Source organism: Psittacula echo (assembly GCF_963264785.1).
Source record: "Psittacula echo genome assembly, chromosome: 1".
NCBI classification, from domain to species: Eukaryota; Metazoa; Chordata; class Aves; order Psittaciformes; family Psittacidae; genus Psittacula; species Psittacula echo.
In genome coordinates, this window is record NC_137735.1 from 66195996 (window position 1) to 66268084 (window position 72089).

The 72089-nt window shown below is 41.5% G+C and overlaps 1 protein-coding gene across 3 annotated transcripts; it reads right to left on the reverse strand.

Annotated features, from left to right (window-relative positions):
• Positions 1-8906: 8906 nt before the first annotated feature.
• On the reverse strand, positions 8907-35378 carry SMAD1 (SMAD family member 1; the record flags this gene model as incomplete). 3 transcript variants are annotated; one of them, XM_080626588.1, is made up of 6 exons in its annotated part: positions 8907-9050; positions 10991-11247; positions 13388-13609; positions 18995-19111; positions 21716-21973; positions 34979-35378. In XM_080626588.1, 6 exons carry the CDS (start codon positions 35376-35378, stop codon positions 8907-8909), a joined length of 1398 nt encoding a protein of 465 aa, XP_080482714.1. The 3 variants fall into 3 exon arrangements, with proteins under 3 accessions (XP_080482714.1, XP_080482713.1, XP_080482715.1); XM_080626587.1 differs by having other exon boundaries at positions 13388-13601; positions 18966-19111; XM_080626589.1 differs by lacking the exon at positions 13388-13609.
• Between the last annotated feature and the right edge of the window lie 36711 nt (positions 35379-72089).

Here is a 72089-nt window from a genome sequence, read left to right on the forward strand (position 1 = left end):
GAATTAGCAGCAAATCCATTGTTACCAGTAGTGGTAAAAAGGAATCCCACAGGCAGAGTAAAAGCTACCCCATGACAGAGTATTTACAAAGTTACTCTCCTAGCACAAGATAAAAATCCAGCTCCTGGAACCATAAGTCTTCAGAGCATGCAGATCAAGGTAGCTTCTTTCTGTACTGCTTTAGAAAACAGCATGGACCAAATCCAACAGACACAGGGACCAAGCTGTATTTGAGAGGTTCGTAAAGTTTGTTTGTAGTCAAAACACTGCCCAACTCAGGTTCAAAACAAAGCCATGCTTGGATCCAGTTTTTAAATAGTGCTGTTGCCAGCACTATGGCCTATGGTGATTTTGACTTGAGGAGGCTGGTTCACAAGCTTGAAGAAATATCTGATGGGGCAACAGCCCTCTTAGAGTCGTCACACATAGGTGTGAAAATGCTCAGGATTACCAGGCTCAAAAGTATCAACAGAAGGCAGAAGTGAAGGTCCCAGAGGTGAGACAGACACTGCTCTCCTGCCAAGAACCAGTGCTCTGGGAAAATAGCGAGTCCTACTGCAGCATTACACACGTTGAGTCTCATCCTCCTGCTCGTACTAAGTTCGACACAGTAATATGAAGAACAGAAAACCAAGAAGTACAAAGTCATCATATAAGGAAGGGTACAGGAAGGGAAAGTTAGGCACACCATTTTTCTTTCATAGAATAGTTAGGGTTGGAAAGGACCTTGAGATCATCAAGTTCCAAACCCCAGGCCATGAGCAGGGATACCTCCCACTAAACCATGCCACACAAGGCTCTGTCCAACCTGGCCTTGAACATTGCCAGAGATGAAGCATTCACAACTTCCCTGGGCAACCCATTCCAGTGCCTTACCAAACTTACAGTAAAGAACTTCCTCCTTATATCCAAACTCAGCTTCCCCTGTTTAAGTTTTAACGCATCACCCCTTGTCCTATCACTACAGTCCCTAATGAAGAGTCCCTCTCCAGCATCCTTATAGGCCCCCTTCAGATACTGGAAGGCTGCTATGAGGTCTCCACGCAGCCTTCTCTTCTCCAGGCTGAACAGCCCCAACTTTCTCAGCCTGTCTTCATATGGGAGGTGCTCCAGTCCCCTGATCATCCTCGTGGCCCTCCTCCAGACTTGTTCCAACAGTTCCATGTCCTTTTTATGTTGAGGACACCAGAACTGCACACAATACTCCAAGTGAGGTCTCACGAGAGCAGAGGAGAAGGGCAGGGTCACCTCCTTCGACCTGCTGGTCATGCTCCTCTTGATGCAGCCCAGGATACGGTTGGCTTTCTGGGCTGTGAGCGCACACTGAAGCTGGCTCATGTTCATTTTCTCATTGACCAACACTCCCAAGTCCTCCTCTGCAGGGCTGCTCTGAATCTCTTCTCTGCCCAACCTGTAGCTGTGCCTGGGATTGCTCTGACCCAGGTGCAGGACCTTGCACTTGGCATGGTTAAACTTCATAAGGTTGGCATCAGCCCACCTCACAAGCGTGTCAAGGTCCCTCTGGATGGCATCCCTCCCCTCCAGCGTATCAACCGAACCACACAGCTTGGTGTCATCGGCAAACTTGCTGAGGGCGCACTCAATCCCACTGTCCATGTCACCGACAAAGATGTTGAACAAGACCGCTCCCAACACCGATCCCTGAGGGACACCACTCGTTACTGGTCTCCAGCCGGACATTGAGCCATTGACCACAACTCTTTGCACGCCGCCATCCAGCCAGTTCTTTATCCACCGAGTGGTCCACCCATCAAATTGATGTCTCTCCAATTTAGAGACAAGGATGTCGTGTGGGACAGTGTCGAACGCTTTGCACAAGTCCAGGTAGACGACGTCAACTGCTCTGCCCCTGTCCATCAGTTTCGTAGCCCCAGCATAGAAGGCCACCAAATTGGTCAGGCAGGATTCCCCCTTAGTGAAGCCATGCTGGCTGTCACCAAGCACCTTGATGTTTTTCATGTGCCTTAGCATGCCTTCCAGGAGAATCTGCTCCAAGATTTTGCCAGGCAGAGGTGAGACTGACTGGTCTCTAGTTCCCTGGGTCACTCATTTTCCCCTTCTTGAAAATGGGGGTTATATTTCCCTTTTTCCAGTCATCAGGAACTTCACCGGACTGCCATGACTTTTCAAATATGATGAACAGTGGCTTAGCAACTTCATTCGCCAGCTCCTTCAGGACCCATGGATGGGTTTCATCAGGTCCCATGGGCTTGTGTACATTCAGGTTCTTAAGATGGTCTCGAACCAGATCCTCTCTTCCAGTGGGCCCAAGGTCTTCATTCTCACAGTCCCTGCGTCTGCCTTCCAAGACTTGGGTGGTGTGGTCAGAGCATTTGCCAGTGAAGACTGAGGCAAAGAAGTCATTAAGAACCTCAGCCTTCTCCAAATCCAGGGTAGTCAGTTCTCCTGATAGCTTCCAGAGAGGGCCGAAAACACACCTTCATATTACGGAATGTTTTCACATGTGACAGAGATTGGGGGGGGGTGGGGGGGGGGAAGGATAAACTGCAAAGGGAAAATTATAATGTTCTTTACAAAGGCAAACTGTGTTGTTACTATCATGTCTAAGCAAGTGACCTGTCTACTTAAACCAAACTCTTTCGGCAAGAAAAGCCTGTTTGGCAGAATCCCCTCTGTAATACAATTATAGCTCATTTTACATATACTGCAATAGAGAGTCCTAAGTGGGAGTTTTTATCACTGCAATGAGAGATCTTAAGTCCTGTTTACCATCTGAAGCACATGAAGATGCTTATTTCTTCCAAATGCTCACTCTAGAGGAGCCTCCTCTGAGCTTTATGGATTTAAAGTCTCAGATGAGCTGGCAGAATCATGAAGAGATGATACCGATTTTTCAATTCACACCTTAGCAGCAGGATGAAAAGGGGAAATCACAAACCAGTTTCTAAGACAAAACTAGGAATCTGCACCCATTGGAATAAGAATTCTTGTATTCCTGAAAAATGACTGAATCAAATTCAGGGTTTTAGACTCAGTAAAATCTTGGGGTTTGTTTGACATTACTGTTGATTACTTCAGCTGCACATGACAAGTAAACATACACCAAGTTTCCACATGCTGTTTTTAACTGTAAAGCGTTTATCAACCAGATTGAAAATTATACCCATCTTGTCCATTCACTGCAACAGACTTGCTCATCTTTGTACCCTAGTCAAACTAGTTGGTAGTTTGCTGCACCACACAGACATGCCACCTGCAGTGGCACAGGATCAGGCACAGCACCTCATGAGGATAGCAGCCCCTGGGAACAATGACCATTGCAGCCAGCTCATGCATAGTAGCAGCCCCTGTAAAAGCAAGCCAGGTCCCAGCTACACAGCTTGCTTTGTCCCACAGAAGCTTCGCCTCTGAGCAAGTCACCAAGGCAAGCAGAGTACACGAACTTCATCCTACAAACCACACAAGTTATTTATTCTGGAGCCTGGTGGGAAAGATGATGAGAACAAGCGCAAGGCTTGCTTGTGAAGCTGAAGGCAGCAGTCAGACAACATAACCTCTAAATACAAAACCCAAGCACCCTGGCTGACAATTTACCATTTCAGTCAGATGCAAACCAAGTGATATAGTACTGTAGATAGGAGGGAAGGACATTTTAATATTTGTCAAAACCTTTAAAACAATAATCTGAAGGAAAAGTGAAATCCAATAGCATGAATCTCTCACTTCACCTTCCTCTTTCAAAAAGCATTTGAGACAGCAGGGATTGAAAAAGTGGTGCCGGTGAAGCATGCTTATCTTGATTGGTGTCTAACAGTGCCTACAGCAACCCATAATTCTTTACCTGCCTTTAGCAAGCATATTGTAGAGAAGTTTTTGTCTGACTGAAACATAATGTCCATCAGGTATGAGAAAAGAATCAGACAAAAAGCTACTTGCAAAGAGTTAAAAAAAAATAAAACCAACAAAAACAAACAAACAAAACAGACACTTTCTTTCACTTCTGTCCCGCACAGAATTACAACTGTATTTGAAGAAAATGAACTGTAAGATGATACATGTAAAAAACACATTGCTCTGCCATGACTGGTGATGGTAGAGTTATGTTGTATATTTAGGCATGCATCTGGAAAAAGGTTACTGCCAGTTCACAGTTATGAATCATGAATTCAAGAGCAGAATAAGAGGCTACAGTGTGCTGAACAGAACCAATCAGCAGCAATTAACAAAGAGGCCATCAAAACACGGCTAACTTCCATGATGTCAATTCAAAGCTTTAAAGTGTGGCAAGACAGAGGAAAAATTGAGATAGGCACACTAAGAAAGGACCATATAAATTTCATACATGTCTGCATTGATTTATTGTCTTCAATTGACAACAGACACAGAACTCCACTCTGAGGCTAAAAAAGACAACTGCAGTTGTGGAAACATACCTACAGTAGCAAGAAAAGTGATTTAATAAGAAAGTGGCTTTATCAAACTAGACAGCAATACAAAGTTAGTGAGCATTATAAAATCAGGTCCAGAATTCAGATACAGGATATGTTAAAACATGAATTATTTCTCTACATGTCTTCCTAAAACCACACAAGTAACTATGACTACCTCTCTTAGCTTTCAACAAGTCTTTTAAAGATTCACTAGAGACTTTTAAATGGTTAAAAAGTCATCTCCACCTGGGGAGAATTATTTTCTTTCCAGCAGTTATAAGCCAAAGCACAGATTTCAAAACACATTTAGCCCCATGGAAGTATTTGTTTGCACATATGTTCCCTGCTTTTCTCTCAATTCTTTTTCTAAAGCACTTATCCATACCTTATCAGTCTCTCCTAACAGGGACCATGTTGGCTTTTCAACTTGAAGTAGCATCTTCTGTGTTTAACTCTGCTGTTCAGAAGACTAGACCCAGAACATTATGGGGAAATAAAACCAAATAGGTATCAGGAACTCACCTGGTTACAGAACTGGCACTGTAGACTGAGTTTCTAGCTCTCGTAACTCTCTGCTTTGTGAGAAGTCAGCAAGACACTCTTTTCCTTCTGTCTTGCCCTTCTCTCAGTCTTTTCTGACTCCAACTATACAAAGTGGAGAAAATCAGTGAGAAAAAAAAAAAAGTCTTCACAAAACATCAGGCTAGCAGCTACCTCCTCCAAGATAACTTTTGTCCTACCTCCTATTTTTCGGGCTATTAGTCTGCTGTGGTATAACCCCAGCTGGCAATTAAGCACCACACAGCTGCTTGCTCACTCCCCCCTGCAGGGAAGGGGAGAAAACTGGAATAGTAAAAGTGAAAAAACTTGTGGGTTGAGATAAAAGCATTTCAACAGGTAAAACAAATGCCACATGCACAAGCAGATCAAAAAAAGGAATTCATTCACTACTTCACATTGACACGCAGGTCTTCAACCATCTCCAGGAAAGCAGGGCTCCATCACATTTGATAGTAACTTGGAAAGACAAATGCCATCACCCCCAACACACACTCCTGCTTCCTTCTTCTTCCCCAGTTTTATATGCTGAGCATGATGCTATATAGTCTAGAATATCCCTTTGGTCAGTTGGGGTCAGTTGTCTTAGCTGTGTCTCCTCCCAACTTCTTGTGCACTTCCAGCCTACTTGCTCGTGGGGTGGGGTAAGGGTCAGAAAAGGCCTTGGCTCTGTGTAAGCCCCGCTAAGCAGTAACAAAAACATCCATGTGTTACCAGTACTGTTTTCAGCACAAACCCAAAACATAGCTCCATACCAGCTACTGTGAAGAAAATTAACCCAATCTACCCCAGCACACAGTCTCAGGTGCTACTCCAATCCAATCAGCTGGTTTAATACTGTGCAGCTGTGCCATTACATGAAGGCACACTTTTTCCTTACATCTAATGCCTCCTCACCACAAACAAAAAGCAGGATAACAAATAAAGAAATTGGAATGTACACTTCAACAGTATCAACAGCTACAAAGACTGGAAAGTATTATCAGAAATATTACCACTGAAAGTTTCTGAGATGCTGCAGAGCTAGTATCTTCTAATTTTAATCCCTTTTTAGGAAAAGCAGAGAGGTATTACAGCCTAAAACACAGAAGACACTAGCATTCAAAAGCAGTCACAGTGTAAAACTGTCTTTTCTTACTCCAAAGCTATTTCAAATCTGCACAGAATCATCCAAATATGAAACCATCCAAATAGAAATCTCTTAAGACTTGCATGATGGATAGTTACAGCATTGATATAAAAAGAAAGTTACTACCTCAGTGCTGCATTCCAGCGAAAGAAAGGAAAGTGGCTGGGAACAGCTGGAAGTTAATGTAGCAGCGGCTGAAAATGGAAAAAACAAAGACAGTGACTGAACAGCAAAGAGCATTTTTTCTCTTTTTGGTCATCATTAAATTCTACTTATGTTTAAGACTTACATTTTGCTAGGAATGCTTCTTTATGAAAAATATGTGTTAAACTGAATGAAAAAAAATAAATCTGTTCATGGAACTTATAAATACAAAAAAAGTCACTAACCATGTTCTCCTAAAAAGGGAGCTTGAACATTATGGAATTTTTTCTCCCTTAGCAGAGAAAAGAGGGTTAGTTTAAAAAATGTATACTGAACCAAGCAAAGGAATTAACTTTATAAAAAAAAAAAAAAGAAACGGACTGCCTCTCCCAAAAGGGCTATTACTCATTACAGTGACATAAACATACATACATACATGTTGCTGGACACACATTCATCTCTGTTCTTCAGCCTTCCCTCATGCTCCTCATGCTTAAGCACTGCATGGACTATTATAGCCAGGCGCAGACGCTGGATCTCTAACCAAAGCCCAGTCCTCTCAAACTCCATCATCCAGCACCTGACAGCCACTTGGCAGCTGTGAAGGGACAGTCCTTCCCTCACCCCTTCTGAGCAAAGGCAGAGGCATGGGAAAAGGAGCATGGAGGCTCTTCACCACGACCATGGCAAGGAGCAGTGAGAGCCCACTGACCATGCAATCTCAGCAAAATCTCCTCTCATACAAATACTGTATGTTGAAATCTCACAGACATTTAACTAAGTGGCCAGAATACTTTAGTGGTACTGCAACCATTCTATAATCTTTCCTGGCTAACAAATCTTTCTCTAGATTACCCCTTTAGAGTACCCATTTATCTCATATACTGAGTTCAGCAGGGTAACTAACCCGTACTGATCATAAGTGTCTAAGCTCAGCGTATCTTCATTTTCAGTTGTTCCTTCTCCAAGACCATATCTTTATGTGGTTTGTTAAGAGTCTTCTAAGAAGTGGACAAGACAAGGTTTTAATCAAATGTAAGCAGTAACAACAGGTTTTATTCAAAACTTCCAGTAAAGAGGACCCACTAGCTTTGGAATAAAGGTACTTGAAGTACTACAGCTTACATGAATATAAAAGATCAATGAGAAGAAAATAAACCAAGCAGTAAAAAAAAAATAAAAATTAAAAATATGTTTTCTTTAAAGTTTGAAATAGACCCACACAGGGATTTTTAAGTCCTCCAGACAATCAACAGTTACTAGGTTTGGCAAAACAAGATTCTCTTACAAAATTAAAAGCCTACTTCTGGTACATACACTGTATAAACCCGCTCAATAGTTTAAGAGCACTCTATACAATTTTGTCTTGAAATACATAGAGCTGCATCTCACAAACTGCAGGAATTAATCATTTTGCCCTCTTCATGGGTAAAAGAATTAGCCAGCTGCATGATTGTTTTGGGGGAAAATGAAGAGGCAAAATTAGTCAGAATTAACAAGATGAAGCCACTATAAAAATGAAATGCACAGCAAAACTCAGACCTCAGTTTAAACTAACACGCTATGTTTACAATATATCCTACATTTCAGTTGCCATTTTCCCTTCCCACTCCCACCTCCCCCCCTTCAAATATTCCTAATTCCTTTATGGTCTAAATCTAATTAATTTCTAAACTTTCAAATACACCATACATACATTTAGCAAAAAACATACCTAACATTCTTACAGCAGTATGGTCAGGACACAATTTCAAAGGTTACTACACAGTTACTGAGATTAAACCTTACGAGTTTCTTCTGGAGAAGAGAAGGCTGCATGGAGATCTCATAGCAGCCTTCCAGTATCTAGAAGGGGGCTATAGGGATGCTGGGGATGGACTATTCATCAGGGACTGTAGTGATAAGACAAGGGGTAACGGGTTAAAACTTAAACAGGAGAAGTTTAGATTGGATATAAGGAAGAAATTCTTTACTGCTAGGGTGGTGAGGCAATGGAATGGGTTGCCCAGGGAGGTTGTGAATGCTCCATCCGTGGTTGTGTTCAAGGTCAGGTTGGATGAAGCCTTGGGTGGTACGGTTTAGTGTGAGGCGTCCCTGCTCATGGCAGGGGGGTTGGAACTTGATGATCTTAAGGTCCTTTCCAACCCTAACTATTCTGTGAGTTGTTTTTGTTTTCTTTTCTTTTCTTTTCTTTTAGAGAGAAAAGCAACCATCAGCTTAGACAAATGGTTTTAAAATGTACTGCAGAGAGCCTGCAAAGAGCAGGCTTCACCAACATCACCCCAGAGGACAAGGGGATAACAACAGGAAATTGAAAGAGAATCTCAGAATGCCAGCTACTGGAAGATCTTTCTGGAGCTCGATCTGACAGATTGTGGTTTTGGCTCGGTCGTCCCCGTTGCACTAAGCCCCACAGATCAACTTTGCAATAGTACATTACAATGTAAACTAAAATTCTTGATAGCAACAGTATGTCAAAGGGCTTTATTTTTTTTCTGAATCCAACAGTTGGTCACAGAAGTCAAGTATTTTCATGGCTCTTATGCAGCTGTTGCCAGTTCGGGGTGGGGAGAGAGGGGGAATAAAAATGTGTGTCTGACTCATACATCTTTCAAGTACATGCAAGGCTCAATTGTTTCCAAAAGGCAGGATCTTGGGACCTTTTAAGACACTGAAGAAATAGGATTATGAGGAGAGCCCATCTGAGTAAGTACTTTATCCAGCCACTGAAGGGGACCATGAAGATGTATCTCTATCCAGCATGGAGTGCTTGTCACATCTTGGCGATGATATTCAGCTCCCCAACCCTGGAAACAGAATGGTAAGCGGGGAAAGGAAAATTATCACCTTATTTTATAATATCAAACATGTTACAAGCGTACTTCAATCATCCTCCTTCATACCGAAATAATCTAGCTTTTAACAGTCATTATCAGCAGAGTAGCATAATACCCTTGAGGCATCAACTATTAACACATTTCAACAAACAAATCTGAAGGGCTGGGGTTTTTTTAAATAATTAAATTTGGAGGAAGTGTCATTTTGAGATCTTTTGATCTCATAGAATGGAAGTCTTGAATTTTTAAAGACATAACCTATGGCAGTGCAAAATTTCCCCATATCTGCCAGCTGCATGATGTCCCAATAAAGCCTCTGAGGAGGAGGATAATCAAGTCTTCTCTGCCAAGACCAAAAATAGAACAAACTGGGGGGTAATGCTGCCAAACAGATCAATAAATAAAAAAAAAAGTCATAAACTGACATCATGGAAGTGGGGGTGAGGCATCTGTCTGACAAGAACCAAAGCATCATTCGCAGGATGGACACGATAAACAGAGAGATACATGAGAAATATTTCTCTTTGGAGAAAGAGTGCATGATCATTCCCCAGTAGGCTATTTCTCAAATTAAGAGAAAACAGGTCTTGTTTCAGCTCATACCTGATTCAGTTGCAGTAATTACCAAAGATATAAGCACATATTTAAACAGCATGCAAAATCATTTTTTAAGTGAACCATTTTGGGGGTAGGTCTGGAGACAAGACTAAAACAGCCACAGGTACACTTTGCTCTGCTCTGTTTTAAACCGTAATGAAGGAATTCCCCAACTCCAACACAGGTGTCAGCAGCTCTAAACTGTGCAGCACAACATCCAATACACACAAAGTCCTACACAACTGTTCAGGCAACACTGCAACACAACTCTTAAGGATGTAGAGCTCTAAACAACTCACTCTGTTTTAGGAACTCCTGTCCTAACAGATCTGAAAATTTCTATCCTCCTGTCAAGCAGAGTACTTCAGCATATTACCATCTTCATATGACTACTTTTACATATGTGACCAGCCCTTTTATATCAGTGCCTATGCTGACACAGCCACATCACTAATCGTGACCTTGCATGTCCCCCTAGAATAGAAAGTTATGTATATTTTGGGAGTTGAAAGTTATATACATTTGGGAGCTGAAAGTTATATACATTTGGGAGCTGCTGGTTAAGACCAATTTAGAGGGCTATGCTATCTACACTTCCACAACTGTAATGGCATATAATGCAGTCCCAGCTCAAGTCTCCAAAAATATTACCCTCAGGAACAGGAGCATGAAGTTCCAATGGGCCTCTTACAGAGCAGGAGATGGCGTGGACAATAACAATGGACAAAAAAAAGGGACAAAAGATGATGCTACATAATGAATTGGTGTTTTTTCCACTTTCAGGCTACATAATTAATGACTCAATTCTTTTCAAAACTTACTTGTACTGTATCTTGCCATATCCCACAAAATTAAAAAGACAAGCCCCATAATTCCAGAGTAATTATGCAAATAATTCGATATACATACAATTTATACACATATTAAATGTAGGAATTCAACTAAAACACTAGAAATTTACAAGAGGCAATTCAGTGAAATTAGAACAGTCAAGAGACAATTCAGTGAAATTAGAACAGTCAAGAGACATGATGGAAATTCTTCACAAGTGACTACAGACTTACATGAACAAACACCTTCTGCAAGTCACCTCAAGCTTTCAATGTGCATTAAGACAGATTTTTGTCCACAAAGGCAACTTTGTTTCATGACAATCTGTATGGTCTTACACTTAACAATAATTATTCGGTACCTAAGACTCAGAATTTACTAACAGGTCAATTGAGGGAGACACTGGTCCATTCAAAATCATGTCATTAAGAAAAAACAATGTGTTTTGCTCACAAAATAATATCAAGCAAATTTTCACATACCTTTACAAAACTCATGCGGAGAGTGCACATCTTCGTAAGCTCATACACTGTCTCAAAGCCATGGTTCACCGACTGAGCCAGAAGCTGAGCAAACTCTTGATTATTGAAAATCTTCAAACTGCAGCCACTGGGGATTTTGCAGACAGTTGTGGGATGGAACCCATGATGGTAGTTGCAGTTCCGACTTTGCACAAAAATACTGCTGTCGCTAAGACATTCAGCATACACTTCTCCACCAACATAATAGAGATGAACACCTGAGAGAAGAAGGTTGACATAAAGAGGTTAGACAAATTCACACTGTGTATCTACTTTTAATGCTCTGCCTCAACAGAGATATATTTCTGCTTAGAGATAAACATTAATTGCATATCAGACCACAGAATCATAGAATGGTTTGGGCTGGAAGGGACCTTAAAGATCATCTAGTTCCAACTCCCCTGCCATGGGCATCATCTGTCTTTAAATTTCATTTTTACTTTTGTTTCATCAGCAGACAACTTGAAAAGAGGGTGTGTATGTACATATATGTAAGGGGAATCGGCAATTGATGCATTTTAACATGTTGTATATTCAACAACAATGAACTAGCAGTAGTTTTGATGCAGTACATTGGATGGCTTGACCACTTGAACTTTTTCCCATTATATTTATATAAAACAATAATTGGGAACGCAAGTGGAGAGAGCAGAAACCTACTGCATAATTTGTAGATACTAAACCAGCCCCAAGCTGGATTCTCTCTGGAAATGTCCTCAATGCTATTTTGGGTAGCATGAGTTTTTTCAGCTTGGTTTAATTCTAGAAAGCTGGGGAAAAAGACTGGCCCTTACAGTCCTCAGATTCAGCCGTCAAATGGGCATATACACAAATCTTATAGTCCTTTCCCCTTCTACTGCCTGCTCCCTCACCTGTCACTGATGGCAGCAAGCCTCACAAGAGCAACATACATGGAACCTTTGTGGAGATTTGCTGTCAATAGGACTCAATTCCAAAGGCTTTGAGAAAGCAAGAAAATTCACCTTTCACATTCAAAAATGGGCTATTTGCTGGTTAAATCTTTAACCTCCCACAATGTCATGAGTCAGAGAAGAGAACACATAGAATTTAAAAACTAAACCAAGGTCCAGTCTTACATGATGTGCTCCATCATGTAAGATTTTGCTGCTTACTATGCGTGTACTTGTGTGAGTACATATATACTTCCACCTGATCTGCAAAAACATTTACGGCTATGTCTTCAAGTTTGGGATTTACTCCTCCCTCCTTCCTCAAAGACTAACAGTTCTACATCATCACTAGCTGCATACATTTACTTATTCAAGCATGTCTCTTCCACACTCTGCTTCAGTATATAGACAGTTAAGTGCTTCAGCAGAAGTCTGCTTGCAGCTGGGTTATTTTTAACAGGAAAATGAATGAGGTGTTAAATAAATATCCTGATATTTGCTAAGATGGATGGGGAGGAAAAGAAGAAAGAAATATTAGGACTTGAGTGGCACAACACAGGTCTGGTGTACTGCGTGAGAGCTGCACAAGTCTTCATGTACAGTAAAGCTCTCCAGATCGAGGGCTCCAACTTGAAGATCCAACAGTTCTCTTCAGTTTCAATTCTTTCCTCCTCTAAGGAGGAGGAAGATACTTCATTAATTGGCACTTACAACTATACACTCCACTGCCTGGGGCACGCTGAACAATACATCCCACTGCCTGGGGCATGCTAAACCTTCAACTGTCTCAGGAGATTTAGAGTTTCCTACTAGTGTAAACACCTTAAAAAATGTCTTGCAGGAATGCTCCATTGCAGAAGGCAATGTCAAGCTTTGCCTGTCATTTGCATGGCAAGTTCCTATAAAACTGTATTAACCCAGAAACTTTTCTCATTCATGGAACACTGTCACAGCCATAGAAGGGAAGCACAAAATTCTCACTGAAAGAATCACCATCCTGGGAAAAATGCATTCGGAAAAACTGTTTTATCAGTTTGTCTCTCTAAATACGTGTTAGGATAGTTAATTTACGTTGGAACAAGGGCTAGCTAAAGATCTCATGCAAGAACTAGAAGTTGGATTTCCAATATACACCAATTATCAAGGTAAGTCAAGACATTTAATTAGACAAACTTCCTTAAGCTCTCCTTCTAATTAAGACCATAAGCCTTCTGGCAATTAAAATCTGATTAAGGGTAAAAGGTTCCTGTAATTACACACCAGGTAAGAACAATACTTTGCTTATAAGACCTGGCCAGAAAATTATATACTTACCAACAAAAGCACTTAGTCCATGTATTTGGGAAGACCAGTTTCATCTTGAGACAAGTGACCTAGGCTGTCATGTCTAGGGGAAATGCCCACCCTCTCCCAAACCCAAAAACAGATGGAAAGATCCAAACCTTACCTTTGCCAATATGTCGCCTTGTATTTTCAATGGTGGAGTTGCGGTTAACATTCGAGAGCAGCCCCAGGCAAAATCTGTTCTTGTTGTTGGAAGGATCAGTGAAGCCATCCACCAGGACACTGGTGGAAGAAGCATGGAACGCCTCCCCAACACGATTATTCAGCTCATAGTAGACAATGGAGCACCAATGCTTCGGCTCTTCGTAAGCAACTGCCTGAACATCTGTAATGCAATGACAGAAAACGTTACAATCTAATGGCACTGGAATACAGGCTCAGGATGTAAAGATTAATAAAGCTGCAGATTTTGGCTGCAGATCACTGAAAGATGAGCTGGATAAGCAACTGCAGTTAAAAGAAGGCTTTTGTATTATCAATTATATTTGAACTTTTCATAGCCACAGACATACAACAGAATTATTTCACCATACCTTCACTTGCACAAGACTCACAAAAGACAAAGGTTGGCATGAAGTATCAACAGAAAAGTGCAGGAAGCTCATGGGCACACAAGAAGCAGTGCCCCAATATCCCTGCTCAGTTTTCCACACCACGTTATGGTGCAGCCCTGAACAGCAGAAAATGCTGTGATTATCTAACTCAGTTTCCTTTCTGATTTAGTAAATGAACTTCTACTTTACTTTACTCGGCTACCAAATTACCACCTCTGTGCTTACTGCAAAGTTCATAGAATCATATAATAGTTAGGGTTGGAAAGGACCTTGAGATCATCAAGTTCCAACCCCCCTGCCATGGGCAGGGACACCTCACACTAAACCATGTCACTCAAGGCTCTGTCCAACCTGGCCGAGAACACTGCCAGAGATGAAGCATTCACAACTTCCTTGGGCAACCCATTCCAGGGCCTCACCACCCTCACAGTAAAGAAATTCTTCCTTATATCCAATCTAAACTTCCCCTGTTTAAGTTTTAACCCATTACCCCTTGTCCTATCACTACAGTCCCTAATGAAGAGTCCATCCTCAGCATCCTTATAGGCTCCCTTCAGATACTGGAAGGCTGCTATGAGGTCTCCACGCAGCCTTCTCTTCTCTAGGCTGAACAGCCCCAACTTTCTCAGCCTATCTTCATACAGGAGGTGCTCCAGTCCCCTGATCATCCTTGTGGCCCTCCTCTGGACTTGTCCCAACAGCTCCATGTCCTTTTTATGTTGGAGGACACCAGAACTGTACGCAATGCTCCAAGTGAGGTCTCACGAGAGCAGAGTAGAGGGGCAGGATCACCTCCTTTGACCTGCTGGTCACGCTCCTTTTGATGCCGCCCAGGATATGGTTGGCTTTCCAGGCTGCGAGTGCACGCTGCCAGCTCATATTAAGTTTCTCATCAACAAACAAGACCGGTCCCAACACCGATCCCTGAGGGACACCACTCGTTACTGGTCTCCAGCCAGACATCGAGCCATTGACCACAACTCTTCGCGTGTGGCCATCCAGCCAGTTCTTTATCCACCGAGTGGTCCACCCATCAAATTGATGTCTCTCCAATTTAGACACAAGGATGTCGTGTGGGACAGTGCCGAACGCTTTGCACAAGTCCAGGTAGATGACGTCAGCTGCTCTGCCCCTGTCCATCAGTTCCATAGCCCCAGCATAGAAGGCCACCAAATTGGTCAGGCAGGATTCCCCCTTAGTGAAGCCATGCTGGCTGTCACCAAGCACCTTGATGTTTTTCATGTGCCTTAGCATGCCTTCCAGGAGAATCTGCTCCAAGATTTTGCCAGGCAGAGGTGAGACTGACTGGTCTCTAGTTCCCTGGGTCACTCATTTTCCCCTTCTTGAAAATGGGGGTTATATTTCACTTTTTCCAGTCATCAGGAACTTCACCTGACTGCCATGACTTTTCAAATATGATGGACAGTGGCTTAGCAACTTCATTCGCCAGCTCCTTCAGGACCCATGGATGGGTTTCATCAGGTCCCATGGGCTTGTGTACATTCAGGTTCTTAAGATGGTCTCGAACCAGATCCTCTCCTACAGTGGGCCCAAGGTCTTCATTCTCACAGTCCCTGCGTCTGCCTTCCAAGACTTGGGTGGTGTGGTCAGAGCATTTGCCAGTGAAGACCGAGGCAAAGAAGTCATTAAGAACCTCAGCCTTCTCCAAATCCAGGGTAGCCAGTTCTCCCAATAGCTTCCGGAGATGGCCCACGTTGTCCCTAGTCTGTCTTTTATTTGCAATGTAACTATAGAATGCTTTCCTGTTATCTTTCATATCCCTAGCCAAGTTTAATTCTAACTGGCCCTTAGCTTTCCTAACCTGGTCCTAGCTTCACGGACAACATCCCTGTATTATTCCCAGGCCACCTGTCCTTGCTTCCACCTTTTATACGCCTCTTTTTTCCTGTGAAGTTTCCTCAGCAAGTTGTGTAGTGTCAGGCAGAAACAACATCACACCATTGCACAAGAGGCCATTTATAACTTTGGGTACCAAGAAGCATAGTAAGGTAGCTTAAATATATATAGTTGGCAAATCAATCTTTCAGCATTCAGGGTGTGCACAAATCTTTCTCCTGAGCTTTTCGAGGGAAGTGTAGGAGACTTCAAAATCTAAGAGAGAGAGACATTTGTCTGCAGAATACGCATGAAGCACATCTTCAGTACGAATAGATAATGCTTGGGATTGAAGGCTGAACAATGAGCAGGATCCTAACAATTACGCTGGGCTGAAGAGCTGATGAAATAGAGGAAGACATTATTTAATGAGAATATTTTATTCATCAAGTGCTACCAAACACAAAATCTGCAACTGTTCATTACCAAAAGAACTACTTGTTGAGCAATAGCAAGGATTTCCTGGAACATGGTTTTCCACACGAAAAACAAGCAGCTCCTCACTGAAGCTGGGTATTGTGCAGAATGCCGACAAAAATTCCTGGTTCACAACTTCCACCCATCAAGCTCTAGAAACACATTAAGTCTTGAGGTAACACTTGTGACTGTGGACAGGGAACAATTTCTCCAGATGACATCAAAGGTCTTTACCAAAGACTTTTTTTCCCTGTGGGTGTCCAACAACAGCATAGGTTTCTTCAGACATCTCCACCCAGTGCACATTCTTTCAAGTGACAAACACAGCTACAAATTATTAAACTGCCTCCAAATAAAAGGAAGCTAGTGAAGGGATGTGGTTGCTTTATGTGGTTTCCTTTAAATGAAAGAGACTATTTCATGGCTAAGCCTAGCACAGTTGGACTTGCTGCTAAAGATACTTTGCAGATTAAAGTTCCAACTACAGGCTGAAGTGCTAAAATGAAAACCAGATTCGTATTACAGGAAAACTTGTCTCTAAAGCCACAGATTTTCTTTTCCCAGCCCAAAATCTTTACTGAAATCAGCGAACTAAGGCTAGTGTTCATATTTTCCTCTGTTCACAGATCACACCACTATGAGTTTTCTGACACATGCAAAACAAAAACCAAAAAGTCCCTCCCGCAACCCAGCAGATATAAAGGTGGCAAATAATCAAGAGCAGGATAACGCACTGTGCCATCACTGTGCCAAACTTTTGAGCATAGTGTCTACTGCTGACCAATAACTTCCTTAAAACCCTGGTAGAAATGAGCTGATCTTTCCTGATACCCTTGCATTGTCTATAATTTCATGTCACTGTAAAAAAAAATATATAGAAAAAAAACCCACCAGTAATTATTACTAAGATGTTACTACTCTTTTAATTCCCATGAAGATCATCAAATTATCAAAGCTGCAGCTTTGCCCCAGTTCTCAAAGTCAGAAAGAAATCTTGCCAGTTGGCCATTCTTACAGAATTAATCATATCTCTCTCACACAGATTTCATACTAACTTCCTTACATTTGCTTTAGTCATGCAGAGCAGGTGCGTTCAGTCTCTCTATTCCCAGCATGAGCCAACAATGGAAATCACTCAACTTCATTGACAGGATGCAGCTTGTTAAATCAAATCTCCTAAGACTAACAAATCACCATGAAGAACATGCTTCTAGAAAGTCTGCAACTAAAATGCTGCAATAAGTTCACAGTAAAAGCTCTTTTTGTACAACCTGCAGCAGATTTTTTTAAAGTAGTGAAATTCCAGCATAAATACATGAATAATAAACACATGAAGGCACACAGATGTAATGGTTGGTCAGCTTGTTTAAATGACGGAACAGAGATGAAAATCCATTTACTAAACTACTAGGAGGGAAAAATGCTAATAGACACACGTTTTATTTTTAGATGGTGAAATGTTAAAAAGCAAGAAGAAAAATGCAAACCCTTTTTATCAACTCTCATGTAATAGAGGAATTCTACAGTACTTGTATATTTTGTTTAAGGGACAAACATGCAAAAGACTGCAGTTAGACATAAATGTTGATAAATGTACTTCAGGCCAGCAAAGACTATGCATACACACAGAGTGTACGGGGCCAAGGAAAAGTGGAAATGCTACAGATGTGTTTTATCACATGCAAAACTCACTTCATGCAAAGAGTAAACAGGTTTATACAAAAGTTATCCAAATTGTTCTAAGAGGGCAAATATACTTCCTGAAACCAGAAATTAAGCTTTGCAACAAAACAAGAAAAAAAAAAAAAAAGGAAAAAAAAGAAAAAATCAAACAACAATTACATTTTTCATACATTTGTGATCTTGATAATCATTCTGGCACAGCACCCAGCTTGCTGCTCTTTCTTGGCACAGGCTGCAACTGTGTAAAGCTTATGTGTTCTCTAAAGGGCCTATTTCTCACAATGTGATGAATGCACTAAATCCTTTAGTCAGCAGTCACAGTTGGCTGCAAACGTTTTAAAAAGCAATGTGTAAAAAGATGTCTGTGTTATAGCACATAAAGCAACAGCGCTTTTTTTAATACAAATTTTGAAGTCTAAGGCAATGCCACACCACAGGCCTACAGCTCTGAATTCTGACCTAACTACCATCATTGCATGACTCAAAGATGGAACAAAAATGGGAAGACAGCATGGAACAACACAAAATACAAAAAAAAAAAAAAAAACAACCCCGCAACACTCCAACACCTGTATGACCAGAAGGGTAAATTGTTAAAAGCATAGCATACTGAAGTTTGGAATTCAGGACAAAAACTTAGTAAGAAAAGGCGATTTTATAAGATTTACTGTCTCACAGGTAAAAATACTCCAGCTGCCCATGTAAAATGTCTCTGAGAGTTTACATAACTGACAGTATTAGCATCCATCTAATCTTTGGAGAGTTATACATGACCATATGTACTGTCATCCACAATTCAGCAGGCTTTATATAGCATTAACTGCATTATCCCAATAAATCAACGTAATCATAAGAGAGAAAGAGATTGCTTTCCTTGCACACCTGTAATTTCAGCATCACACGCAGAAACGTGCAGCATCATTTCCTTCTGTTTGGGGATTAGTGGAAGTTCCAGATACAAAACATAAAATGACTTTGGTCATTGAATTGGTTGGGAGTAAGAAAGTAATAAGCCCCATATAGTTTACATTTTTAAAGAAGCATGTGATAGCTACTTGTCCTAAATGAATATTTACAATTTTTTATCTCCAGATTCACTGTTTCATCCCTTACAGCAACAGAAATAATTACATGACTGTTTTTTAACAAAGTGTTTTTACCTCCTCTGTGTATGTCAGGGGGAATTGCAGGTGCCATCATGTTGGTATCCATTGGCTGAGAGGTATCGTGTGACATCTGATCTTCCGGAGGCAGGTAAGCAGGAGGTGGTGTATCAGCTAAATATAGAAAAGGCAGAGATACACGAGTCCTTCCTCTCTTTAAAGTATAGATACATACCTACATAAACAGTTTAAGCCTGGAAATGCTTCCAGCCTGACTCAGCTATAAACTTCCACCCACCATAAATCTGAGAAAGCAATCACAGACCTTGAATCAGGAAAGCAAAGAACTACTGTGCATATTAAGCACAACTGAAATAAAAACAAGTCACTTTACCCCTGTCAAGACACAAAAGAAAGCTCAGCTGTGTTTCCAACCCACAGTTTTTGGTTGAAAGTGACATATAGACATTAAGGCACAAAGGTCTCAGCACCAGGCCAGAAGTAGATATCAGATATTGTAAATGCGAACAGAAGTTGGAGCAGAAAACTTCCAGTTTGAACTTTTCTGTTGCCAAGATGTTTTCATTAGAAAAGTGTGCAAACATCCCAGATACATCCAAGGACCTTATTATTGTCATTGCAAAGTGTTAGCTCTATTTCCCTGCATTGGGAACAGTAGAGTGTTCAGGAACCCAAATTTTACAGAAGTAGCCACCTTGGTCTAGAATTTATCTGTTAGTGTCTCTTACTGGTTTTACTGACCTGTTCAGGATTGAATCAGTAGCATAAAACCAGCCCATGCACAATGACTGTACTCACTAACACACTGCCCTATCTGAAGCTTCCCAGCCAGGTACTCAAGTTGCCCTTCAGCAGCCTATTCACGTCTGGGAAAGCTTCCCAAATGGCTTCTTAGAAGTTGCAGGAAGTTGCCAATGTCACCATTTTCCAATACCCAGAGGACACCCTCCTCCAAATCAACTGCAGAGAGGTTCATGCAAAGGGAGAGGGAGATTAGATTACCACTGTACTATCTCTGGCAAACAAGGCTGCTGCTCACCCCACATTTACTTCCATCACTGAGAGCATTGATGGCAAACTACCACAGTAAATAATCACAGGGGCCTCCAAAACCCTGAAAATCAAATTAGCAATATCAACAAAAGGTAGGAGAATCGCTGCTTTGTAAGCATTGGGCTTTGTGGGGTGGCAGGGGTTTTGTGTGGGGTTTTTTTTGTTTTCATTAAATCTATTAACTACTTATTGTTTAGTAGATAATCTGTTGAGAGCTTTACATCTAATGCTGGCAGGTACCTTGCTAATTCCCTTACATGTATACCCTCAAATGGATGATGAGCAGCAGAGAAAGATGGAGATGATAACAAGGCTGCAGTAAAAGCTTAACAATCCGCACTGGAGTTTAAGTCTTGTGCTTCACTAAGCCTTAAATGTTTGTGTGTGTGCAAACATATTGTTAGTGATGCACAGGTAGGGAAACAAGATTGTAAGGCCACAGGCAACAAATCAGCCACTATCTAGAAAGTCTTCAAGATCTCTGGATAACTGTGTTGTTCCTTTTTTTTGTATTTTCCAAAACTCAGCCTCCTTCCCTACTAATACAAGACTAACAATTGTACAGAGCTAAGCATCAAAGACATCAGTATCTTGACATCCCCTCTAATTCAATTTCTTCACTGCAGCTGCTGACTTGTCTTTATGGGCATTTAGGCAGTACAGACCCTCAAAGATCAAGTGAACTTCCACAAGCCAGTGCTCAGGAAGACCTTCTTAGAGAAGCCTTTATCTGCTGGATGAGCCCCAACCACTCCAATCATATTAAGAAAGGAAGGAAAGGCAGCTGATTTTGCAACAACTTCTCACATTTGTTAGAAAGCCAACACAAACTCTTTCCTTCCCTCCTGCCTCTGCAAATTCAGTAGTCTCCACTCACAAGGGAAAAATTTTAAAAAGAAACAACTATCAGCAGCAGACATCTAAAGATGTTAACTTCATGTAATAGGAAACAGATTTTCACAGGATTGTCGCCTTGTTTACGCACACCCTCCCTCAGCCCCCGAATAAAACATGCAAACAGAACATCAGTAAGTATTTGTATGGCATCCTTCTCCTAGCATTTTGATAAAGAAATCTGTCTCAGACTGCTTCTGTAGTACTTTAATCCACCCACGTGCAAAGACTAAAAAAAGACAGCTTCACAGAATTTTCTATGGACATCAGTCAACAAAGAAAGATTGTTACTGCTTTGACTTTAGGAAGTAAAACAGACTGAAGATTTCTTTCCAGGGCCTTAAGGACGTGGTTTTTAGTTGAAGTGTATTTGTTTCTTGACATTACATTTATGTGAAGAACTTTTATCAAGTAGCAACAGCATGATGCCCTTGAGAAACATCCTTCCTCAGCAGAAATAAAGCCTTGTGCCAAATTTATGATGATCTCTTTCCTAAGCAATGATTCTCTCTAGCATTACACTTCTTGTTCATTAGACACTATATTTTGTGGGCTAAACTGTTCAACTGCTCCCCAACATTCTGAATCTCTCCCCCTGTCCCGTAAGAGTTTTACTGTAATGTTTTAATTGTGTCACAACATTAAAATACTTAGAAAGCAATTACATAGTCATGATTACCTTGCATTTCTCAGCTCGCTATTGAACACAACTGTTGGCTGATAATTTGGTATTATTAAACAAAAAAATCACAATACCAGAGATGGCCAACCACCTTCTCCCTTCTGAAGGAGAACCAAAGTTGACTGTACCTGGCATCTGGAAAGGACTTCCAGGGTCTGAGCTGGCTGGAGAATGTGGGTAGGTGCTACTGCTGCTTCCAGGTGAGTTTGGATAGCTGCTGTTGGGCGAGTGGGGGAACGGGTGATTATTGGATTGCTGAAAAGAGTCCGGGAAAGTAGCGTTGTGCGGCATGTGGGGCTCATTTTGTCCCAGGTTGCGGAACTGGGCCAAGAGGCTGTGCTGAGGGTTGTACTCACTGTGCCTCGGAACCAGCACTGGAGGAAGGACTGGAAAAAGAGAGAAAAGGCACATTAGACACTCAGTTCTGAAGGACTAGGTTACACAGGGGAAAAAATCCCACATTCTTCCTTCCCTAGGGCATATTCACATCTGCCTTAAAAACAATGTAGTCAAATCTAGGACTGCATGTCTAAGCAAGAATTCTTTTCCTTATATCCAGTTACTGCACAGCTTGAATTCATAGCACCTGGTTTGTCAGATGGGAGCTTGTTTTCACAGAAGGCCAGGAAAGAAGAGCCAAGAACAAACCACAGTTCTGCATTCTAGTTTTATTCGCACACTGAAATGCTGGGAAGTAAGCACGTTACCATGCTGACATGCAGTTCATTCTGCTGCAGTTGAGATCCTGCTAATCACGTAATGGCCTGTAACCCAAACCCTTGCCTATAAGGACAGATATTTTTTCCTGAAGACAATACTAATAGGCCTTGAACTCAGGCTGGTCCCAACAGCTGTAATTTTATTTTTAACCTGGACTATGTTCTTACAAGTTAGTATTAAAACAGTTATTAACTTTTCAAGTCAGTTTACAAAATGTACAATTTAAACAAAATTATGTAGTTCAAAAAAACCAACTGAACAGCAATTGAGCTCCAACCATATACTACTGTGGCATCAGAGAAACACACATCAGAAATTACTAGTCTAGTCTCACCACACTCCCAAAGCCTCCTCACCGGCAGAGAAACAAAGCTCTCTTTTTAACTGGGAATATGAACATGATACCAGATACACTAAGATAAAAGAATCAGCTCTTTTTCCAGTGCCTCAGCTTCTATCTTTGAATGCTTCACAGCAAAGTCCAAGCAAATCAAAGGACTAAAAGCTAGTCTTGTTATAGATTGAGATTTTTGGGAGAGGGAGATCCATGCACAAGGTAGCAGAAATGAAATAATGAAGTTATTCCTTTCCACACCTGCCCCCTTTCAGCACCTTCATTTCCCAGCTCTGTGGCTAAGGGGGACTGGAAGAAACCCCCTGGGATAGTCTGCCTTCAAAAGAAGGTGCCAAAAACCCACAAAAACCTGTGAAAGCAAGCAGGGTCCCTGCCCTGTCCTCAACACATGGTGGGCACACAGAAGAGGAACAGGAGCATGTATTCACAACCACGCTATACAGACATAACCATCACTCAGATTAAGAAAGGTGTTTCCCAGACAGCTGCTGCTACATCTTGCCAAAACAGCTTCTTCCAAGACAATGGGGCATCTTTAATTGTCCAGAAGCATTTAGACATTTATGTGAGTGTCCTGGAGTCTGAGAGTGCCAGGACACTGCTCAGTGCACCAGGCCTGAGGTCTAGATCTGTGTCTAAAATGGATACAAAAGGATGCCACATGAAACTTGTGCTTTATTCCTAAAGGAAGTCACAGATTAACAACAAAAAAGGCAGGTTTCCCTTACCCTTTTTTTTTCCCCAGCATATGCCTAAGAGAGAAATTAAGCCACCTGATTTTTGCCCACTAGTGGCATTAATGCACGTAAAGCTTGATCCCAGAAATCTTCATTGAACACACACTGAGGGAAAAAAACCCCAAACAAATCCCTCACTACTGAAATTAAGGCTGTCCGTTAAAAGTCAGGAGCAGGTTTTAAATATTTGTTCTAACGTCTCATGTCTCACTTCTTAGAACAGCTTCACTGAGATTCCAACAGATCTCAAATATTTGAGGGAGGTGTCAGCCCTAAGTAGATTTATTTAGATGTGAAAATTTTAACTAACCCCACTTTACAAGGAATACATGAAGTTTTTAATTACAGCATTTTCTGAAACAAAACATCCAAACCATCTGCCATCCTACAGAAGTTCTCAATTGCAAAACACCCAAGGAGAAGCTGCATCTCCCTTGGCTGTGCAGACTGTCCCTTGCCTTCAATGTAGCCATTCATTTTTATATGTCACTGAGAAAAAAAAAAAAAAAACACAGAAAAAACATTAAAACAAAACAAAAGTTACTCAACATTCAGGGATGATCACAAATCCCCTCATTCACAACGTGGCAAACGTCAAACGCAATCTCTCTGAATATTAAGATCTCTCAGAAATAAGCTCATTCTGCTAAACCTCACAGTCCTTTTGCAGTGAGGCTAAGCCCTATTTAACTGTCATAGTCAACATTTGCTGGGCTAATAAATTACCAGTGAAAAAAGTAACAATGAGATCATGTGTTAAAAAGTATTTTCCCTTTCCTGCCTTTATGATTCTTCCTTATTTTCTAAGCATTAAAAACACATCTTCCCTATCTCTTCCTTTCCTGTGGATGAAGGTCAAACCATTACTTTGCTGAAGTTAACTTGTGCAGAAACTACATCACCTACCTTTCCCATCCCCTACCTCACATTAAACAATGACACATATGACATCACAGGAAGCCACACAATTTACAGCATTTTAAAATAGCAGAACAGGATATTTTCTGTATGTTTTCTGTAATTAAAATAAAGCAGTGCCAAATTTTCCCATGGTATATACATGTTTTCTCCTGTTGGGCAGAACCACTGGTGACATTTAGAAGGACTCAAAATTAGAACAAGTACCTTCCCAGTTCTCCTTCACACATACCTACACTTTTTCTCCAACTACTTCAAATGTTTAAATGCCAACTTCAAAATACACATGGAAAAGGTGGAAAGAGGAGAAGAATACAACTGTTATTGATACATCACAAACAGTCTCAAAAACACCATTGCATAATTTACTTTGAGCGCTGCCCCTAATTCACATCCTCCCTCTGCATACAACCTTAAATGAGGAGGAACAGCCAAGAAAGGCCAAGTCAGGTAAGACAGAAACTACAGCACCCCAATTAGTTCAACTCCAAGACAGTCACTCACTGCTGTAACCTGATCTCCCTGCAGCTCTCAGGCTTCTTTGCAGGCTAGCTGCTCCTACTGGAGTCACAGAAGAGTTCATCTGAACGCTGCTCACTCAGGAGTGAAGACATGAGCATGGACCGGGACCTTACCAAGTATGGAAGGATGCCAGGAGTTCAAAACCTAACCGGGGATACATACCCTTCTTACTCCCCGTGCACCTGTGTAAGGTGCTGAGCTTCTGGTCAGGCTGCAGACCTCAACCATATGGAATAACAAATTACTGAGGCTCAGTACAGCAGGGGAGAAGGATGATCTCTGCTGCAGCTGCTATCTCCAGGAAGAGGTATAACTGAAGTGGAGAAAGCACGCGAGAGTTGTACTGTGCTAAGCCAACATACCTGTTGCTATAGAATAATGAAGCAGTACACATCTTTGCTGTGTTGATCTTTGCAGGGTGCTGCCCTAACAGTTTGCAGACAGAATTTTCCCTTCCTCTTTACCTTCTTCAGTGGAAGGAAACACAGATACCAAAAAAAGACAGTCAGATTTGTTCTTAAATACAATTGTTTCTATTCAGTAGGGATGCATATATTTAAGGGAAACATACTATCGAATACACCGTTTGCTTAAAAAGCTCCTGCAACAGATTTGCAAATTCAACCTCATCAGAATGGTGAAAAAAAGTTAATGGAGTAGAACTACAAGTCATCAGACACCTTGATTTCTGTACTTTCTCAAACACCAGGTTTAAAAGTTTTATGGGATATACCATGGCTAAATTTTGCTCCAAGATTTTGTGTCACTGTGAACCTGGAGTTGAGAGTTAATACATGACTGCTAGCAGTAATGTTACTAGTAGTGAAGAGGAAGATAAACCACCTGGAATATAGCTGCCTGGATGGGTATGTTTGTGGAACTCTAGCTAAGAAGAAATCCTGCATCTATCAAGACAGCCTGGGAATTAGGTAGCTTGTTTTTACCATGCAAATAATACCCAGAGTATGCCAGCACCAAGTAAGTGCAGCTGTATTCAAGAAATTACAGCTACAGGGCAATTTCACCCACAGGGCTATTCCATCTAAGAGCCAAGAATGCCAAAAATATAGAAGATAGACCTAAGACAATCTGGCTGTTCAGATAAATGTTGCAACTAACCACACCAAGAAAGAAGTGCTTTATGAAAATGTAATTGTGGCCTTTGAAGAAAGCTACTGATCTCTGCTCTTTGTATCTCTAGCATGTCATGCTGTTCTTCAGAAAGCTAACAGATGTACTGTCCTAGAGTGAAGATTTTCTTGGGGTTTCCTTTTTTTTTTGTTCTGTTTTCACATTCCAGAGATAATTTTAGAAATAAATTAGAAAGTCTGCAATTTATTGTTATAACTTTTTCTTTTTAAGTTTCTCTATTAAAACAAAACCTGAACTCCACACCTAATCCAAGCCAAAGGACCTACTGTACTTTCAAAGTAGCATATTTTCTACACAGATGCACAAGCCCAGATGACAGCTAGTTTCTCCTGAGGGCTCATTTTTTTTCCCCCTTTGCATGTTACGTGAAGGAAGATTTGGGAAGGTACGTCTCTCTGTACATCTGGAAATTGAAAGACCAAGTAATGAAATATACCAAGGGGCCACATATATAAGAAAGCAGATTTTGATCATCTTTCATTGCCAAAGTAGATTCCACTTCTTCGGTGAGCTTTACAAAATAAAATAAAGAAAAAGATAAGCAATTGCTGCTGCACTTTCCGCTCTTAAAAATCATGACAACTTGGTCGAGGTATGTTTGTAGAAGTGTTTATACAAGCTTCTTATCACAACAGGGTTCTCAGGCCTACTGAAGACCTGAGGTCACTGCCATTAGACAGTATACTTTAATTTCTAAGCACCATATAGCTGTGTTTTCGTATGAATTTATATAAAGCCACTTCTGTTTTAGTAGGAAAATAGAACTGTGTGTTGGGAAGGAGGGAAATCCTCACACACCAGTTCATGCTACCTTGAAATGGATACAAAAACATGGGCAGGGGGAGAAGCTTGATGATCGTACTCCACACTCTAGATACAAAATACTGCAAAAATGAAGTAGTAAGAAAAATGAAGTGTTAGTAGGAGAAAAGGAAACAAAACAAAACACAGCAGCAGTGTTAACCTAATGAATTTCAATCCTCTGAAAGACTCATAGCTTAATTTCCTGGCTTTGAGGCCACAACAGCTGAAGTTGGCTGTGGCATCCTGGTGAGCAGCCCAGTCCCACGGTGGGAACAGAACAGGTACCAGCGTATGCTCAGCTCAACGTGCTTAGTTTTGCTCGCTGCCTGCAGCAGAGAGTCACCAAAGCATGCTGACTGAAATGAGACTTTCAACATCTTGCTTGTAAACAACAAAGCGCCAAGTAGAAAGAAAAGTTTTAATGTCATTAGGTTTTCCCGTGCTGCCTAAAACAAGACCTGGCAAAATTAAATATTCTTTGACCAGAGGACAAGTTCTCACATACAAAGACATTTACATGTCTATACTAAGGATAGAGTTTACTCTTGGTTAAAAAAAAGATTAATAGTGTTGTGGCAAAAGCAGTCTCTGAGGATGTAACTACTTTAGGTTGTTCCAATACCACCTGGCTTAAGCAGGGCTGTGCTACTGGCTGTGGTAGCACAGCTTTGCTTTACTGTTCTCTCAAAAAAACAGAAATGCCAGCCTTCTGGACTTTTGCTCCAAACCTATGTTCTAATAATTGCCAGTGAAAAGGCTCAATAATAGCTATTCAGCAGCCTGTTTTGGGTAACAAACATGCCAGACTTCCTGTTCCAGGAGAAAGCTGAAAGCTCTCTTGTTTTCTCCTAATTTTATTTTACAGCTTCAGTAGACCCCATGGCTTGATTTGTCATTTTACACAGTTACCACTGAAGACTGCACTTAAAAAGACAAAACAGTTGTTGCTTTACTGACTTTACTTTTACATCAGACATCTGGTCTAAATGCATTTGGCAAGTAATATTAGTACATTTCCTGCATTACAATATTCAGCTAACATTAGATTTTATTTGAGGATGCTCTGATAAGCTAATATTTTGATTAAACTGACATTTGTCAAGGCAAATTTCAGAATTTAGTACTAATTGTATGCACATTAGCAAAGGACTTCTTGTAAGCAGATCTGGGGAGAAGCAGTCCTAATACAGGAAGAAGTTACAGTGTGATACTGTATATTAACTTCGACTTTTACACAGACCAGGGTTCAAATTACCTGTATGAAAGCCATGGTCACTGTCCTACAGAGGTTGAAACTTGGAAGTCTGGTCTTTTAGTCAGAAGAAACTTCTGAGTCTGGTTAATTTTAAAGAAAAAAAAATTAAAAAAAAAGGACACAAACATATCCTTCTTGACAACTTTTATTCTTTCATTGCAGCTCATTTTTCTGACATGGGGTGAAGCTGGACAAGAAAACCCTGCTGTTAAGACTATTCTCTCCTTTCTGCCTCCTGATTTCGACTCCTGCTCCCCAGGTCACCACTCCTAGTTCTGGTAGAAAATTTCAGAACTGAATCCTGCAAAAGTGAAGAGAAGAAAGTTTTACCCCACTTGCCAAGCACACTGACAGTTGCTTGCTATTTTGGGGAACCATCCTGTAATTGTGCCCACCTGTTGTAGCATGCTATTTTTAAAGTTGTACCAAGCAGCAGCCTTACACAGCAATACAGCAAAACTCAGGCGCAGCCTGCAGAGGTGCATAAATCCTGCTGTGGGAACCATAAGGGAACAAGGATTTTTCTAACTGGGTTCTACAGATTAACTCCAAAGGGATGCCCTTCCCTTACAATCCCCCACAGCACCTTCTTTTTTGCCTTTGGTCCCCTGGCCTCTCTCTCTCCAATGCCTGGCACTGATGCCATTATTCTCCAACAGGCCTGGTGCTGACAGGAGTCGCTCCACTGGGCTTCCTCTGGCCTGGGCCATCAAAGCTCTTCCATCTCGCTGGAAGTGTCATAGAGGCTCTCATGTCGAGCCCTGTTCTTCCAGGGGCCGGGTGGTGGGAGACAGCAAGCAAGTGCCAGGACCCCAAAGAGCCCAGCCAGACAAGCCTGCAGACCCAAAGGGACTTGCTGCTCACTCCCAACTTTTCTCTCTTGGTTCCAAATTTGATCTGGACAGACTCAATCTGACGTTCCCAGGAACCACATTTGAACCTACTGTTTCCAGGTGTGAGTGATCTGAGAGGTGACTTGCTGCAACAGGCTGAGTCAGGTTTGAAGCACTAGGGGAGTATGCCATGACAGGTTTTTAAAGATCCTCTTCTCATTTCTCGATCCAAGTCGAGAACTAGCTTGGGAATATCACTTTTTTATGTAGCGATCCTAGGACAATTGAATACAGGCAGATAAGGTAGACTAACTCATCTCATTTTTCTGTAAAGTCCTGAAAAAAAGAGAACTCAACAAGCATGACCAGACCAATATACACAAACAGAAATCTGCTTATTTCAAATAGCATTAAAAAGCTCCTTTAAACATGCCTTATTTTTCTTTCACTGAGGACCAGAGCTGAGGCATTGTACAGTGAAGCATTCAAGGAGCATTTACTTCCAGGACCACATGAGTCTAAACCTGCCTTACCCAGGATTTCCACCATTTCAAGTTTCTTTCTGCACCTCTGGTGCCTGCAGTAGGTGTGCAGCCTCATGGAGTCTTGCTTAGAGCAAACAGCAGAGGAGATCAAAGACGAATATGAAAACAATCAGGTTAAAGTCACAGGCAAGTAGTCCACACCAGGAGCAAAAACAGTATGACACACCTATCGCTCCCACAGAGCCTGGGGACCTGGCCTCTTCTTGTGGCAAAAAGCAGCTGTACATTTAGGTAAAACATTTCTTGCCAACAACAAGCTTGCTGAAGCACATGTCCACTTTGAATTCTTAGTTATAATGTAAAGGAACATCATGATCTTTAAGCAGAACTGACAATTCAACTGTATTTGCCTGTGTCATGAAAAAGCAACTGCTGCTCATCGCCCGACTGGGGTGGAACACAGGCACCATCAGCTTCATAAAGCCCCATAAAGAAAACATCCAACCTTATTTACCTATACTTTATCAGTAATTGCAAAAACACCTGAACCAGTGTAGTTACTTGCTACCTCCAAGTGGCTGTGCCGTCAGGCTGATCCATGGAACTAGAATATTTCAGAGGACAGACTGGCTGCTTCTAGACTGACTGGTTTTAGTACCCCCAGCACTGCATCCTTCAAACACAGCAGACCATCAGAGGCACCTCCAGAAATGAATGCTGAAAAGTTAACAACTGCATTTCCCAAGACAGGTTTAAGCTCACTCAGATCAATGAACACAATTTCTTCCCAAGCCTGACCCCTGAGGAGGAATCAGCAGATTCTGGACACTCCGAGGAGACATCATGTAGCTGTGGGGCAGCAGGTAGGAGTTTACATAAACACTCTGCACCTCCAACCACTCCCACATATAAAGTATAGACGTGAATTCCTTTTTTGCCTCCTTTGTTACATATTATAAACTCAAACCCTCTTTAGCCTCCTAGGAGGCTGATGAGCAAGGATGCAAATGAACACAATTCCGCACTAGATGGAACCAACAGCTAGTGTTCACTAGTATTTTAATAAAATGAAATATTCAGTTTCTTCATCTTCTTTCCTTCCTGTTAGCTAAGGCAAAAGAACTGAACTACGTCCCCTAAAGTCACATTATAGGTCTGATTTATTCTTACATCTTTAATAGCAGTGTCAATTTAAGCAACCATGCTCCCTATCCCATTCCTTTCGTTCTGCTGTTAGAGCAAACAGGATCCAGATTTAAAAGCAGAATCCCATTCCGCCCCCCTAAATTCTAGATGACATCTTTCACCTGATCATATTGACATAACTGAGGACAGAGGCAAGTGACAGAGGCTGTTTCTCCACAGAAACCAAGGAATAAAAGAAGGGAAGGGAGTATCTCAGGAAGAACTTCCAAGTGTCATTTCACACATTTGCCAGCAAAACCTGAGAGATCTGGGGTATTTTCGGAGAGATGAAGAACATCGTGTTCACTTTTTTCTCACACCCCCTACCTACACTCTACACCTAATTATTTGTCAAGTCTTGATCATACTTAAGGATAGTTCCAAGCCAGGTATGAACTTGAATTGCAGATATCTCAAAGCAAAAGTAAAAAACACTGAGGAGAAAAAGCAGATTCAGCCAAGTGAGCACACCAGTTAGGCTGAGCGTGCCAGTTTATAAAAGGCATCAAATTCAGACCCTTCCCTCCTTAATTAAAAGCTTTGCTTTGCCTTGCCAAAGGAGAAATTTGACAGCCATTAACTACCCTGCACCAGAAATAATTTTGCACACAAGAGACATATGAAACAGCGCCAGTGAGCTACCATAACACATCTCAAGGAGATATTTCTTCCTGAGAGTCGAGTACAAGGTTGTTGTATTCCCATCCCCAGCAACAAAGCAGCCTCTACTTTCTCCTCACATTTCCCACTACCTCCACTCCTCCCCACGTCATCCACAGGGCTGTGTTAGTACAGATGTTAACCCAGTCACACAGCGAACCCCTGCGCTGCTCTGATCAGCCTGGAAGACAACACAGCCAGGGAGGGAAAAAGTGACTGTGAGCCGGTTAAGCACAAGGCCATGCAAACAGCTGTGCTGGCACAACACATTGAGGAGGAGCTGTTTACGCGCCCAGCCATGGATCAGGTCTTTATCGCCTGGGGGGGGGCTTGCTGATACCAGGCTGACCGTGACAGGAAGGCCACTCTTCCTCACCTTCACCCCGTGCCTCCATGTTGCCTTGCCCCCATCTGACCCCACAGCGACTGAGCCAAGGGCACCAAGCTTGCCAAGCTAACCATGCCAAAATGCAGTTTTCTGTCCAGTTTTCTTGATCTGCACAATCAGATAGGCATCCGTGCCTGCACACAGCCTCTTGGTCAGGTTAGGCATTCATATGTACCACCACATCTTATCCTTCCAGATGCCCCATCCCCCTTCTTTGGACAGACGCAGCAGCATAGCCTGTGCTCAGAGACATCTGGGAGGCTCCCTATTTGAGACTGCTGATAGTCTTCCACCTCTTTTGACTGTTTACAACTGGTTCCTATCTACCCTACTAATAGAAAAATCTCCTGTTTGCATTCAGGTGTAGATTTGTAGCTTGCAGACGCTACAGCATGCCAATTCTCATGTTTTCCAAGCTTATCTTGAAGTTGAACAGGAAGGATGAAATAAGGTATAAAGATAGAAAATCCATGCATCCCTCTGGCACCAGGAGAAAAAGTGATGCATCCATAGCACTAACTTCCCAACACAGAGCTTTACCTGATTTTATGTATTTGAGGATTTACTGCTAATCTGTTCCTCAAAACTTACACAACACTGAAACAAACCACACACAACCAGAAGAGTTACCATATAGATGCCATCCAATGCATGCACCGTATGCTTCAGTTCTCCAGTAAGTGGATCTGCACAAAGGAGTTTTAAATACAGACCACACTATCAGACCAGAATTTCACAATGTACCTTGCACGCAAAATGTGCATCATATGCAATCTGAGCTTCAATTTTATTTTGTCAAGAGAAAGTGCATTTCAAACCCTCCTGGCTGCGATGATGGCCTTGGAAACACAAACCTTGGTATCTGCTCTTGCCCATAGACTGCTGGAAACAGTGACTCATGCATGAATTCCCACTACCCATTAATCTCAAAGCGTAAGCACTTATACAGCAATAATGGTGTTTTAATGTCCTGGCAAAAATGGGAAAAAATGGTTAGCAAATTTTGGGAGTGACTGTCAGGAAATGAAGATAAAGATGACATTTGGAGGACAGCAAGGACAAGGAAGGGACAGGAAAAACAGTCATAAGGTATGAAGCACAGCTCTCCAAGCCAAACAGGAGTTCAGCTACCACTCATTTCCAAAAGCCATGCTTTCCCACCATCCCCATGTAGTATCCCCCCAAACAACAGCAGGCCTGTGGATGACTAAATATATACTCCTCTTCCTCTATGCAGCCAGCCAGAGAACTCAGTAAAACCACAGTGGGCTTCAACCCCACTCTCACTCACACAAGCTCTTTAAAGCTCAAGACATAACTTCATCATGCATGTAAACACGGTACCTCCAGGACTGGATTTAACAGGGCACCTCAGCAGAAGTCAACAGTAGTGCTTGGTCAGCAGCTACCTCCAGGATATTTTAAGTGATTAAAGCAACGCATTTAGCTTGTGGAAGACTGAATACTTCTGTCAGCTCTGTCAAACTGACTATAGCCCTAACGCTTCCAGGAAAAATGCCCAGCTGCCCTTTAAGCAACATAACCAGCTTTTCCTGAAGAAAGGTATACTCTGGACAAAACAGAAAGCATTTTATTTCTACCATCTCCAACTTAATTTACTGGTTTGGATTTTTTTTTCCCCAACAAAAATTCTGGAGCTACATGAATGCAGAGATTTTTATCTCATCCAAAAACAATTAAAGAACAACCCAGAATTTAAGCTTACAGTTAATAACTTCTGCTTCATTTCCCAAACACAAAATTCATAAGATGACTTAACATGCAAACCCCAGCTTTCTAACCACTTAAGCTACTTAGCAGCACTCAGCTAAAATGTATATTTCAGCCACCCTCTGAGAATTTTAATCTATTTTTATTTTACATATCTTATTCAAGTGACAATAGGTTTACAAATACCTATTTTTAAATATGGTATAGATGGTTCAAACGAGAATATTCTGAAACTGAGAAATTGTTTTCAAGATTACAGCAAAATGAGTTAGACCATGTCATTTGACATTACAATAACAAAGACCAACTGTTGCTCAATCTGACAGGAATGGATGCCTTTTAGGAATTTTAATTTTCAATATTTTGGAACACTGAATGTAAACAACTAGCACAGAGATACGCAAACAGCCAGCAGTAAAAGGACATAACTATTCTACTATCCCACTTCTGCCTAACATTGAATTGTTAAGAATTTTAACCTTTTTATTTTAAATTTTTTAAGAACTGTTTTTCCAGTGCAGAGTTCCTTTGTTCAAGCTTCTGCTGCATAAATACATACATTATGGGTATTCTGCAATTCACATGCTTTCCAAGTTAATACTAACACACCAAAGGGAAATATTTAACATCTCAATATGCATTATTTGTTGCATATCCAAGACAAATGCAATTTCCATCCCCAGAAAAAAAACCTTGCAACAATTTGATTTTCACTGTAGTTCTCAAAGTGTCCATGTGAGTCTGGAAAGGCAGCTTTGCAGTTTATGGAATGCCTAACACACATGGACTTCCCACATTTAAAGCAGGGAAGTCCACCCATGCCTGCAGTGCATATCTGCAGATGTCCCTGTACAACCTCACAAGTAGCTGGAAACTAGTGTAGATGTGTTCAAGCACATTTCAGCTTAGTCCCTGGGAGTATTCCCTGATAATAAACTTGCATAAGTTAAGCACAGATTTATCAAAAAGAGATTCGGCCTTTTAAGAGGAGACAGCGAGAATGGGTTACAACTTGAAAAGGAAGTGGGAAACAGGTAAGCAAACTGTGCTTACAGAAAGGCTGATGGTAGAACTTCACATGCAATGAAACACGGCAATCAAAGCTTTAAACTGATGGGATTATATTCTGCTGTCTAAAACTACAGTCTTTTCAAAAGGACAAAATTGGGACATCCTAAAGACAGTATTTTCTTTGAGGGTCTGAAGAAACAGAAGTGACTGAAGATAACAGTAATTTGGAAATAATACCGCTACTGCAGTATGTCAGAATGGCTTTCCTGCGCAGGCTGCAGTAATCCTTTACATTAGCTTGCAGTGTTTTGTACAGATTGGTCCGCACAGTAAAAACCAAACTAATTGAGGGATAGTGGTCACCAACAAAACCAGGTGACACCAGGCCCAGCAGCCTAAGGCATGTATTAAGACTATGCCTCTGTATAGTGATAAAACATTTACACAAGTGAAGCATTCGCCATGTGAAACAGAGAACTGCTTATTAATGCTTACATCCAGATAAACTGCAGAGGAAGAATCTGACATGTGGAAACAGCCACTTCTGCTTATTTAAGCTGGTGAGTCACAGGATTAATTGCCATACTTTGCATTGTTCAGATAAGGTGGAAAGGTACAAACAAGGAAGAACTTACCAGGACTCTCTACCCGCTTGTAGTGGTAGGGATTGATGCAAACCTCCTTCTGTTTTGAACCAAAGGGAAACTCACAGCATTCCAGTGGTTTCAGTTCATGATGGCTCTGAAGGTCCGGCCAGCGCCACACTCTACAGTAAATTACATGTGGTAGCCCTTTCCGGTGGGAAACCTGAAGCCTACCGTCCAAGGAACGAGGAATTGTGACACAGTTGCTGGGCTGACCAGGACAACTTAATGCTTTTTCCAGTTCCTCCATAGCACCTTTTTTCTTCTTCAGTTTTTTCACTAATGCATCAACAGCCTTTTCTGCCCATTTTTCTTCTTCATCCCCCTGCTTCCATCCCAACAGCCTCTTCACTGCTGGGCTGGTGAAGGAGAATAAACTTGTCACATTCATGGTGACCCCACTGTGGTGGTACCACAGAACCAAGCAGCAGAGATTCTCCTGTTCTTCCACCACCACTAGGGTACAGCAGATTGTGTCAGTAGTTAAAAGCAGCCTGTATTAAATAATTCCGTTCCTTCCCCCTTTTCAATCCTCCAGTCCCAGGAAGGCGGGGCTGACATCCCCCCTTGACAGGCACAACCTCCTCATGACTCTCAACCCTTCTGGCAAAAAACCTACAGAAGAATATCAGAGGGATAGAAAAAAATATTAAATTAACATACAACACTTAAAAACATCCCCCCACTCACCCACAAAAGTGACCAAAAACCAGCCAATAACAAAAAAACAAAAGTGTGGACAGCCTCCAGAACTGTACTCAAGGCACACCTGATGAAGACCTTTAAGCCACAGGGCCTGCTACTGAACCCTGTATATCCTTCTCCCCAGATCACCCTGAATTTTTGTGCCAGGCAGCAAGAAGGAGATCAACTGCATTTGCCAACTTCGAACAATACTGCTTGATGTCTGAGCGTGGCCTCAGTTAGTACCACAAGAGGCTTGATAAAAAAAGCTAAAACACAAGAAGACATGGCTATGTTCCCACACATACTCCACAAAAGGGCACAGAATTGTTAGGGTTGGAAGGGACCTCTGGAGATCATCTAGTCCTATATTAGAAATGCAGTTCACATTAAACCAAGCCCCTCGGATTTCATCTTTCACTGTTCAGTGTGAAGGGCACTCCTCTCTACCAATTACCTGTTGTAACCTTAACCAGCAAAATGTCCCAAGGAACCAGTGCAAGATCACTGGTGCTTTACTTATTTATTTTATATATATATATATATACACCAACAGCATTGCGCTCCCCAGCACTCTTCAAAATACCAGTGATACGTCTTAAAAATCACTGCACCAGACTTGCACATACCACGATCTGAAAACCAGTTGAGCTCACCTCTGACTTGCTTTGAGGAACAAACTGAAAAGAAAGAAAGAAAACTAGAAGATCTTCACCCTCACTCATCTCACATAAGAAAGAAAACTCCATCTCCTCATCACACCAAAAATCCCTCACAGCTCATAAGCAGACTGTGAGGGAAAGATATCATGAACTTTTACTGATTACATCCTGACCCTTTCCACTGCAAGCTGAGTACATTGCCTGCCCAATGTACTCAAGGCCATATGAAGGAGTGGGAAGGATAAGGAAGTCCTGATAAGAAGATTTCAGGCAGCACAGTCCTTGACTTGGGAAACATGGAACGGAATACAGGAATGGGTGAAGAGGGCGAGGAACACCACATATGAAGAAGCCCCTGCTGTGAGCAGCAAATTTCACACTTGTTCAGGCTGGGAGCAGACAAAAGGCCCTGCCGAGGGAAGCAAGAGAGATCCTGCACTGTCAGGGAGGAGAAAATGAGACAAAGAGCACTAACCCATCAATTTTCAAACAGAGCATGAAGACAGACAGGAAATGCATCCTGGACTGGATACCAACAGGTTGCAGAGGAAGGGAGAAGGGGAAAAGGATATGAATGTTTTTGTTGCCATCAGAAAGACACAAAAAACCCTAACCAACACGCAACCCACACACAGAGAGAGAATAGGTGGCAGCACACCCACATCAGACAGAATTTCATAGTTATACTAAGAAAAGATTGCTGCTTTTAAAATCATAAATGTTATTTCACACCCTGTTCACAATCACACACTGTAATGGTTTCATAGTGTAGCACTACACTTGAAGTACTTCAAGCTGAAAACCATCCACTTGATTCAAATTAACTTGTCACTAAAACAATTACCTAATTGCAAAGGTTCAGTTTTATTAGGATGAATGCATAAACTACATTTATGTGAACAAAGATTGTGGACTAAGACACAGACCATATCTATCGGCACTTCGTACTGGTACTTTTATGCTAAGAACTGTATTTCAAATAATAATGTCAATGCAATGGAAGATTTGCATGAGCCTGGTGCAAATTTAAGAACTTACTTCGTTACCTGGGCATGTGCAATACTGTTAAATGAACTGAAACTCCATTACTGTCACTGCCTGTACTTCATATATATATAAAGTATATATATATATATATATATATATAAAAAGTATGCTTTATCCTTACACACACCATAAAGCACTCTATTAAAATGCTATGCTATGTTAAGAACCGTATTACCAGAACCCCAGTACCTGTGCTTCAAATGTATTTGTAAGTAACAGAGTTATACTCCACTCATATACAGGCTACATCTCAATCAATACGCTACACCTTCTGTCTTCTTATCTTTTAAACAAAATATACAGGTTCCACACACAAAAGTTAGGAGTTCCAGTGGTGTATCGTGAAGAAATCAAGCCAAGCTTTCTACTTCACATTCATCCAAATTAAACAAAAAAATATTTAAGAAAATTGAATTGATTGAAGTTCTAATCAAAAAGGAAGTACGAAATCTTGATCCAAACTTCTGTCAACATTAACAATGACTGCAGACATGGTTCTACCTAGGCCTGACCCATTTTCATCAAGCTACTTCAGAAATACGTGGCCAACCTACTCGCCTGTCTATTAAGACTGTGTATTTATACCAGTGCCTGAAAATGCAACCCTAACATGAGCTAGTAGCACACAAACTCAGCAAAGGCTAAGATGACTTTCAGCTGCAGCCCCGAGTAGTCAGGCCATAGAAACAGATTTTCCAAAGTTTTTGGATCAAATCCTCCCAACATACACACATCACACAAATCATAAAACTATTTCACCATCACAATCAAAGGTATTCTCTTAACAGCTGGCATCTCTGTTGCAACAACTGTGGCAACAAATCCACTGGGAGCGGAAGGAGCAGTATTAGGTACAGTACTTGTAGATATGCTTGGAAGTAATGCAGCTCAGCACGACCTAGCTGGCCACAGGCCTCGAGCCCAGGGACTCCTGCTGAAGTCTTGCCTGCCTAAACAAAATCTAAGCACACTGAACAAGCCACACGGTAAAGTAAAAGGGGAGAAACCCCACAGGCTGCTGTACACTCCACACACTAAACTCCAATATCAGCATTAAGTTAAAAAAAAGTTTAAAAGGCAGTGTAGGTGGAGTTTTTAATTTCCAAGAAGCAGAGAGCGCATCCACAGTGCTGAGCTCTTGCCAGTACATTCCGTTTCCCTTTCTGCCACTCTTGGTTTTTGCAGTGCATCATTTCCTGTATTACTTTTGCACAAAGTGTTCTTATCAGCTAGAAGTGCAAAATAAAGATTAAACCACGAGTCAGCAGATGACACAGCCTGCATGTTTCTTCCCCAAATACGTTGTGCCCTTCTGGAAAAGTGGGAGTTAGTATTTCCAGTAACTGAGTGACCACTAGCCCTTGAAGGGTATGCTTATTCACAAGGCATGGGTGAAACAGAAGCCTAAGCCAAGTGACAGGACACCCTCCAAAAGGCAGCCTGAGTCAGGTTAAAGGAAACTGAGTTGTTACCCACTTATCTGCCACTCTTTACATATCAAAACCCATGCACTTTTTATTACATGTTCTGTCTGCTGATGGATGAGTTGAAATCAACAAGTTTCTTTTAAATGCCAGTGCTGCTTTATTTGTCTTCCTTCACTGCTGCTGTCTCTTGTGTAGTCTTTGGATTATATACACACCTGTATGAAGCCTGTGAGAAGCTAATAAAAAAAAAAATATAGCTTTTTAGCCAGCCTTGAATTTAAACAAATGTATTTAGGCAAAATGGCATGGACTGAAGTTCTATTTTTCTAGCCCTCAAAGAAGGGATAGTTAATTCTGTCAGCAACACTAAGCAGACAGTAAAATATTCAATGAGAATGTTTTCAAATTCCCACAGGAGAGCCCACAGGAAACTGTCTCACTTTGCATAAATGACTGGTTTTGGTGGGTGGAGAAAGGGTTAGGACAATTAGATGATCCTCTCCTGGAGGATGGGAAGTGAAACAACTCCTAGCCCAAGTTTCAAGCAAACAAGAAGCAGTTCTAACTTTTCTACTAATTTCATTATTTGTATTACAGGCTCAGTGATGCAGGCAAAAAGTATCCTATTAAATATTTTTAATATATGCTCAGCACAGTTTGACATAAGTGGCAGGAACCACAGTGAAGAGAATCTACATAATTGTAATAGAGAAAACTGCCTAGCCTTTGACTACAGTATAAAAATTCAATTTATCTTACTTATTCAATGTACCTCTTTCCAGAGTCCATTACTTACTGACAACATAAAGGAATAACAAGCAGAGAGATTTTAATTTGCTTCTTCAAAAATACTTAGTAGCTTACCTTTTCTGAAAGACACATCTTTTCAGCAACTCATGTATTCAGTACAGTATTTAGAGCTTTTTTACAAACAGAAAAAAAAAATATCAGATTTTGGCATAGAAGGCAGGGAGCTGTCACTTTACTCCTACAAGAACAATTTCTATGTGTTACTAAGCACGCAGTTCTAAGTAGCTGTAATCCTAGAATGTGTTACAAAGCTTGTGCACGAACTTCCTCTGGCTCCCTATTCTTAGAGCAAACAGCAAAAAGTTTTGATTTTTTTTCTTCAAGAGATGTGACTTAGAATCATAGAATAGTTAGGGCTGGAAAGGACCTTAAGATCATCTAGTTCCAACCCCCCTGCCATGGGCAGGGACACCTCACACTAAACCATGCCACCCAAGGCTTCGTCCAACCTAGCCTTGAACTCCGCCGGGGATGGAGCATTCACAACTCCCTGGGCAACCCATTCCAGTGCCTCACCACCCTCACAGTAAAGAAATTCTTCCTTATATCCAATCTAAACTTCCCCTGTTTAAGTTTTAACCCATTACCCCTTGTCTTGTCACTACAGTCCCTAATGAATAGTCCATCCCCCGCATCCCTACAGCCCCCCTTCAGATACTGGAAGGCTGCTATGAGGTCTCCACGCAGCCTTCTCTTCTCCAGGCTGAACAGCCCCAACTTCCTCAGCCTCTCTTCGTACGGGAGGTGCTCCAGTCCCCTGATCATCCTCGTGGCCCTCCTCCAGACTTGTTCCAACAGTTCCATGTCCTTTTTATGTTGAGGACACCAGAACTGCACACAATACTCCAAGTGAGGTCTCACGAGAGCAGAGGAGAAGGGCAGGGTCACCTCCTTCGACCTGCTGGTCACGCACCTTTTGATGCAGCCCAGGATACGGTTGGCTTTCTGGGCTGCGAGCGCACACTGAAGCTGGCTCATGTTCATTTTCTCATGGACCAACACCCCCAAGTCCTCCTCCGCAGGGCTGCTCTGAATCTCTTCTCTGCCCAACCTGTAGCTGTGCCTGGGATTGCTCCGACTTGTACAACAAAAGTCCAGAGTCTTCTGCTTAATTACTCTGGTTTTAATCAAAGAGTTTTTTCTTTGTACCTTCTGATAGTAGAAGATCAGATCTTGTTCATCTTGGAAAAACGCACAAAAATCCAGTAGAAGCCTCAGTGGCATTACAATACACATGCAAAAGAAAGCAAGTTTCATTTCAAAGTACTGCAGAACTCATTAGAGAGTTTATACAGAACCTGACTTGGCTCCCCTTGTATTTCTGAAATAGGAAAAGAAGAAGAAGAAAACCAAAACTTAACTCTTTTATGTGTCTTCTTGGCATGGTAGAAAGAATTCAAGAAAACAAATATGTGATTCTGTGTTAATTTCTGACACATACCATATTATTTGAGGAAAGAGGAACATACTGGTGCTGAAACACTTTTAACATCCTTATTGGAGGTTGGCAGGTTTTTTCCCCTCAAGCTGCATTAGACCTCCCTTACTTATGCCCAGTAAGGGCAAGGAGGGTATTTCCAGCCTGTTCTGTGAAGCAGCCTCTGCCTTGGATCCTGAGAAACCAAAAACCCAGGTCTGTGAAACCTCCTCTAAGACCACTGCTCACGCTATTTGCCTGAGGGATTGCCCTTCCAAGAAAACCTCCCATATATCATTTTTCAGCCCACAGACTTTTAGGTACCTACATGCATCCTTTAGTTCAGCAGGTGGTAGGAAAGCAAGAGTGTTATGTAAAGAGCAGGTGCTGACTGCACCCCAGCTAACTGTAACAGCAGCTCATACAGTTTCTTGTAAGAAACACCTAGATGTTCTCAACAGAGCAGTTAACATCTGCCTTTAAAAGAAGGACTCGTGGGGTGTCCCTGCCCATGGCAGGGGGGTTGGAACTAGATGATCTCAAGGTCCTTTCCAACCCTAACTATTCTATGATTCTATGATTCTAACTTACTTGATAAGACAAATCAAATCCATGAGTTCCAAGTGTGACCTGAACACCAAAGAGCAGACTCACCACTTGGTCAAAATGAGGGAGTAGGGCCAGTGTATGTTTTACTGAGAGATGAGTGGGGCAACAGTGACCCAAACAATAAAACCCCCACTGCCCAATTACTCCAGAGCATGAAGAAGTAATTTTATACTATCATTATCTGACAGCTCCTTCTCAATGCTCACCACAGTTCAAACCAAGTACACAATGCCCAGCCAGTTTCTACAATGAGCCGCAGCTATTCCTCCATCTACACCACTCAGCTCCTGGCAGGCAAGGTCCTTGCCCATGAAGTCTCCATTATGCCAATTACAAGAGTAAAACAGCAGCAAATTCTTACAGGTTTTCTGGATTTGCACTTTGCATTCTCAAATTGAAGTTACTAGATATGAAAGATTTATTTTTGTCTTCACTGTTGCATCTCCAGAGAAAATACCAAGTTTTCATATATATTAGAAACTGAATCCTGTATTACAATTCCACTAAAATGGCATGTCTTTGTAAGCAAATGCATAATTGTGAGAAAAGAACACAGCAAAGGTGCTTTCCCCCTTAAGAGATGCATCAAGAATTAAATCTGATCTTTTTCTGATTACTTCTTCACAATGCCTTTGCAACTGTTTTATGTATTAAAAACTGTACGGAAAACAAATTTGAACACATATTTCAAGAGTCTTACTTACACCTTCATTAAAGCACAGCTCCTGCCTGTTTACAAGAAACACTTAACACATACAGCCTCTTAAATGATCACCAGATCCTCAAATCATGCAGTTCTCACCAGAGTTGAGAAACAACGGTAGATTTCTAGCTTGTACTGCTGAATTTTACGCATTCCTATGTTCAGATGAACATAAGACTCCACAAAGTCACAAACTGCCAGCTCTTCCTTCAACACCCACTTGTCTTCTTGCCATGCTAGTCTGACTTGCCAAGACTACAGAAAAAAATCTAACACCAACTTTGCCAAACTACTTGGTCAGGAAGCTGGATAAGCCTAGTGCACACCAGGGTTAGTACAAGTAGGATACATCAAAAGGTACACCCAGGTGTGGACAAATCTCTTCTGGTGTTGGCAAGCAGTTGGGACTAAACTGAATGTGTTATCAAAGATAACTCTAAACCAGCAATTTAATATTTTAACTGAAGTCAGGAAGGAACTGTAATTTGATGATTCAGTCAAAAATCCGGCACAGGTGGGATTACAAAACCATGAGCTTCACTAAAACAACCTATAAAATGAATAAAATGCTGTGAACCACAAAACTTGTCAGATTGGTGTTCATGAGGTGTGCTTCCCCACCCCCAAATACTATGAAGGAAATGATCTTCATTTTTCACACTCTCTCCAAGCTGAAGAACTCAAAGAAATTCTTGAATTAAGACAAAACATTACAAAGAAAAATTTATCCAAACAGTTGTCAAGAGACAGAATGAGTTACCAGCCACCCCAGTGGGTATTTCATTGTGAAATTTGGGGCAGGTTTATCCTCTTGTGCTGGTTGGTATTTAACTCCACACATTGTCTCACCAGGCACGAGGAGCACTATGGAGTACAGAAGTGTGCAAGGAGCTTGGCCAGCACTGTTAGATGACACAGGACGTAGAACCTGACAAATGCAGGACAACCGACAGCCAGCTTTGGAAAACTGGCTACAGTTTTGTGAACATGGGATATCCGCAAAGATGCCATGACTATTCTGGCTATTAAAGTTAGAAGTCCTTTTCTAAAAGGTCAAAAAGCTGAGGAAAACAGTGGAGGATTTTTCCCTTTAATCATAAAACTCCTGTATAACTCCCTTTTTCCACAAAGACCATTCCCTTTCCTGACTTTTTGAACTGTCTTTAGAAAACAGGTGTTGTTTACAACAATAACAAACACACATCTGTGTGGGTGTGTTAATACACACAAAGGCAGGATAACTGAAACCTCTTCCTATATTTAGATCTGTCTGGTCAGCTCTAATTACATAATTTAATCAAAACCCTCTCCAACGGAAACACATCCATATTCATCACAGGCATCAAAGGAAACATCTTTACAAACTATATCCTTTTACAAACCAACACATGGTCCCACACCACTTGTCCAATTGTTGAATTCCTCCTTTGGGAAGGGCATGGAATTTTCTTTCTTTTTATCAGCTGAATAAAGCATTTCTCTCCAATTCATCAGCACAGGGCGGGAGAAACTTCCTTCACAGGTGAGATGGGGAAAATTTACAGATATGTCACTTTCAGGGATTTAGGTTGTAGAGTTTTTTACAGTAGTTAAAACATCTACTTGCAGCATAAAGAAAAACCTTTAAAAACAACAACAAAAAATGCCCCTCACCACCCAGGCATCAAGATTTTTGAGTAAAGCTCATAAAACGCAAGATATGTTTTCGTCTTCACAGAACAGGCTGCACGGATTTAGAAAGGGGTTTGTCAGCCCCAACCAGAGTAGTGCCACAACAGGGCATTTTTAAAGAAAGAAAGCTCACTAGATGCACTCCAGTTACGCTCAGCTTATGCAAGCCACTGCTCCTACAAATGACTCATTTTACCAAGAGCATGCGCCAATACAGTTACGTCAGCTGCATTAAAGCACTTCTAAAGACTGTGACCCAGACCTCATTTATCAGAGATTAAGTAAAGATGTTAAATTACAGCTCAAGATCCCCAGCTTTAGAGCAGAATGTTTCACCAAAGCGAGAGACAACAAAAGCTGAGAAAAAAATTACTTATCCACTAATAGAAACACCATAAGGTCAAGCCTCAACAAAGCAGAAAAAAAATGATGAAAATTAAACCAAAAAGGAACATCATTAAAATAAATCTTCTTATACATTAGTCCCCCACCCACCATTTATGTACTTGAAATAAGAACAGCCTCTTCAGTTTGCCAATACTGAAGATATTTCAATGCATGTCATGAGATTCATGCTTTACTTTTTCAAAAGGATCTCTCTAGCTTTTCTATTTTTTGCCTTATTTGCAAAAACTAAGGAGCTATTTTTTGCCCTTAGAAGACCTTTAAAGCACTGTACCTTTATCATGTCTTTAAAATGTCAAGAGGCAGAGCGAAAGACATAGGTTAAATTTTGTGAAGTGTCCTGCAATTCACAAATACCATTCTGGACAGAGTAAGTGTTTAAAGATGATACAGCTTTCCAAACCAAGTTTGTACAACCCAGAAACAAACATGAAGATTTGCCAAATTTCAGTCACTGCAGCATATGACAACTGGCCTGCTGAAAACAGGGACTGGAATTCAGACGACACAAAACTCAGTCTGTTTCTGGTCCCTGTGAGGAGAGCTGCACTACCACATCACAGCAAATTCCCTTGAGTATCTTGGTATGAGTCAAGCCACCTGAACTCAACAGACCCTTTACAAATGGAAGGAGCCACGATCACAGTATTCAGAGATGCCACTTACACACAAGAAAATGAGACTCTTTAAAGATTACGATTTCCAGCCAAATACAAATTTGTAGGGATCCTCCTGATGATCAGGTCAAGGAAACTTCAGGTTTGTGTTTAAAATACACCAGCAAGCCCAGATCTAGGTTGATCAAGTCCTTTACTGGCATGTGAGGTACAAGTCTGAGCCTATGCTAAAAACTTAAATTGCCTTCAACTACACCCCAGTGTAATCCTAGATCAAGGTACAACTTCACTAATACTAAAACCTATACTTGTGGAAGAATAAAGTTATTGACACACTAGAATGAAAGAATCTACATGGTCTCTTACTTTTACAAATGTTTTCCATCAGACAATTAAGTCTATGGAACCAAAGGAAGAATTCTTGCTTCACCTGAAGACCAGGTGTTAAGAGCACTAGCTTTCCCCTGAACCTGCAGGCACACTTGGAACAAAACAGGTATCTCATGTTATTGTAGTTGGAAGCCAGCAACCTTCTAGATGATAGCTGGTTCACCAATGAAGTCCAAAGCCCAAAAGCTCTGCTCTCAGGATCATTTTAATTCAAACAAGTCTACTGACTGCAACTGGTTTTGCTATCAGTGCAATTTTTTCCTGCCATACCTGAGGCTGTAAAACCTTGTCAGCAGGAGTACTGTCATGAAGAGCGTTGGGCTGCTGCTCAGGAGACTCAGCTCCCATTTCCCTTGAGCATGCCACTTTCTCATGTCAAGACTTAGCTTCTCCTGCTAACAAATAGAGAACGAACCTCTTGAAAGCTACTGACTGAGAGGCAAGTATTAGACAAAAAAAGCAACAGAGGTGACCATCGGCACAAAACACTTGTTAGCAGTACAACATCGAGACAGCTCTGTGAGAGCACATGCCATTCCCCTAAGCAACACCTTCACACCACAGAGAAAGAGAGCTGCAAGTCATTCAGCCAGAGGCAGCTTGCTCTGAGCAAGAACATCAGTTCTTGAACTGATCGCTGTAACGAGGGGCCTGAGGGCAAAGGCACCAGAACTGAGGCTGAAGTATGTTCCAGCACTATCACACTCACCACAGCCAACAAAAGTGCTTCCAAACTACTGCCAACAGGGAACGGCTGAGCAAGCACAGAGCCAGAAGTCACCCTTCTGAAAGGGCAAAACAAGGGAGTGCCCATATGTGAGGAGCCAAAAAGCTCCAAGAAAACTGTGGGATGAGGCAAAAGCAGTTGTACAGCCCTGTGCCAGAACATCTGCAGAATCTCATGTCAAACTGTTTTCTCATATTCCTGAGATCAACGCTTTGGAGGGTTTTGTACAAAGGCCTCAGCCCACACATAGGAACTGATAATTCATACAGCACTTGGGAACTGCATAACTTGAAAGGAAGTGGGAGATATCCTCCTACATTGCTTACTGAAAATAGGGAAGTTTTACAATATGAGAAAATGGCTGTAATTTATCTATGTGATCCCCTGGTTATCTGTAAGCTTTTTATGACTTTGGAAAAGGAATCAAGTCACACAAAGAATTACTCAGTACCCTTTCTTTATCTGCAAGCTTTTTTTAATAACAGAGTCTATACGATTCTGCATATGGAATTAAGGCAATTTGCTATTCACTCCACAATAGTTTTCCAAGACCAGTTTCAAGTTTCAAAATTCAGGTTTTACAAAGTTACACTACTGCAACCTTACAGCTGAGACAAGACACAGTAATTCCCGAACACTACAGACAGGTTCTGTGAGGTTGTCAGTAGGAAAGCTAAAACAGCCATAAAGTTTCTAAATTTTCCACTACATTCTGCTACTGAACAGTTATAGCCATCGTACTACAGAGGACAGGACTCCAAGTCCCAAACAAGCTGCTGAGTCACGCTGTGAGGATGAACTTCGAGAACTCACAACTCTACAAGACTACTTACTTTCAGGCTGAAAGCCAGTGCACAAAAAGAACACATGAAGATTTCAGATTACTTGGCTTTAGCAAGTTTCTTTGCTTTTTAGCAATCTAGATGCCTTTAATTCTGGGGCTAAAACCACTACTCCCCAGTTCCTGAAATAATAAGCCTTTAGGCTCAAATAACCCTGACTGCTGGCCTAGAAGACTTAGAGCCCTTGTGTCCCAAGTCAGGGAAGGCAAGAAGCCAAGCAAAGGTGTGATGGAAACCTGCCTGCATTCACAAATACAAGACTGCAGCTAAAGCAGCCTGCCACCAATGCTCCCAGTTCACAAATCACAGGAAATACAATGGGTCTGACCATGAGCAAAAGTCATAGCTGATAAACTAGTGGGGACAAGGGCAAAGGGAACAGTTATCCAGTAAACTGTAGTAAACAGCTCTGGAGTGCTTATGCCAGTTAAGTTAGCTGATGTTTTCTGCAGAGAACAAAATTTCAAAGAAGCCCGTAGCCAAGTCAGAGTAAAAAAACTTCCTGCATAACAGAAAGTTACAAGGGAATTCAGCAAGAACATCAATCACTCCAGCATTGCCTCTAGGGAAAAAAATTTAAGTTTCTATTTTAAATTTGTACATAGTCTGCTTCTTTGAAGAAATATATTACAAAGGTGCAGTGTTTGAAGATGTTAAATAGCTAGCAGTAACAAGAAAAAGGGGGTTTAAATATATCTACCCTATCTCGTTAAAACAAGTGCTTTCTAATTTTTTTTTTTTTTTTTTTTTGAGAAAACTGAATTGAAAGCCAAAAATTTGAAAGTGACTTACATAGTGGTGCAGAACCCAGAAGATGCACAAGCAGTGCACTAGTTTACAGCATGTATCAGCTTCAGGTGCCCTAACTGTCTTCACTGGCAGTGATTTCTGGAAACATCAGCCTGCTTTTACAGAAGAGTTTCTAATGGATTTAATATTTAGCTTTTCTTTACTTTCTTGATAATGCTGCTAACAGTACCTGGTTGGCCAGTTGTTTCAATTTATTTTCACCATCTAAAGAGGAAAAAGAGGTTTCCACTACTAAGAAAAAGTTTGAGGATATTCTTTTCCCCATGAGCAAAAACACTGGTCCTGTCTCATACATGCACTAGATGTGCTCTGCTTATACAGTTGCATTAAACCAGAAAAACATTTCTAATATAGCTTGCAGTTTATACTAGCAGAACAGTACTTCAACAGGAAAGCTTGTTCAAGTGTTCCTTCCCATCCATCCTCCCTCACCCCCATAAAATATACTGTACCATTAATCACTGTCATTCTGCTGCCAATGTAACTACACTGGGGCTTTGTGGCTGACGTAACCGTTGGCAGTCTAACCTCACCATGCTAATCACCAACATAAGTATCTGGGAAAAAAACCTGTAAATTAGACCTTTCCTTGGCAAGTGTATTAAGGAAGTCTTCATCTGGGAGTGCTCGTTTATAACTGGCTACCTCCAATAGCTGCCTTGGGCCAGCAAGGTCACAGGTCCACAAGCAGATGAGCAGCTCAACAGCTTGCTTCCACCCAAAAATAAAAGGTTTCCCTTTACTCCCTTGTGCCAGCTTTGGTACTCCCAACATAATTTCCCATCTGCTTACATTCTGTTGGCCAATTCACCTTCCTAACCGGGCAAAAACAACAACAAAAACGCCACTGTCGTGCAGAACAGCTGGAACAGCTCAGAGCAGGAGGAGCACCCGTCACCCAGCCAGCATACGCAAAATCTGTGGCTAAGGCTGAGAGGAGCCAAACTGTTAACGGTTCTCTCAGTCTTGTGGAGCTGCCACCCCTCTGATTTTACATGATACCCTGGACAAAGATTAGCTCACACTCAGACATGAGTACTTCAGTCGATTTGCAAAACCTCATCTCATCCCCAGAGCAATGAGCTCTGCCCCAGGTGGTTCTGAATAACCACCCTAGGAAGCACTTCACCCCCCTGCTGCTAACACTGCCCTTCTGTTCTAGGTAATCAGACAGCAAACTACAGCAAAAAGAAAAATTATTCTCTATTCATCTGTCAAAAAAATACCATACACCACAGAGTTCTAAGCTGAGAGTATTTCTAAAATATTTTCCAGATGAAATCTAATATGACATATTACAGAAGCTATAATTACGTTATCTTAAGGTTTTAGGTTAATAAAGACAAGGATTTTTTATTTGGCTACCGCATGCAAGTGGAAACATTTAACACTGACACTAGCTAGCATGGATAATAAAGGGCCTGTTATTAAGTATGGCAGACTGTAAAGTCAGTAGTGGGCAAAAAATGCGAAATGGGAAAATGTAATACCCGAGATGGCATCCTGTACATAAGCCAAGTTTTCCAAGACATTCAGGCAGGTCAAAACTCACATTTTTCAAAATCATGACATTCACCAGGTAATTAGCAGAACTCGGACAAAGACATAACCAATGTCTGTACATTCTAGCTAGCTACCTATCTCCTCAGTGATAAAAAGGCAGAAGCATCTGACAGCAAGAAGAAAGACCAAGAGATTGTGTGATGGGAGATGAAACTCTGCTCCTGAACGTTGGAGATCCATGGTAAGACCTCAGTAGAGCCACACAGTTGAGTCTGTGTTCCTCATCTCCCTCTTTCCAATCTGAGCAGGGAAGGACACACTTTAGATGTGTTTGAAATTCCCAAAAACTACACATTTGAAATTAAACCACTGTAATCACATTAGGCATTTTAACAACCCCTGAAGCCATCATATCTATGAGAAGGTCAGGGCAAATTTCAAATCTACTTTCATTACTGTTGTGATAAAACAATAATGCTGTTGTCATACAACTGGATAAAAAGGAGCCATCCGGACATGGTCCTGGGCAAGCTAGGTGGCCATGCTTGAGCAGGCGGCTGGACCAGATGACATCCAGAGGTCCCTTCCAATCTCAACCACCCTGTGATTCTGCCAAGCTCTCAACACAACCACGTGCTAATCATTTGAAAACAAGAATTTGGTCCGCATCAGAAAAACAACAGTTCCAGGAAAACTGGATAGAATTCTGCTTGCCTCACACAAAGAATCACATCAACTGCTACTAGGTAGAGGTATGGCCCGAGCTCTATTTGCCATGCACAGGCAGAGTCACAGAAGAACTGCTTTTTAAAGTAATATTCTAGTAATTCTAAAGTAATTCTACAAATAATAGATTCTCATGAATAATGATAAAAATCTCAATCAGATCACTGTTTCCCTGATTTTGACCACTTCACCAAGTCCTATTAAAAACTGCCCATCAACTTAACAGTAAGAACTATACTTAAGCAAGTACTACTTTTAAGCATTTCAAATCCAAACAAGGGGGAGCAGAAGGCAAAGCAGAGGACAATACCATGAGAAATAATCCCTCTCCAAATGTTACGTAACTTTTAAAATATTTTAGAATATTTTCAAAGCATCCAGAAGTCTGAGTTGCCTCACTCATCCTTCCTCCACTGCTTGTAACCTTGAAGTTTGGCTTTCACACATGGCTTCATTCCATTCAAATGCAAGTCCTCACCACTGTCACCTTGCTTCACATACAGCCCTGGTATGAAGACGCTTTTCCACCCCTTTTTCACTGCTTGTGAGCTTCTGAAGGCTATTGATCTACAGAGGTTCCTATACCATCCTGACCACTATAGCAGCAGGTAACTTAAGTAACCATGACTAACCCTTGTCATGTTTGTCTCCCAGGACCTGGGAGCAGAATCTACACTCCTAAGTCGGCACTAGTGACCTAACTTGGAAGTAACTTACTTGCTTCATAGCATGCAGCTCAGAAACCCTTGGAAAAAAAAGCAACTGGCCAACAGTGAGCAAAGGTGCCAACTTTTTTGTCCTACCAAAACACTAGCAGTTTGCTCTGCAACACCTTGGGAGAGCTAGAAAGAAAAGGACAGAGTTAAAAACCAACAAACAAGAAAAACCACAAAAACCCCAACCCATGCACTTTTGCTATTCTTTAGCTTTCTAATTTACATGGACACCACAGAGAATTAAGCCATCAAGTGAAACAGCATGAGATGTGTCAGTTCCACACTATCTTCCATTTTCTCTCTCACACACACACACTTTCAAATTTTTCTTGGAGAAAATTTTTGAGAGCACTCTTTCCCCTGCCTTGGAAATACGACTAGTTACAAGCCACATCTTTTGCTCCCAACATGTCAGCTGAAAGTCCTTATTAGTAAGATACATGTAAGTCCGCAAAGACATTTGATTAATTCCTCTTATGTCAATATTCAAATGAAACCTAACAGGTACAAAGGTGAAATATATTGGTAGAATAAAGTCAACCATGCAGCTCATTAACAGCATCTGACCAAACAGCAGATGTTTCCTCCTCCTATCTCCCATAGAAATGCAGTTAAGTGGAAGCCACAATTTGTTGTAACATTAATCTCTAGTTATTTATTTCATCTTTAACTAAAACTGATTTTATGCTTTTAAGCATTTAAACAGTACTTAAATATTTATGTATAAATAGTATTACATAGACACATCTTGATGAATTTACAAGCTCTTCCCAACTATATATAGGTTTAGTCTACTTTTATATGATCCAAATAACTTAACTTGCAACAGCAGTGAATGTTATTTTAGGCACGCATATGTGCACATGGACATACAGCATAGCTATCAAGTGTGAATAACCCTATATACATACCAGAGTAAGAATAAGGTGTCCTCAAGACTCTCATGCCCTGGTTTCATCACACGACACCAGACAGAATGCTGCTATTATTGTCAATGCCTTAAAATGCTTGAAATCAAAAATATGAAATTATTTATAAGAAAAATATCCTCAGTAAATCAGTCTTTCAAGTAAACACGGACAAATGAGATAGTAAACCCAGTATTTAACAATGTGACAAAGAAAAGCAAGCAGAAGTATGATCAACTATGGTCATTCCTTGCCCCAAGCAATCTGAACATAAAGAATTCATCGAAGACTTTTTGACCTGCTGCATCAGTGTCAAGATGTTAGCTCTCTGTGCACACACGCTTTTTTGCTTTCACTTACCTACACAAGTTTTTAAACTGTACATCAGTCTTGCAACCTCTGTAGAAGAAACTGTAACGCTGCAAATCCTGAAATCCTTCTACTCTAGCACAAAATCCGTATTTAGAGGATACATTTTCAGCTTCCCCTCAAACAACAGATCAGACCAAGTACTGAGCAAAGGTCCACCAGTCAAAGCTGGAGGGCAGACGTTACCCTACACCCATGCTGGGGAGAGCAGCAAGGAGACAGTGAAAACTTGCAATTCTGTCTATAATCACTTTAGCATTGTACAAAAATTTTTAATGGGTATCTTGCTTCCAAGTTACCCAATACTGGACCAATAGTCCATACATCACTTTGAAGTCGATTGGCATTTTAATGATTTCAATGACAAAAACTTGCAAGTTAAATACTTCTGAATACCATTAAGTGCTAGAATTCAGACTGTCTATATTGACTCTCAGTCTCATCTGCTGCCATATTGGGATGAGTGTTCCCTTTGTAAGCACAGAAATATGAAATAATCACTGGTGAACCACATTAATAATTTGCTTACATGCCAAGTCAACATAATAGTTGTCTTCAGATGATACTGCTTTGAACAGTGCCTAAATATAATTACTTACATAAATGCATGTTTAAAAATAATTTTTTTCCCTCCCTACACTCTAGACTTTGCCTGTGCATGCTGGGGGAAAAGGTGGGAAAGAATAAAATGAGAAAGACTGGTGACATCTAATATCAGTCTCCCAAGTGGGTATCTCATTTTGAAATACAAGTGATATATAGACTAGAACAATTACAGACCTATGTTATAATGACTGAACTGTCCAGAACAGCTGTACTGGTCAAGTTCCCTGCATTTGCAAGTCTAGAGGGGAAAAAAAGCTCCAACTCTTTATCTGAACTCAGCTTTTATGCAGTTTCCCAAGACACAGCACCCGCAAGAAGAGTACAACTGAGTAAAGGAATCTGTACTTGCAGAAAAGCCTTTGTAACTTAACGACAGCTCAACCCAGCAGTTGTGTCTCGCACACTAGCGCTATCAGAGGTCAGCACTGTGGTCACACAGCTGTGCAACACTTCCACCATCGTAATCCCAGTGCCACAGTACCTGATATACATCCTCCCTCCTCCCCCAGAATAAAACATAAATAAACTCGGACCCATTCACACAACTCAGCAGAGTTCAGCCTTACTTGCACTGAATGCTTGACCTCACACAGTCTAATTAGAGGTAGTGTGCTCAATCTTTGTTCCTATTCAACCAGGAGGCACTTCCAAAGCCAATACATACACGCATAAAGCTGAAGGCAGGAGAAATCCTGTACAATCTGGGTTCACTCTGGAGAACGCTTTATGTTCCTTGAAATTAACCTGTTTATTTTATGAAATACTTGGCTTCTCAGTTAAAAAACAAAGACATCCCCCACTCAAATACACACAAAACCCAAAGCCTTCTGTAATGCAAATTAACATTTGTCCTCTGAGGATGATAGGGATCTTTGTGGCAGCCATTAGCAACCAAAAGTGTCCTTCTCCTCACCCCTGAATCCACCTTCTGTAAAGCCCTTCATAAAAGGCCCAATCTAACATATTCTCTGCTTATTTTGAAAAATAGTGACATTCTAATGGAAAAAGTTATAGGGCAGCCTGCAGGGATTCAACTCTAGCAATTAGAAAGTACCAATTTAAAATAACTTCTTTCCCACCCCAAACAAAAAACACTGTTCTAACACAAAAATCCTTTGTGCTGTTCTAAAGTTACACCATCCTAGCTTGGGCAAAATAGCTACAGAAGTCCAAGATGCCTGCATAGAAATCCATTAACTCACCAGCATTTCAAGCTGCACTTGCCAACCTGGTGCTTATGTTTTAAACTCGAATTTTCTATTCAGTAACTTCAAATGTAAACTTCTAGGAATTGTGTATCATTGTTTAACTATTAAGACTTGTATGCATTCCAATTTTTTGAGACAGTGCTATACACAGAAGAAAGGCCTGTGGAAGTATACCAGTCTGCAGCTACTGGAGGAAAACAAGCAAAGTTTTTTTGTGCAGAACACACCTTTCCCCACTCTGAAAGCACAACTGGGTGAGTTTGTCATCAGAACCTAAACCAGAAATTAAAACCAAATAAAAATTAGCAGAATCTATTAACTAGAAAGCAATTTGTGAAATCTGATTTTATAGCTCCCTCTTCAATAAGGTTATTTATTCATCTGCATTGACGCAGCAGCAGATTTTATAAGACACTGCACCCGAAAGCAAGCTTTCTTTTATCTGCTACTCAGAAAGCACCTTAGCTAAAGCACATGCTATCAAGATGCAACTGAACTTGGAGAGCAGCACATCTAAAAATTTTATTTATTTATTTATTTTTTAGTTACACTGGTGACTGTTCCTAAGAGATCTTTCTTTCTTAGCCAGGAGAAGCTCAGGAGATCCAGTGCAGATTTCACACGAATTCAGGTATAAGAAGTTGGTTTAACCACTAACACATGCAAAACTCAAATCACCAAGCAGCACATTGACTAGCAGAAAGAAGAAAAAGGAGTTTTAGCAGGGTTTTCCTAAAACACTGCACAGTGATTTTATCAGCAGAAACAAGATCTAAGATGTTTAGTATATAATAAAGGTTTTACTATCTGTGGCATGCAACTTCTAAGCTACTTAGAGATGAAACATTAATCCAAAGCCACAGATACCTTCACTAAGAGCAGTGACCTATGCCAACCCATATTCAAAATTACAGTCTCTGTTCCAAAATAAATTTGGTCATATAGTTCAAGATATGACTAGAATTCTGTCTTATATAAGAACTCAGATCTGCAGGAATACTTCAACAGGCTGTTACAAACCTTAGTAGGATAAAAATACTCAGAAATGCCTGTTTGTCTCTTTAATATCGGCTAGTACAGCCTGCAGGTATAGTCTAGCTGATTTTCAGGCTTGAAAAGGATATACAAAATTCAGAGAGATTCACTCACAACCACTTCCCCTCACATACACCTACAAGCTGCACATGCCTTCATCTATTTCAGTTGCCAGTGACTGCAAGAAAGAGGTCAACCTAAACTAGTTCAGCATTTATTCTTGACAGGGCCACAAGATTTAATTTCAACTACTCCTTGCATAAGTTAAATAATACACACGGTGCTCTCTGTATTTGATTCTTCAACCACCCATATCTGAAGCACAACGGGACATGTCACAGACACTTGCTTCGCTGCCCTCATAATACAGTTTAATTATGATGACTGAACTAACGGGCTCACATCATAGACTTTTACAGGTTGACCCTGTGTCATCCTGATGTATCATTTTGCACCAGTTTAGTGCTGTAAATCAATTTAAGATCTCCAGCAGGTTGAAAAGGCTGGTAATGATGCTTTCTCTGCAGCCTCTGGGGACCCCACATTATACACAACTTACATTATTTATAAAGCTGAGATGATGCCTCCATTAGGCTTGTGAGACTACTCATATGAGCTTTTATTTTACACACACAGCTTGGGCTTCACAGAGCAGAACACCAGCTATACGTAATATGCACTGTATATTGAAGCATTCACGCTTCAACAAAAGAAAAATGTCATAACCCTTTCATTTTTTTTTAAATTTAAATCTTTATACTAAGCAAAGAAACTCATAACTTAATCTGAGTAATTTCCCAATATACAGAAACACTAGTAGCACTTTTATTAACCTCTGTATTGCTTTTCTTTACATTCAACTCTTTACTTTGTGTTCAAACTACAGAGGAAAAGCAAATACTCATAAGCTTTCAAACATCTGATAGTTAATATTTATACAGAAACATCTCCATCCGCTTATTCAGTCACCTTTTCTCAAATGTATTGGATCATCACATCTTCAAGGGTACACAAAAAGACAAACTGAACAGAACAGAATAGGAAAAAAAATTTATTTGATTACATATCCAATGGTTGATTGGATCAAAACCAAAGGAAGGACAAATCCCTACCCTTAGGGTAACCTGATCATGCCTTGAACAAATCCTCTCCGGTAGCTGTGAAGGTTTCTGGATCACCCAAACCAAGCGAAATTTCTCTCAAGTGCCTACTTACAGCCTGAAGTAAATTGCAAGATTTCATCCCTAAGACTAGAGCAAGAACTTCAGATTTTCATAATCATGCTCTTCCAGTCACAGTAAAGAACTGATCACACAAAACTTGAACTAAAATCCAATGAGAAGCTCTAAAAAGCTTCACAGCACTGCTCACTGGTTCTGTGGAAAATAAAGTAAGTATTAATCAGTTGCAAATAGAAATTCATCTCCCATAATTCAGCAGTTACTGTTACTGACAAATATAAGAAAAAAAAATGAAGTCAACATTAACACCTCAGGTTCCCTCACATGACTGGCTCCTATTGTTTGACAGGACAAGGTGCACACTGTTAGCCACATGAAGCCTAAGCAGAATTACAGACACATGCCAGCAAAGAAAAGTGGTCTCTGTGGGCTGGGCTAGCTGCAGTTTTCAGTCTTATTCTCAAGCACTGCTTAAATTCACATATAACTGTTGGGGGCGAAAATATAAAGTTGACTTCTGGGTGCAAAAGAGATCTGAACTACCTGCTATAACATGTTTGAAACACAGATTTTTCCCAAGCACATTAGTTTCAAGATGCCATATCCTTAAACGCTGACATCCATTAAACACTGACATGCTTCATGCGATGAGCTTTTCCATTTGCTTGTATCTGAAATACACATCTACTTTTACTCCTCCCCATCTGGATCTAACAATACTCCTTCCCCAAATAAAACTTTCACGTTTTTAACACGTAGCAAGCACCATTTTTTCCTAAAATACACCCAAATAAGTCTTATTGTTCAGAATAAGCTCTAATTATTCAGACACTGTAAAAGCAAACTGTAAGGTCAGACCATGTATCTTCTTCACATTGACCTATTAACAAAAGAGCAAGCACAGCAATCCTTTCTCACTCAGAACTCCAAATGACTTCAGTTTATTAAAAAAATAAAAAGTCAAGATTTGGCCAAGTTCCTTTTGAAGGCATGACTGAGTATTTCCACACCAGTAAGTTATAATAAGCTTTAAAGATCTATATTCAGCTTGGCTGTAGAGCCCGAGTATATGAAGAAATTACATTGTGAAGAGGAAAATCTCATGCATTCATACCTTATAACAAGGAGGAGGAAAAAAATTAAGTGAACTTTCCTTGACCTCTAAGCACAGATTTGTCATTAAAGGGGGGAGGTTAAAATAAGAAAATGAGAGGAAGGGGCTGTGGAAAGAAAGGAAGGAGGAAAGAACCCCCACTTTCAGCGCTCAGGCACACGAGCCGGCCGGGGCAGGCTTTTCCCCACAAACACAAAGGAGGGCTTGCCCTGGACGGCCGGGGCTGCGCCGCGAGAGCAACCCCGCGTTCGCCGAGGGGCAGGAGGGCGGCTTCCCGGTGGAGCCGGGCTCGCCCTCCCGCCGGGCCCGACGCGGCACCTACCCACAAACTTCAAGCCGGGAACGGCCGGCGGGGAAGCGGCCCTGGGTCTCCCCCGGGCTGCCGGAGGGACGCCATCATGCCGGGGAGAGGAGCGGAGCCCCGCTCCCTTCGCGGCGCGGAGCAACCGCTCCCGGCCCGGCCCGGCGGGAAGGAGAAAGGAGGAGGAGGAGAGCGGCGCAGGCTGTGCCGCCCGGCGCGATCAACGGGGAGAGGCGCAAGGGGTTGGTTATGGGAGCGGGGTGGGTAACGCGAAGTTGTCGTTACCGGCGGCGCGGGGTCTCGCTCGCGCTGCCTCAGCGCCTGGCTCGATCCGGTCTCGCTGGCGTCAGGCAGTCGGAGCCGCCCAGCCCCGCCGCGCGCCCCACCGCCAGCGCGCAGCTCCCCAGCACACACGCGCGCGCTCGCGCTCCTTCACTCCCTCCCTCACACACACACCCCCCCCCTTCTTTGCACCGGCCCGGCAAGGGATCCTCTCCAAAGTACCGCCCGCCGCCGGGCACCGCTAGGAGCGCTGCGCGCGCCGCCGGCCAGCGGCCGCCCTGAGGAGAGGGGAGGGGAGGGGAGGGGAGGTGGAGGCGGGAAGGAGCTCGAGTGGGTTGAGCCCGTGTCCCCCACACTGCTTTCGTCGCGGTGTACACCCCTGCTGGCTCGGCCGCCCTCGGGGCCTACGGAGGTCAAAAAGACCCTCATGGATCCGCCCGTGATGTTGTGGCGGCCGGGGGTGAGGGAAAGCGCCAAGTGCCGCGAGACTGGCCATTAGAGCTAAATCCTGAAAGGCTCCGATGGAGCTGGAGTCCATCCTGTCTCTTGCTTACAGGTGATTCAGCCCCTGAGTTGGTCAGTGCTTAATATTGCAGGAGTTGCTGTAACACCTTCCAATACCAGGTCACTGTCCCCAGGTGTTTTACGTGTGGACTTCATCCTGCCTATAGGTACTGCTGTGGTTACTCCTGCTTTATGCAAGTCAAACAATTAAAGTGCTTGAGGCTTCTTGTGCAATCAGATGTATAGCAATGAGGTCTCACCCTGGTGGCCCTCTGAAGTGAACCTGAACTCTATCTGAATCTGCAAGTGTCTGGTCGAAAGTGGACCTAGCTGGAAGTTCACAGCCCACCTGAGGAACAGTAAAGCCTCTCTTACCTGCTGTGCTTACAGGAATGCTTACAGTAATCGGGTGAGCACAGCGCAAGCAGGGCTGAACTGAAACTGATTATTTAACAATTCCTTTGGCTTTTACCCAGTCGTCGTTCCTGGAAGGAGATATGAAGTAACATGTGCAAGATATTTCCACATGGCAAAATATTACAATACACTGGTGTAATTACACCTTGTACTTACACCAGTGAATTTTCACATATATGTGAAGTTCTAGGTACGGTATTAACCTCTTTTTAAAACCCAGCAGAACTAAGGCCCAGAAAAGCTAAGGCTCTGAGTTTTTTACAGGATGACCAGTAGTCCTGGAGTCACCCACCCACCCTGGTTCATTACAAGTCTGAAGATGCAGAACTGGAATGGCTTGCCCAAGGTCACAGAAGGATCATGACAGCAGCACTAAAAACCACCCAGTGTTATGGCTGTGATGTTAGCACTTCTTTTTAACTTCATAATCTAAAATTCATCGATTGCTTTGTGGAAATACTACATAAATTGCAAACAGGTAAATTGTACTATGTTGCTAGGCAGCATGCTACAACAGAAGTATAGTGAGGAACTCGCACCAAGAATGATGCCATAATATTGATGGGGAAGTCTGGAATAAAATTAGTATGTTACTGCTTAAGTTTTGAGCCTTAAGTGATTCAAGATGAGTGAGCTTTGGTAATCAGTTTTAACTTATATTTTGGGGTTGTATCGTATGCAATTAGTTAGCAAGTATACTTTTTACATGAACTCATGCACAGATACAGGGCAGCACTGGGCTGCAGATAAAACTGGTAAGGGTTTATCTCAAGACAAACTAAAATGCCTTTAAATTTTGTCAATGTAATGGGAATATTTGCAAGCAAGGTATGAAAAACATGAGACTGCTGCTGGGTTTTGTACTATGGCAGTGCTTAAATCAGGGCCATGTGTCCTGGATGAAGAGTGGTGGATGCAGCAGTAGTGTCTGCTCCGAGAGCTTGACAGTTTCGGTGATCCAGTCTCACAGAGAGAAATACACAGAAAAAGGCCTTACATGTGCCTGAGGTCTGCTGTGCTTTGCAGCCTGATTTGGCAGGACCACAGGTGGCATCAAGCTCCATCCGCTGGATCTTCACTGCTTGAGTATGATTCACATGATTCACATGATTCACACTAAACAGATATGACAAGCAGATAATTAGGAAAGCACTGCAGTTTGTCAGGTGTCTTGTTAGAACTGCATTTTTACAGCTTTTGCTGTTGTTAGGGTTGACTGGTTGGTTTGCTTTGGCATGAGAGAATCAAATTATTTTCTACTTACATTGAGGCTTGAGGAGAATCACATTAATATGCTCCTTTACCTAAAAAGGGCTCTAAAAGAGCCTAGTATGGCCTTTTGCTGATGTTTAATAACTGGAATGGTTATTCAGGAGAGAGCTGGTTAGAACTGGCTTCTTGTTGCGTGAGAAGACCAGAGGGCAAGCAGAAGCAGTGTTCCATGGTCAAATCTGCCATAAGGCTTCCCTGGCTGGGCTGTTTTGGTACACAGCTGAGTCAAAACTTCAGGTTAAGAAGTCCAGCTCATAGCAAATTGTCCAAACCCATTACTCCATGCTTGAGTAGTATCAGCAGTGTCTTACTTGTACATTCACCACTTCTAACTCCATTGGCTATTTTAATATACTTTAATTAAACATCATTAGCATCTGCCTCGGTATTCTGCAAAACATGAGGAAGATGAAAAAAGGAAAGAAGAGCAGCACATACACCTGGGTGTCTTGCATGATGCTAACTTCCATAACAGCGTTCCTCCTCTGCATTGGCCTGAATAACTGTGCTATGCCAAGAGATGACAGAGAACTTGGGTTTTTTCCTCTTTTTACTCTGCAGCTACATGATCATTCAGACTGGTGCAAGGAAAACAGGCCATGAAGCTGGGGCAATGAAGAAAAAGATGAACTATCCCTTCTGTAAACAGCCTGACTTTTCATCAGATCAGGTGTACAATCCAATGACACCATCAGTCATACGGCCAGTGAACCTGTATTTTAATGGACCTGGGGCACTTATGCAGATAAACTTCTAACAAGATTCTCACAGGGAACTTTAATCTCATAGGCACTTTTTGACATCTCACCAGGCACCTGCCTAATCACCTTTAAAATCTGTCTCAGAATCAGCATATCAGAAGGCAAAGTGCTAAAAAGCTATTAATTATGCTGCATATTTTATACTACTGTATTATGTAAAAATATGTAAGAAATACAGCTACTACTACTGCTACTACTACTATTAGCTTTATGATTTAGTATTCTTGTTAACCTCAGCCAGGCTTCTTCTGGCTTATTCAGAAGGTTCCAGGGATAGAATGCCTTCTGGAGACAGTTTAGCTCCAAACTCAGTAACTTTGCTTCAACTTTATGTACACCAGCTTTCTGCAAGAAAGCAGTTTCATGGATAATTAAGTTGTATCAAACACATATTATTTACATTAAAACCACTACAGTAATTTTCTTTTTAGCCATTACAGTGTTGCCCTGGTGTGGGAAAATACCAACAATATTTTCAGAGAGAAGAGGCAGTTCTGTCAAGAAGAGTAACAGCTTTCTAAGGATACTTTATTTCATTATTTCCTTGCTACCTGGCCTGGCTGGTAAAGTTTATCAACCCCTGTTGATGGCTTGTCTGCCTCTTCTTTGCATAGGTGAGGTATTAAGCAAGCCTCCCACCTCAGCATTATTAAAATAGGATATGCAGACTGTTTAGCAACTGCACACATGTGTTTGGGAAAGATGCCTCGGGCAGAAGACAGCATATGAGAGAGGGTAAGGAGTATTTTTAGGAGGTCATCATAACTGTGCAGAGCTGCATATTGTTTTCCACACCCATCTGGATACAAGGAGCTCTCTAGCCACAGCAGCATAGAGTTCATAGCTGATTTCCACTGTCGAGAAAGGCACTTGGGTTTGAGCTAGTTTGAATACTTCAGTCCTGCACCACTGCGGAAGTGTTCAGCCCATGTCAGTATGGTGGGACAGGCTGAACTGTGGCCTCCAGAAGCAGACTGAACAGGGCAGCAGAATGATAGCAGAAGCAAAGCTTCTCATCCGACACCCTGACCCTATTAAAGAGGGCTCAGTGGCCTTCCTATCTCCACTGGCTGCTGTGGGCAGCTGGAGTAAAGGGGCTGTTGGGACTGCTCTCCTTCCCGTCTACCTCTCTCCCTACCAACTCCTCTGCTCCCCAGCAGCCTCAGCCACCCTAAGCACCTTCCCAAGGCTGACTGAGTAGGGCTCAGCACAGAGGCCCATCACCAGCACTGTAATGGGCATGCAGAAATATTGCTACCTTGAGCTGTTTAAGGAGACTGGTGCTTGGAGGAACTGTTCTGGTGCCATCCTTACAAAAATTACTTCTGCATCCCCCAGTGGAAGACAAAGTAAGCTGGTTTATTACGTAAGTTGATCTGCCCTCATCTTTGAGGGCCAAGATTCAGTTTTACCTCACAGAAGAGAAGCTTTGAGCTGGCACTGTGTAGATTACACATAAAAAGGAACTTTTTATGAAAGGCCTTGAAGACAGAAGCTGTGACATGAGTTCTCTGTATACTCCTGCTGTGGTGTGTCTGTTTATTTTCTAGAATGAACCCTTCATGAGTTTGTCTCTGTAGAGTCAAATGTCTGCTTTGGACCTGCCTTTCCTGGCTCATTCTCATATGCAAAAGAACAAAGAACCCATTTTGCCTTTAGAAGTTCTTCCTAAACTGGCCCACTGTGATTAAGTGGTATTCATATACAATAAATGTAGAACTGATAAGTTTACAAGGTTATGACATGTATTTCCCACTGTTACATTAAATAAGGCTCCTGCCATAAATCTGCAGATACCAGAAAGGTCTTTGATCAGAATGAGCAGTCGTTCATCTTTTCCACCCTTGAGATGATGGGGTTCAGATCAAAATTCGTTACTTTCTGAAGATTAATGTACCCAGCTAAAGCTGCCAAGATCTTTATTAAAAGTTATGAATCCAAAAGGTTTGAGCCGAAACAAAGTAATAAGCAGGGCCCTCCCTTTTCTCCTTTATTGGTTGTTTTGTCTATAGACTTTGATGTAAGGACTTTGCTCCAGCAATATATTGCCGGTAAAGAAAGGAGATTGCACTCTGTTCTGATGCCTAATCACATGCTGCCACGAAGCACAGTATTCCTGCCCACTGTACTGCACCAGTACTGTACTTTCTAGAGAACAAAATTCTCCCTTTTGATCTTGCCTGCATCCATGTAGAAGCTTCTGAAGGTAGTTTCACTTTCTCCTGGCTATCGCTTCAGCAAGAGATAATAGACACCATGTAGCCAAACGTAATTGGTTCTTTTAAAACTAAATTCCTCTTCAGTCACTCAGCTTAAAAAAGATTTACATAACTGGAATAACCTAGCTCTGTTACTGGTTTCTTGGAAGATACCACTAAAAGTAATCTTATCTCCCATTTTAATTACTGTTTTCAAGTTCTTACAGTCCTTGTCCCAGTTATATCTTGTTGCAGAAACCACCAGAGAATGATACATTAAAATTTATTCAGACAAGTGGCAGATACAAAATTAAAACTAATAACTCTATAAGAAAAGGAATCAAAAGTGGTTTGGCTATCCTGAGCTCTTACACCATGGTCATTTGGTTTGCACTACCAGTGTACTAATGACCAGTGATGTGCAAGTGGCTATGTGTTCACAGCTGGCTATGCAGGGCTAGGGAGTGCCATGGTCAGTAGCTGCACTAGCATCCATGGGCTAAAGAAGCCATAGGGAGGACTGGATCATGGCAATGGATGAAGGCTGGGAAAACCATGATGATTGTTTGCATACAGGGCTCTGTCGCCTTTATACCCGAAGAGGACACAACTATATTACACCATTGAAGACTAGCAAAATCATAGAATCACAGAATGGTTTGGGTTGTGAGGGACCTTAAAGCTCACCCAGTTCCAACCCCCTGCCATGGGCAGGGACACCTTCCACTAGACCAGGTTGCTTAAAGCCCCATACAGCCTGGCCTTGAACACTGCCAGGGATGGGGCAGCCACAGCTTCTCTGGGCAACCTGTGCCCAGGGCCTCACCACCCTCATAGGGAAGAACCTCTTCCTAACATCTAATCTAAATCTCTCCTCTGTCAGTTTAAAGCCATTACCCCTTGTCCTGCACTACCTGCCCTTGTAAAAAGTCCCTCTCCATATTTCTTGTAGGCTGCTCTTAAGGTAGTGGAAGACTGTTATAAGGTTTCCCTTGAGCCTTCTCTTCTCCAGGCTGAACAACCCCACACACTGCACCTAAATGCATCCCTTTACTTCCACATTTTGTTGATATTTTGTGACAAAATACTCAGCCCATTTTATATAATGATTAAAAACTTAAAATAAAAAGGCACCATGACTTATTCCCCATATAAATGGTACTTATCCTGAGTAATTTAGAAACCTCTTTTCAATTTGTCTGAAATGGTGCAAGTCTAAGTCAAGGTGCCCAAGTTCAGTGTCACTCTTGGCTGTATAAGTCAGTAGTAAAACAGTCCCACCCTTCCTCCTCCTCCACAACGGCTGCTCATCCGTAACCCCATGTCACCCACCCCCTTTGTGCTGGCACAGTTGTTGGTGCAGCTGCAAGCTGAACAGGCCCAGGGAACTGATCTGGCTGAGGAAAACAAATGTTTCGGGGGCCAAGCTCATTTTTAATTTGGAACAATTCCCTGATCTGGTTCATTGTGTGGCTGTCCAAATCCTTGTGCTGATCTTGTGCAGGGGCAGGACTGAGGTGGGAGAAAGGGCAAAACTTATCTTTTTGATAATGTTGTTGCCTTCAGCCAGTTTAAAGTGGTTATTTGTGGTAGACTTTGCGAACTTTCTTTTTTAAACAAGGAAAAAATACTTTCACGTTGAACAAATCTGCAAACATGCTTAGAGAAGAACTATACTAAGTATAGAAGGAGTGCTCACTGGTGAATAACAGGCAGCTAGGAGAAAGCATGGTAGTACTGAGGAATTTAGTAAGCTGGTATGATTGCTGCATATTAGAAAAGGCAACTGCTGGACACTGCTTTACAGAGTAAGAAGCAAAAAGCTGTTGCTCTTCTGCTGTTCATAAACAACAGAGGCCAAAGAATCACAAGGATCCCACCAAAAATCATTAATTGACTCTTCAAAAGGCAGAACACTGCTCAGCTGGCTTAAAGAAGCCGGTTCCTGGGCAGTGCATATGCCTGCATTCCCATGTTTTTTTCTTTCTTGTATTCTCCAGTTCCAGAGTTTTAGTTTGTTCTTTGCTTAAGGTGTGGAAGAAACTGAACTCCAGAGTGTAAGTAAATCAGTATTTAATTAGTCATCCCAAAACAATGGGTTCTCTTCGAGTTCTCAGTCACAGACAGCCTTGATAATAAATGTACATGTATTGTATTAGCTTCCATTTGCACCTGCAGGAGGAATTTACCTTGTAGGTTTCAAACATCCTGGCAGTCACACCAAGTGTTGAAAAAATTTGCACACAATACAAGAACGTTTAGACTAATTTTAAACTCCACTGTTTTCTTGCTTGACTAAAAAGAACCAAATTTTTTACAAACAAGTTTGAGCAGCTTTAAAAGCTTCAGTTTTAAAAGCAACCACCTCCACACTTCATATAGTATTGGACAAATCACATCTGTAAACCCTCTTACAAGTAAAAATTGTAAAACAAAAAATAAGCACTTAAAAGTTATGACTGATCAAAATTAGTGCTGCTGGTATAATCTTACCAGTAGTTTGGGTGCATCTTTAATTTCATGCTCATATATGTTTCTTCCTAAAGACCCCTGTCTCATTCAGTGAACAGAACAAATAGGTCAAATAATGGAGAGTGATTTTGCTTTCTCCCCAGGTTCGTGCTGCAGGTAGCCATTATGAAAACTGTTTTTGCAATATTTAGTTGCAAAACTGAGATTGGCTTACAGCTCATAGCTCATCTTGTGACACAAAATTCATCTTTCCTTTCCCTGCCAGGTTTCATTTCTCTTCCTGAGTGGACAAGAGCACTAGACCCTCTCTCTCTGAAAAAAAGGGTTCTCTAATATATTCAGCTTTGGCAAATCAATTTGTTATTCTTTATTCTGTTTTCAGAAATACTCGAACTTTTCGTTGACATTTTCTACACATATCCTGCCTGAAGCACACAGGGAGGACAATTAATGTTTGATGAAGTTCTGAACATATAAAATCAATAAAATCTCAATGTAGGAAGTACTGGGCAACCTGAATTACAAGTGATGATCTCAGTCTACTAATAATCCAGTTAAAGGATGCTATGCATACCAGAGATTCTGCTGGTGGTGGGAGGTATCAGAGAGAAGGTAAAGGACTACATGGGTTACCAGCACTTAAGAAAACTAAATGGTTTTCTAAATACCACAGTCAATGTTTCTTTAAAATGGGGAAGGACAAAAGAACAAAAAAAGGCAAAATTAAGGCACCCATTTCCTCTTCAGACAATAAGGTATAAAGTAGTTTTCAGTGTAAAGCATTTTATCTGGATGTCTAAAAGTATCCTCTTTATAAAGAAGGATCAAACATTTAGTATGGACATCACCACAGAAGGTCCCCAGAAAACTGCAAATAACAAGAGACAGCAATGCTGCCTTATTCTGTCTGGAAAACTGCAATCTAGAAGTGGACGTACAGTCAGTGCACAGTTGGTCCAACTCCTGTAAAGTCCAGTCACACAGTATGTGAACCCTACAGTTTGGGGAACCCTCTTGCTACCCCACTCTGTTCATACGCCTAAGGCACCTAGAAGACAGCACTGGCAGACTTTATCACCCTGGTTGAGCAAAGCGTATGCTTGTCAGAGAGCGACCAGATGGAGGATTACAACAATTTATGGCCTGCAGTTAGACAGGCTTGCACTGTGATCTCATCAAATCTTGAACAAAATAGGTCAAGCTTGGTCAACGTTCAGATGAGATACACTCTAGGGAAAACACAGAGACTCTAAGAAACAGTTTAGGATTCAGATTTAGGACTCAGCTGACAACACTGCTAAGGCACTGTCCCAGTTTTAGGCTAGATACCCAGAGGTCCCTGGTCTGTCATGGAGACGAGGCACTGTACTGCTGTAACCATATTCCTCATTTTTCAGATGAGAAATAAAATTACAGTCATGCCTTGTGATTAATTAAATAAATCATTCTTGTCTTTGTTTGTGGACATGGCATTTGCAGAGGCAACATTAAATAGAGAAAAGCAGCTTGTTTGGTTTCTATGATCCTGGTGCAACCTGCCTGCTCTCTCTGCAAAATCCCATTTGAAAGCTTTTCAATATTAGGGCACCAAAAGCAAGAAATTTAAATTCCATTAAGACTGCAAACATCATGAGAACTTTCTAGCCAGACACATGCAAAATAGATTATATAATCTATTGCTTTACAAATACACTTATTTTCCTTTACATTCACATTTCCCATCCATTCACTCTTCCAGTTACCAACCTTTACCTCAGCTCATTTCCCCAGATGCTGTTCTAACGTGGTTTCATCCTTATGTTGATATTAAGTTCCTTGCTTCAAATACTGTATCTTTTTCTTTGCCTGAAAAACACAGTATGCATGTAGAATTTTATATGTAACTATCATACTCAAAAAAACCATGCAAATTTTTATCTCCAAATAATTTAAGGCAATGACAGTTATGCTTTTGGGGAAATACAATAGGGTGTAACTAATTAAGCTGAAATTTAGCCATGAAATGGCACCACTGGCTCAAGAGGAATGTGCTTGCAAGGATTCTGGTAATTGCAAGTTGTCAGGACTCTACTCTCCTGTCTCCCCGGTGTAACACCTCCTGCGTGCTGCATGGAACAGGATGCTGCAGAGTGAATGCGAAGGCCAAAATGAATTCATAAACCTCACATTCTTTCTATGATTGTATTGCTTAGATGTATCAGTCTATCAGTCTACAAGGGAATTAATTTCTAGATTTTTTTTAGGCTGAAAAGCATCCAAATATTATATGCTTTGTTTTGACTTTTGTTTTTCTTTGCTTTATGGTCATTCATCTTTGGCAAAAGTGAATCACAGAAGCAATGCCTGCCTTATCGTTGATTTGTGGTATATAATCATGTTAAAGACAGATCACTGGTCTCCTCCTTACTAGAGTGCCATTTATAACAGACAATTATCCCTGCATGCTGCAGTTGTCATGATCTAGTGATTGTAAATGTTTGTTATCAGTGCAGAGCCCCTATATGCTGTGTGTTTCTCTTTAAAGCTGATTTGATTTTCCAGAGCTGTCTGTCATCCTGGAAGTTCTCTCTAGTGCAGCTCAGTTCTCCATCTACACACCAGTGAGGTCCTTGTGATATGAAGCGTGTGGGGCAAAATCTGTGTACTGCTCCCACCTACTCCAGGCAAGGACTATAGTCCAGAAAAAAGAACAGCAGCATTTCTACACTGGGCAATCTCCAGCCATAGCATTGAAAGAAGCCTTACTAATGGCAGTGACAATGTGCAAATGCCAAAAAAAGGACAAGGGGGTTTGAATACAGTGGCATTGTCTACAAAAATGAAATGCACCAAAACTCTGTATTTGGTTTGAAGATTAGCTGAAGAAGATGCAAAGAAGTCTAAGTCTTAATGAGCTCAGTTCTTCAACATGCCACTAGTAAGCTCTACAATGAATAACTGGGAACAAAACAAAGAGTGACAGACTAGGTCAGACAGTGGTTTGCCAAGCCCTTGTCTTGTCTTTCCTACTGGGGTGGTAATTTTTGATTGTGTCTACACCATCTTTTAATGGTAATCAGGACTAAAACTGCATTGTGTTATACACTGTACATACATCAAAACACTGCACTTGCTCTTTGATCCTGTAAAAGCATGGGCAGAGAGCTCCTCCCCAGCTGATATTTGTGCAGCTCCGGCTGGTGGGCATGCACATGCCTTCATTTTTGTTCTTTGCTAACCATCTCTCTACCTCCTGCTGTGCTAACCCAGTAAACCCCACATTTGTTTCTCCTCTGCCTCTTTCTGCAGTTTTTACTGTGCATATGCTCTATGATTATTTTTCTCCTCCATGTTTTTACCTCCGTGATCTCACTCCTAACATTTTGTTCTCTCTCTCTCCTTCCCACAGAATAAAGATCTCATTGTTTCAAAGGAGTATCTTATTTACCCCATTTACATTTTACATATACTCTTGGAGTTTCCTATTCACCTGTTCCTCTACTGAACAAGGAAAATGTGACCTAAATCTATCAATACACTGACTGTGTGTTGAGTGTGCTGGAGACCCAAAATACCTGGTGGGGGATGTCTGCTGTACTCTGGTGAGCCCTACCAGAAGCAGATGACCATCAAAGTGCAGCAGTAATGCTCCACTCCACACTACTGGTGAGAAAAAGAAATGGCTGAAAGTAGCCTTAAGCCTGTTAGTAAACCCACTGCTCCTCAAAGCAGCAGCCTGGTCGCTTGTAGAACTTCAGCAGCATGCATGTCATGAGGCAAAGAACATGATCCTCTGCATATTTTTATGTGAGCTAATGATTTCTTCTTAGAGCGATACACATATATACATCTTGGTGAAGAAAGATTTCTGGAAGCCTTGAATATTGTATCAATCTCAATTGCCTCGCTCCTCCTTAAAATCCAGCATGCTTCTTCAGACCTCATAGGATCTGTACAGTGAGGATTCCTGGATGTGTTCTACATTTCTGTATCCACAGCAATTGCATAAATCCCCAATTCAGCTAAACATATGTCAGAAGCAGTCAGTCAACACTAAGAAATCCCTCTGAAACTCTATCAGTTTGCTGAGAAGACTGTGGTATACAGCTCCCACAGTGCCAAGCCATACGGAATCGTTTTGCATTGTGTGTGTGTGTGCCTTCTTTTTTCCTTTTAAAACTCATCAGCCCAGTGGCTACCAAGAACACAAATGCCGCAGAAAGGATATTAGAAGCACTGTAAGTTATTACATCACTGGGGATCTGGCAAATGTTAGATCAATGTCCTTACATTAATAAAACAGATGGCTAAGCATTGCTAACCTAGACTACTCCACCGGCATGCATTATCAAGGTGTATAAGCTATGGAGAAGAAAGTACCCTGCAGGTATGCAGGTGTTCCTCATGGCGGGGTGGGGCACAGCTCAGCAACAACATTTAGAAAAGGAGGCCAAGGCTTTTAAAGGGACCATCCTCCTCTTACCAGTGAAACAAAACCCATTAGTAAATAAGTCTTTCTTTTTTCCATGAAAGGGCTTACCATAAGTAGAATGCTATCATTCCATTCACATTATTAGTTTCTATTTCGTTCATGCTAAGTGCTTTAATTACCAGGTACACATTTACGAAGCAGTGGGTAGTAGCTAGGAGGACTTTGTTCCTTTCATCAGGCTGGACCAGTGGAGTGTCCATGACGTAGCTTTCCTCCCCTCCCTGTTTAGATTAGTGCTGTCTTACCCCCAGTCACATTTTATTAATGGGTAGAGCAATTGCCAGCTTAATGCTCACCTACTGATCATGCATACAGGGGTATATGTGCAGCGAGCACCTTGATGACCCAACTTTCTTCCTCTTTACTGTAAGGAAAGTGATATCAGCCTTCTAGCATTATCATGCACAAAGCAAGACTCAGTTACACACTTACCAGCTGATCTTGTGAACCCAGAGTCTTGCTTTCAGCAAGGCAGGCATGATAAAATCTTTCCTCTTTCTTTAACAACATGACTAATAAATGTAGAAATTCCCTTCTCCTCTCTCCCTTTGCCAGTATCTGTCTTATCTCTGGTTCTTCCTTAGACGAAAGACATGTCTGTACTATGAACAGACAACCTTAATTCTGGCATGAGATCCGTGGCACTTTGCAGTTTAGTGCTACAGAGCTGAAGCTTAACATCTGGCATCTACAAAACACAGTAACTGGAATTTCTGCTGCTGACTCTCTGCTTGCTGAGTGAGATACTGTGCCTGGAGTTAGCATGCTCTATCTTGTGAAGGCAACATCAGGCTCCACTTCAGATTCCTTTCCAAAGCAGGTGCACAGCTGAAAAAACATGACAAGCATTTCTGAAATGGGTTTGCCATTAAACACTATATCCAACACATAAGGGGGACCATCCTGAAGCTTCCTGGAATTTTGGTAGCATTTCTGAAAGATCATCTACAAATTACTAGAGATGGGTATTACATGTATGCTGTAGGCAATAAATGTGATTTTAAGGGGCAGTGTATATTGACAAAGTAACACCTCTAAGAATAGAATACAACCACTACTGTAAGCAGTAGAGAGATGCTAATAAAACTGAGAAGGACCTAGGGAGTGTCTTTAAAATATCTCTAATAGCAAAAATACTAGTTTAAACAACAAAGTCCAAAGAATGCAAAAAGCTACAACCATACTAAACCCACTCAGTTAAGTTGCTGGTTTATTGTATCCAAAGATCACAGTAACTATACCTTAACTTGAGCACTCGGAATACCCCCAAACCCCTGGATATGCATCCCAGCTATGTCACAAACTCATAGCAGAGACATACCCATTCATCAGGCTCCCACTCTGGCTTTCACTACAGGTAGAGAAACAGGCTTGTTAGCTCAAAAGGAACCATGGCATTCTTTGGCCAGGCCTCTGGTCTAGAAGGCTGGGAGACCAAAAGTGTGATTGTCATCAAAGGCCTTTTCACTTTAATGACTTTTATTTACTATTTGCTCAACACTACATGGCACTTTCTATCAAGGGAATATTTAAAGGTTAAGCTAACTAAAGTTGTTGTTTCTGAAGACAGGACACTAATTCAGTGGGCATCAATGGGAATTGTTCTAGTGACTTTTATAGGGTTCAGATCCTTTAGAATTGCTGGATATCTCAATTTTAGAGCTATGCAATCTTTTTTTGAGATAACCTAGAGCTTTCTCAGAGGTGAAATTTTTCATTTCAAAAAGAAGTAAGTACTTCGGGTTCATGTCGTGATGACCCAAACCAAAATAACCATACTCCCTGAATTCTGACAGATAACAGTCTATTTGTATTTTGCCCCCAGATCTGAATTTTGCAAATGCAAGCATCTTTATCCTTTTTTTTTTTCCCTGAGACCATATGCTTTTCCTATGACCTTTTCTTTTTAATTTCCAGTGCAAGTGGCTACAAGGAAAAAAGCAAATCCTCTTATGTTGCCTTATATGCAGACACTGCACTTTTGTGTGTATGGAGGAAATCCTACAGGTAAAATCAGTAATTAACAGAAATAAAATAGCTATTTCCAAAACCAAGCATGAACACCACAATACTGTGTGTTGTGACACAAGTCATAGAATCAGAGAATCATAGAATGGTTTGGGTTGGAAAGGACCTTTAAAGCTCATCTAGTTCAACCCCCCTGCCATAGGCAGGGACATCTTCCACTAGACCAGGTTGCTTAAAGCCCCATCCAACCTGGCCTTGAACACTGCCAG